The 72089-nt window shown below is 43.0% G+C and overlaps 2 protein-coding genes and 2 pseudogenes across 3 annotated transcripts; 2 read left to right on the top strand and 2 right to left on the bottom strand.

The window, feature by feature from the left end:
- Positions 1-24525: 24525 nt before the first annotated feature.
- Positions 24526-36144, bottom strand: LOC133918739 (zinc finger CCCH domain-containing protein 15). Its single transcript, XM_062362774.1, has 2 exons — positions 35173-36144; positions 24526-24737 (listed from the first exon to the last, which is right to left on the bottom strand). Exons 1-2 carry the CDS (start codon positions 36037-36039, stop codon positions 24630-24632), a joined length of 975 nt encoding a protein of 324 aa, XP_062218758.1. The 5' UTR covers positions 36040-36144; the 3' UTR covers positions 24526-24629.
- A 1569-nt stretch (positions 36145-37713) lies between these two features.
- Positions 37714-43288, bottom strand: LOC133918740 (probable protein phosphatase 2C member 13, mitochondrial; annotated as a pseudogene).
- Positions 43289-53858: 10570 nt separating this feature from the next.
- LOC133918738 (cyclic nucleotide-gated ion channel 1-like) lies at positions 53859-63041 on the top strand. Of its 2 annotated transcripts, none has more exons than XM_062362772.1 (8): positions 53859-54045; positions 54628-54747; positions 55026-55557; positions 57354-57566; positions 59278-59558; positions 59648-59759; positions 61023-61259; positions 62023-63041. In XM_062362772.1, exons 2-8 carry the CDS (start codon positions 54719-54721, stop codon positions 62719-62721), a joined length of 2103 nt encoding a protein of 700 aa, XP_062218756.1. In that variant the 5' UTR covers positions 53859-54045; positions 54628-54718; the 3' UTR covers positions 62722-63041. The 2 variants fall into 2 exon arrangements, with proteins under 2 accessions (XP_062218756.1, XP_062218757.1); XM_062362773.1 differs by lacking the exon at positions 53859-54045 and adding an exon at positions 54119-54315.
- A 3942-nt stretch (positions 63042-66983) lies between these two features.
- On the top strand, positions 66984-68883 carry LOC133917811 (cyclic nucleotide-gated ion channel 1-like; annotated as a pseudogene).
- Positions 68884-72089: the final 3206 nt, after the last annotated feature.

Raw genomic sequence — 72089 nt, 5'->3', positions numbered from 1 at the left:
GGATTTACTTGCTTGATTGCTCTAGGTTTGAATGTAGGGGGTTGTTCCCTGGTAATGAATTTTGGAAGGAGCAAGAGCTCTAATTGAGATCTAATTTAGAAGAAGTCACAATTTTGTCATTCTAGATGTATAGAGATGATTTAAAGAGTATATTAAAATCACATGTAAATAGATGTGGGTGCGTACACTAAAATCTAGCTCTAATTTTCTAATATATTGATTGCGTATACTTTTAAAGTCTTGAATTTAAAAATTAATCCAATGTATTTTCTCTATTCATTAAACATCATAGTGAATTTAACACAATTGATAGAGTATTGTGTTATAGGGATGGCACGTCCACTCACAGGCCGCAATTAGATATGGCAGCCTTTGGAGGTGGGTCTCATGACCCGGCCCAAGTGCCGGAAGGAGATGTTCCCTCAAATAGGAACCAATCAAGATATGATGTATTTCAATGAATTCGCTCAAGATTTTGAAATGTTTAATGATTATAAGTTGTATGGATTTAATTATAATGATTTACAGATGGAGCGGTCATGGATGAACAAGAATCAAGGGTCAGAGTTCTTTAATGGCATTGAGGCTTTTTTAAGGGTTGTCGCGGTGTACAAGAAGACAAAAAGGAAGCGTGTCGATCACTATATATGTTGTTCGTTTGTCGATTACAAGAACTAGAAGCAGTTTTCAAACATAGAGAAGATCCATGCATACTTGATTCATAGGGGTTTCAAGGTTAGCTATACCCGTTGGACTGAGCATGATGAACTTGAATAGGTTGTGATTGAATGGCAATCAACAGTCAATGAAAACAGAGGAAACGATAAGACGGCTAACAAAAAGTTCGATATGTCGACATTCGAAGATACTTTTTTCAAGAACGATGAAGACAATACTTTTGTTGGCAACAATGAAGACGACATAGAAAAAATGTTGCAAGATAGGGAGGGGGAATTTACTAATGAAAGACAACATCAAAAGTTTCAGCGCATGGTAGAGGACTCTAAAACACCAGTTTACCCGAACTGTAAAGATGAACATAATAAGTTGCATGTGGTGCTGACACTGATGAAATGAATGCTAGCAATGGTTGGGCCGATAAGTGCTTCAATGAATTGTTAGAATTCTTGAGGGAATTGCACCCAAAGGGAAGCGTGTTTCTTGAAAACATGTACCGTGCCAAGCAGGATGTCTGCCCGTTGGGATTGAAAGTAGAGAAAATACATGCATGTGAAAAATGACTGCATGTTGTTTCGCAACGAGGATGTAAATTTGAAAGTGTCGCGTTTGTAATGCACCATGGTACAAGCACAACATTGATGATATCAAGAGCGATGGTGTGGGGGTGAAGAGAAAGAAGAAAGACACCCTCCTGTTAAGGTGGTTTGGTATTTCCCTATAATCCCTTGTTTGAAGAGATTGTTTGATAACAAAGCGAATACCGAGTTGATGTGATGGCACACCGAACAGCGTAAGAAAGATGGAATGCTTAGACACCCTGCTAATGGCATGCAATTGAGGATATTCGATAAAAAATACAAGAAATTTAGAGATGAAGTGAGGAATATAATATTCAGGTTGAGTACAGATAGGATGAATTCTTTTGGCAACATGAGAAGTACTCATAACACTTGGCTCGTGACTCTCTGTATCTACGATCTTCCACCTTGGATGTGTATGAAGCGGAAGTACCTTATGATACCTTTGTTGATTAGTGGGCCGAATAAATTAGGCAACGATATCGATGTGTACTTCAAACCATTGCCTAAAGATCTTCTTGTACTGTGGAAAGATGGCATATGGATATGGGATGAGTACAAACGTGAGAACTTAACCCTACGTGCAATGATATTCGTAATGATCTCAAATTGGCATGCTCTTGGTAACCTATCAAGACAGACTGTAAAAGGGTATAATGGATGTGTTCAGTGCTTGGAGGAAATAGGGGGTGGCTAACGAATAGTCGAAAAATGATCTTCATGGATCACCGTAGGTTCCTTCGACCGGATCACTCATAATGCAAAAATAAAAGAGCTTTGGATGGGAAAGTGGAGCCTCATCAAGCTTTAAACATTTGCACCAGAGAACAGGTATTTAAGGTGGTAAAGAAACTTAGAGTTGTACTTGGAAAGGGGCTAGGCAATACAAAATTCCTGGTTAGGCAACATGCTCCTATGTGGAAAAAGATATCAATATTTTGGTTGCTACCTTGTTGAAAGTATCTTATAGTCTGCCACGTAGTAAACATCATGCACGTGGAAAAGAATATGTTTGGTGGCTTGATTGGTACCCTACTAGACATATCTGACAGAACAAAAGATATACTAAATGCACAGCTAGACCTAAAAATTGAATCTCAGGAAGGACCTATAGTACATACAATTAGACAACGACAAAAATAAACTTCCCACATCTTGCTACACTATGAGCAAGGAAGAGAAGATCAACCTATGTGATTGTTTACATGATGTCAAAGTTCCGACTAGTTACTCCTCCAACATCGGGAGCTTAGTAAACATGAAAGATAAGAAGTTAGTTAGCATGAAGTCTCAACATTGTCACATGATGATAACACAAATACTTCTAGTTGTAATTAGAGGTATTCTGCCGGATAAGGTCTGAGATCTAATCATAAAGCTATGTTCGTTCTTCAACGCAATTTCACAAAAGGTCCTGGATGAAAGACATGATACATACTATATGTCTATTTGAGACTATTTTCCTTCCAATATTTTTTGATATAATACCCCATCTAATTATTTATATTGTGAGTAAGATAAAGAGCCTTGGTCCTGTGTTTCTGCATCAAATTATCCTTATGAAAGGTTTATTGGGATTCTGAAGAAATATGTTCATAACCGAGGTCGGCCGGAAGGTTGCATTGCCTAAGAGTGAACTACGGAGGAGGTCATTGAGTTGTACATTGACTACATGAAACTGAACATGAATGATATGTCTATATCTCACTATGAGGGGAAGCTAAAGGGGAAAGGGATGATAGGTCATACTTCAATCCATATCAAAGATCATGTTTCATTCACTCAAGCACATTTCGCAGTGTTGCAACAATCAGTTGTAATGGGCACGTATGTTACTGTGCACGTGAGCATGCTATGCTCCACAAATCCAATAAAGTTAGAGGATTGGATCAAAAGTTGCACAGAGATAATTTCGGTAATTGGTTACGTAAACACATGATGTGTAAGGATACCGATGATGCTTAGTTGGAACTGCTAGCTAATGGCTCGTTAACTACAATTCGCACATTGCAAGCATACGAGATCAACGGCTATGCATTTTATACAAGTGCACAAGACAACAAGAGCACTAACCAAAATAGTGGTGTCTGTATTGATACCTATGAAAGCGCTAGAAATAGGGAGACCTACTATGAATTCATAGAGGAGATTTAGGAACTTGAAATAGGCGAGTTGAGGGTCCCTCTGTTTCGGTGCCAATGGGTCACTTGGGAGTTAAGGTCGATAAGTACGGTATGACTACTATAGAACTCAAACTCGTCAGATGCAGAGAATAACCATTCATTCTTGCCAAGGATATTGCACAAGTCTTCTATTTAAAGGACCTAGACCCAGCTAAAAAGGAGGAGGGTCACGTGATTCTTTAAGTAAAATAGAAAGATTGTCAGTGTGTTGAGAATGTTGTCGATGAAGAAAACTACAATAACTGTCTCTCATTGATGACATTGGGGAAGCTACCTCCATACGCCACAACCATAATGAAGTATTAATCGTTTAATGAAAGCAGCTTTCATGTATTTGCTGAAATTTATATAAATTTAGGATAAAATTTAATTTGTATCGAGGACATGTATGGATGATGTAAGAATATGTTTTAATTTATATCGAGGGTATGTATGGAGTAATATTATGTTTTAATTAATATTTAGGGCATGTATTAACTAAGAAGCTTATTTTTTTTATTAACTATATGCATTGCCTTATGTAACAAAAATATGTAATACAAGAATAGGACATATTATACGAGATTGTATTAAAGAAATGTATTAGATATATGCATATAGAATATGTGATAGAAAAATATTTCCTAAAAAAATTAAAAAATGATCTAAGTAATAATCGGTACTAATACATGTATCAGTGTCAGTTTGTACTTAGAACCGGCACTAATATATGTGTATCAGTGCCGATTAGTACTTAGAACTGGCACTGATGCCTTATTTATATACCCAACATTTAGCCGTAGGCCTCGTTTGCTCCATTTGGCCCGACACCACCACCTCCTCTGCGCTCTGTCGTGCACCACGCCAACATGTCACTCCTCCTCCTAATGCCACCACCTCCTCTACGCTCCGCCGCTCACCACGTCGACGAGCCACCTCCTCCTCCCAACACGACCAAGATGTCGTGACCTCCTCCCCGGCAACCTTCTCCGCATGAACCTAATGCCAGACGGTGGTCGGAGGTGACACACAGTCGTCTTCTTCCTCATGGCTGGCCGCCCGAGCCCCCCCCCCCCCCCTCTCCATCGACCACCTACTCTACCATCCCCGGTCGAAACTAACCTTGCCACAAGCTTGCCCAAACTGAGGTGAAGCTCCCACGCCCCTCCCCTTTCTCTCTTTCTCGCCTTGGTGCACCACTGCTATCGGCCCACCTCCGTTACCCGCCATGGTCACCGCCATGCCACCTGTCATAGTTGCATGGCATTGCCGACAGCTCAAACTGTATTCCCATCATGACACTTAAGGTTGTGGACCCCTTCTCTAGCCAAGCCGCTACCCAGCTCACAGCCAGTGAGCTCTCCAGAGCCGACCACCGCCATTCCCCTTTTCCATTTCAATTTTGATCGTGTTCAACATTTGGACCAGGTTAACGTGGGCCCTTGCCCCACTTTCATGTGTATGGTTGGATGCATGGTTTTAGAAAGAGACATAAGGTTTATTTGATTTTGAGAAATTCCAGAGAAATGCAAAAAGGGGTTTATTTGCACACTAGTAATTCAGTTTAAATTTGTATAATTCATAATAAATTATGTACAACTTAGAAAAATACAAAACCAAGTTTGTTAGTTTTGTTTTGTCATTCTCTACATGTGAATTTTACATGTATTTCAGTTAAGATGTTATAATATGAATATATATTTGGCATGTAAATCATAACATGTATTTTAGTATTTTTTATGTATATACAATTTCATGTAATTCAGGACTTCATGTAATTAGAATTTCATCTTTTTAGAATTTTTATTTAGGAACGGCACGTCCAAAATCCAACCACCACGCACGGACCCACCCTGCCACCCCCCTCCGATACAAGGCCCCTCCTCAAACCCGAGTCTAGCCTCGGTACAAGATGAGCCTGCAAACATGGAGGTGGACCGGATGGGAGGTGGTAGACAGAGTGCATACCTCAACTTGGATCAACTTGAGGTTGAGACATCCGCTAATGTTGCGCAAGGCACAACCGATGATGATGCTCTGAATGGTGAGATTGATACTGATGCTATGCTTCAGAGGGTGAGATGTTCGTAGAAGAGAGTGGACGAGATCCTAATAGGATGCCTGAGGGACGTTTTGTCATCACATAAGTCAATTCAATCGAGGAGCCCACAAGATCTAAAGATGTTCTGGGACCATTCAAGATAGGAATCGGGTGTCTCATGAGGGATCATGTTGCAGTCACCTATAAGTTGGAGAGACAGACAAGATAACAAGCAGGTGGTTCCCAATAACAATATGGAATTTATGTGGGGCAAGTTTATTGCAAAGTTTGAAAACCCTAAAGGATGCAATATGACCAGAGCAAAGAGTCATGCTATATCAACAATGGGCATCGTGTTCAAGACTTTCAAGGGTAAGCTGTGGAGAGATTATTACTTGAAGGGCTGGACACCAAAATGGGAGGATTTTATTCGATGGTGGAACCATTTTGGAAGAATTTCATAGAGTACAAGCTATCAGAGAAAGCACAACAACTAAATGAAGCAAATAAAGCCAACTCCCACAAGAACTTATACCTCTACAGAATTGGCTCGTGTGGGTACATGAGGAAATACGACGAGTGGAAAGAGATGAAAGAACAAGTACCCGCAGTGGTGCCACACCTGCAATGGAAGACTGGATTAAACGAGTGAAGCACTATCTGTACGTGAGAGAGGTGACTTTGTCGGCAGAGGGCAATCTAACCTTCAAAAGCGATAGAAACAGAAAGTGACTCAAAGAATTGCATATGCCCACGCCTAGTCTTCTCAAGGCTCTTTTAGGCCAAAAAAGGAGAAAGACCAGCTAACCTTGGTACAGCGAACCTAGGAGCACCCAAGCCGCACCAAAGGCAAGGGTGTGGTGCCTTGGAAAGAGGGATTCCCAGAAGACATTGAAAATTATAGGAGTCAGAAGAGAAGTTGAGAACAATTGTTAAAGGTGTTGGCTTTAGTACGACAAGAACTTATATAAGAGAGACAGATGACAGATGCCAAAATCAAAGAAGAACTCAGCATTAAAATAGGTAGCAGCAAGCCAAAGATAATGTTTTAAGCATTGGTGGTTGTCAGAGCAACTGTGCGTCCACGGGGTTTCTAGAAGAATATTTGATATGTTATCCCATAGATGACATCGCAGAAAGTAAAGTGTGCAAGCTTGTCATGCCTACCTTGAACATTACAACCACGGTGGCTATATGGCAGGTTCACCAATGTGTGGAAGGGGCTCACTTCAATGATCTCCCGATCTCGCGGGGATACGCCAAGGTCCATGCTGACTCTGTACGAAGGTCATACCGTAAGATTGATATGGATTACCCCAGAGATGGGTTCTAAGAGGATCATATCAAACGTAGGTGGTTTTGTTCTATGGCACAAGCGCTACATATTATTTGAAGAAGAGACAGACGAGTTGTCTGATGTGGAGTTGGACTCACTAAGAGCCTTCCCACCACCAAGAAGATATCTAACTCCTCCACGGTTTCCGCCACTGCCACCATCACTAAGAAGATTTCTAACTTCTCCCCCACCACTCAGAAGATCTCCAACTCCTCCACGGTCTTCTCCATTGCCACTGTCACCAAGAAGATCTCCAACTCCTCTCCACAGAAGTCACCATCACTACCACAAAGAGAGCCAACTCCTCCTCCTCTGAAGTCGACAACACGTGCACAATCTAAGAATTTAAGTTCATCATAGAAATCAACTTCATCCCAGAAGTAAAGTCCACCTAAGTAGGTGGCAGCACCTGAGAAGTTGTCTTATGAACAAACTAAAGAGTAAACTAGAACGATAGTGGATGCCAGTGTTAAGAAATTCTTACAAAAGCCAGTACCTGAGAATAAAATAACAATCCATGCAGAAACGCAGAAGTTTTTCTTGAAGATGGCCACACCTTCAGACTACGAGCACATCAATAGCAATAAATACTTGAAGTAATTTATGATCAAACAGATACTATAAGAACAAGATTTAGAAAGATTTTTTGAAAAAATCATAATGACAAGAGACCAACTTCTAGATGAGTTCTTGGCACCAAAAGCAACTGTGAGATAGAAATTTAAACTGGGTAAACTATTGGTCAAACCAGACGTGTAAAACAATCTAATATTCTAACTTCGGAAATTTCATGCATTGTATATGAAGGAGTCAAGAGAGGGTAGACAAATATTCGAGGTCAGATACAAGCATCAAGATTTCCTCCACGGGGCATCACTCTTTTCATATTATTCGAGAAAACGTATCAAGTGTAACAGCAAGATACCCTCGACATGTCTATCATAAGTTGTTGGACTCTATAAGTATCATATATGTATAATTTATTGTATACATTTTTATACCATTAGATTGAATGTTTTAACTTATTTCTTATGTAGAATGGAGGTACATAAATGCATGACGTATGATATCCATCATGTGGGATTCATCGATCCTTTTAAAGTAAACCCGACAATGATCTGAACCAAACCAAAAGAATACGAGAACTATACATTGGAGTATATTTTGGAGCTATAATTGAAGAAATACAACTTCTATCCTACTACATTGAGTATGGATTTCTCTCCATGAATGTTCTACTCTTTCTGAGCAACATAACATTAGGAATTAGGACCAACTAATCTATGGTGACATATGTGCAGTTATCACTAGATCCTTCTTATTATCCAGCCAGACATTAGCAAGATTGAGGCTTTTATACCAATCGGAAGTTATTTGGAATTTTTAGTAACAGTTTCATAACTACCATTGATAATCACTGGCTATTAATACAAAGTAATTAGTAACGATTTAATACCCATCATTTATGATAATTTTGAATCACCATTAATAATATATTCTGTAGTAGTGTTGTAAATAACATCGCAATCTTTTGCTACCTTCAACCAAAACTTTTCTATGAGACACGCAGCTCCGCACCTCCGGCCGTCGCGTGTTTCGCGTGAGACCTCCGCCGGCCGCGACGGACGCCATGCGTGTGGAGATATGCGCGACGCACATGCACGCTCTCTGCTCCGTACGTACGTGCCTGCATGCCGTGGATTATTTTGACCGGCCGGAGCAGCCCTGCCTCCGGCTTCGAGGCAGCTGGCCGGCCGAAATCAGTAGAGTATATATTCTACGGCTGCGTGTATGTGTGGACACGCTAGCTTTTCCTGCGATATATGGTGTGGATCTAAAGTTGTCGCCGTCGAATTTGGGGGGGGAACAGTTTGCTAATTTGTTACCCAAGTGATGGGCGGTGAATCGTAGATGGACTCCCTTATTTCGTGTAAAAAATTAAATTGTGTAACGGTTGACCAAACCGCGGTTTATGCTTATCCACGGAGCAATCAAATTGCTTTAGTCAGCAGGTTGAAGCCCCCGCCTCTTTTAAGAACGACAAGAGTATTATCAATTTTTTTTTAAAAAAAAAGAAAAGAATTGACTATGTTTATAAGAGAAATCGGGTTAAAAAATCTCATAGCACCGAGACGACAATACGATCACGGCGCAGAGGACTTTCACACCAAAAGTACAAACTCGATAACAGACAGGATCAACTCAACTCGCGTACTAACTAACCAAACAACTAGCACCCTCCCAACTTGGTCGGCGAAACCCTACTCCCATGCCGCACCTCTTGGACACACAAGTTAGCAGCATATCGCTTTAGAGGAGCGCGCATTGGACCAAACTCTGTTGTGAAGCGCCAAACTAAAAAAAGAGCTGTCGTGAATCGAGAATGTAGGGGTGAAACCTACAGAAGCAGCCGACGAACAACGAACCCGAACAAATACAACGACGCTAACAACACACGGCATAACCAACAAACAATTGCGCCCAACATAACTCAACTCACGCACCAAACCAACATCCTGAGCAACAACCGGTGGAACCCTAGTAACACGCCAGCAACAGCTCGGTTGGCGGAGCCCAACTCTCACGCCGAACCAAACCCCAGTCAGTCAACAGGCACGTCGCTTCGAAGGAGTGTGCATCAGGCAACAACTAAAATTGGGAACGCCAAATGAACTGGAAACATCGTCGCGCCGAGCGGAGACAAAGAGGCCAACCTGAAAAGAAGCCGGAGCCACCAACGACGCAGTACACCCTGAACAGTAGAACCCTGTGTCACCAGTGAGTGCAGGAGGGCAATCGGAGACGACGCCTTCAGAAAAGTAGCAACATCAATGCCGTCGTCGCCCAACCAAAAACCGAGGCAAGGTTTTCACAGAGAAGCCCCCAGGGTGGGAGAGACACCACATTATCACCTACAGGGAGGAAATGGCACTCGTGAGCGTCCTCGACACTGGAACCAGTAGAAAGCCGGCTTGAGCTTTTGCTCGTGACTCCCCACCCTCAAGCACATGCACTGGAGCCACGCCGCATCCATCAAGGCTGCTGCCATCGTGAGACAGCGCTGCCCTGATAAGCCCCAAGCTGCAGCACCAAAGCCGAGCCTCGAGCCACCACCAAGCCATCGCGCTCCCCACGGGCCAAATCTGGGGGGGGGGGGGGAAGGAGAAAGACCCGGTGAAGGGGAAGAGCGGAGGTAGCGAGAAGAGGCAGGGAGGCGAGCACAGGGACCAACTGCAGCACTAGAGAGATGAAGCACAAACACGTCGGGCAACAGCAGCAGCCACAACCCAGAACGAGCAGAGGCAAGCACGTCAGCCAGCAGCACCCACAGCCCAGATGAAGTACAGCGGCAGCAGAGCAACATGGGAGCACAACACCACAGTGCCAGCAGAGCCTGCCGGCCATGTCTCCTCCACATATCTAAGCCGCCATGGCACCACGCGGAGCCGACGAGGCCAGATGAACTAAATCCTACCAAAATACCCGAACCGGCCACCCCCGCACCGTCGGAGCAGCACCACATGCACGGAGCCACGGGACTGCTCCCATGAGGGCAGCACCGCCACAGGAGCAGCACCACATGCTTGGAGGCACAGGACTGCTCCCACAGGAGCACAACAACACATCGGAGCAGCACCACGGGAGCAGCACCACACGCACGTAGCCACGAGAATGCTCCCATGGGAGAAGCACTGCCACAGTTGCTACCACAGGAGCAACACTGCCACTGCCATAGAAGGCAGCATGAAGAAATGCGCCGCAGCACCGAAGGGTGTGGAACCTTAATGAGTAGGCCACCGAAGCGCAGATCCGGATGATGGGAGACCCGATTCGGCTAGGCTAGAGTGGATCTGACGAGGACAGGCCGAACCCGACAGCACCACATGTCAGAGAAAACCGGTCCGCAGGGGAGGAGAGAGGAGGGGAGAGGAGAAAAGTAGGGGAAGAGACAGGGGGAGGGGGCCACCGCTTTGAGAGCAGGACGCAAGTGGCAGCGGCGACAGAGTGAAATGCGCCTGTCGGTGGATGAACACCGCAAGCGGGGATCCTGAGAGACCCCCTTTGATTCGGCCAGGGGGCTGATTCTGGATCTACCTCGTACGTGGATTAAATGCGAATGTATGAGATCAAGGCGGGACGGACGATCGTCGGCTAGTAAGAGTAAATGCTCAAGGGATTTTAGACAGGTTCAGACCGCACAGAGCGTAATAACCTACTCATGTGTGTCTGATGTGCTATTAATGCTCTTGGAATACCTTTCTCTGGATCTCTATGTTACAAAGTTTTTTGTCTAAGTCTTGAGCTTCAGTCTTCAAGTGCCGATCTCTCTGAGCTTCTACTTGGCTTGGACTCCTCAAAAACTAGAACCTGTCTTCAGCCTCATTTTCTACGAAGTGCTCCCCCCTTTATCCTACCAGGGAAGGCTTGGTGTGCCCAGAACGGGGGCACGGGTCCCCGTAAGCTATAAATGGAAAGCAACAATTATGGGGCTACAGTTTGATGTTACAGGGGTTGAAAACGCCCCCTTCGGCCGGTCTTGTCACCCATTATTCCCAACTTTAGCAGGTGCAGGGGGGCCCACCGGGCAGCCACCGAATAGCCCTACATGCCCGCTCGGTCAGAGCAGATCTGACACAAGCAGGGGGGGCAGGCGATACGCCTCGAGCCCAGTGACAATATCTCCAAGCCGTTTCCTTCATGGGCCCCGCAGGATGACGTGCGATGGGATCCGTCGCATTAAATGTCTCCACATCTTTCTGCCAGGTGGTGACAGGGACTGACGTACTCAGTACAACAGACGTGGGGGGGAGTGGTTGGATGTGACCGGCTACGCTCCCTCCTAAATGCAGCATCGAGCCTCCCACCGATTGACACCTCACCATGAAGCCCTTGTAGGGTCCACCGGCAAGGGGCTTCTCAGGTCCTCGGGGAACTCTGGGTACTCGGGGACCAACTGTTCATGGCCCTGAGCACCCTCTGCCGGATTTGTCTCTTCTCGGGTCCTCGGGGGACTCCGGGTACTCGGGGGCCAACTGTTCATGGCCCCGAGCACCCTTCCTGGTACTGGCTCTTCTCGGGTCCTCGGGAAACTCCGAGTACTCGGAGGCCAACTGTTCTTGGCCCCGAGCACCCCTCCCGGAACTGGCTCTTCTCGGGTCCTCAGGGAACTCCGGGTACTCGGGAGCCAACTGTTTATGGACTCGAGCACCCCTCCCGGAACTGTCTTTCCTGGGCCCTCGGGGGGATGGTTCCTGAGGGATGACGTCACATGACATTGTGATGTCCTGATCTCGAGACTCGAGAACCCTGGTTCCTAGATCACCAACAACAGCAGAGGAGGAGAGCTAGGTGACGGGTGAAATCGCCCCGAGTCGGTGGAGGGGGACCAAAATCAATGACCCCCGGCTCTCTCTCTCCAACAAGTTGACCTGATTTAATGATCTCTCTTTTTAAACTATGCTAGGAGTTCTGGTGTTAAGAAGAAGGTAGGCACCCTATTTCAATATACCGGTGAGGCGTGGTACTCGACGGCACCCTCTACCAGCTGAGAAATGATTCCGCCTCGGCTTACCATTCCATTTTGAACTTCCCTTAGTCCTCACATCTATCTCTCCCTCGTGAACTATGCCTCAATTGCATGCACAGCTAGAACCCAGATGGTCTGACAGCCTCCCGCCGTTACCTTGTACTGTCGCTTGTCAAGAGTTGTTTCGCGTAACCGAATGAAAAATTAAGTAGCTAAACTTGAAGGCCCATTTTCGGAAGCTAATGCTAAATACCAGCCTATTGCAAAGTCAATATACAAATACCATGTGGCTTCAATCAAACAAAATTGCACCGGCCTACCAATGTAGCATCTATATATGCTTTAATTTGGCACTGCTCATAGTCCATATATCCCCCAAAGCTAGCTAGTTGGAGCCTTTTTGTATTGTTTTTTGGAGAATAGCTAGCCAGCGGTAGATCGAAAGGCGCATTTATATTCACTGATTATTCACGCACACAAGACTACGTCAAATCACATTCAGAGGATGTGGACACCGAACAAACAAATATTGCGTCCAGCGAAGCGACAACCAGGACGACGCAACATTGCACCCGGAGTTATATATTTTATCTGGATCATCAGTGGCAGAGCCACGATTTGATGGTTGGATGTGCAGAGTGAAAATTTCAAATCTAATATATAAATATATAAATTGCTAAAAGCACAATTATAAATATATAAATTGCTAAAAGCACAATTATAAATATATAAATTGCTAAAAGCACAATACAATATTCAATATTCTCATCGTAGTAAATTCAACAAATTAATTTGAAATTTGTGAAAAGTATAATATAAATACTTCTATGAAATAAAGTTTTACATAGATATAAAAGTATAATATTTACTTTAAAACTCTACTTTATTCTTTCCCATTATCATAAAAGTCTCGATTATACCATCCCCATTCACCTTGCAGAAAACATCACGCTCAATAAATATAACTAAATAATCGTTCAATAACTTGTACTTTTTATCAATATATTCTTCACTATACTTAATGCTAAAAATATTATTTCAATACTTACCGTCACCACCGTAGGATTAATAACAATTATAATCATGATAGCTATATGCTTCATGCATTGAGACAACAACACTTGCTACAAACTGATTTTGGTCATGCATATAATAGTTGGAGTGCTAAAAGAAACTCAGTGCAACAAACTGGTACTCTAGTCTATTTTTTCTTATATTGTAGTCGGTATAGATCAAATGCTTCTAGCAAGATTCTTCACATCAGGTTGGCAACAGTACATCTCCCAGCAGAACATCATGAAAAGCATAGGCTTAATTACAAACTGATTTTTAGCAACGAATGCTCAGCATAGACTTAATTACAGCGGATGAGCTTGTTGTCCAGCGGCAAAACTCTTTGGTGGAGGGAGTCAACGGGAGTTCGACTCTCGTTTCGCATCCTAAAAAGTCTCCAAAGTAGATCACATAGCGAGGAGATGTCTATAAAAAAATGTTAAAAATTTACCCCTACTCTTGTCAGTAAGGCAACTCATATTCAGTTCGGTTGTCCAAAACTCAATTTACAGTACTACGCTAGCCATCACAGCGTCTGGTGCCAAGTAATCATACCAAACGCCCATCATCAAAGTGCATGCCGGTCGAAACTCAAAAGCACAATCGATCAGCAAGATTAGGAGCAGAAACCAGCAGGCATGCAGTCGGGTCTGCGGCAGGCGGGCGTAGCCGCGTGGGTCGGCACGGAGGGTTAACCATCGCCCAGCGCGGGTCGGTGACTCGGTGCGGCGGGTCGGCACTTCCTCGGCACAGGCGTGCGGCGGGTCGTCGTGCGCGGCCGCGCGGGTCGACGAGCGGCGACTCGATGACTCGGAATGCGGATGGGGATTTCAGTCTCAGATTTGGGGATGAGGATCGGGAACGATGGGCAATGGGACGACACCGCGCATGGAGATGCTGTCTCCTGTTGCGATCTGCCGAGCTTGAGATGGGCTTTTTGCTACCGATCAGGCTGGGCTGCTGAGAAATATGAAATAAAAAAACAAAATTATAGGATAGTCTTAAAACTTCTCAGACTACCCTATAGTTCCACCCACATGGCTCATGCATCGTGTAACTCGGACAGCCAATGAAGCACGCAGCGGACCATGTGTTCACCACTTGACTCAACCTAATGCACTAGTAATATTACTTGTTCAATTGTCGTGACAAGGAGCGGTGGGATCCACACAGCCTCAGGATGTTGTCATGGAGATCAGGTGTTGTCCACAAGATGTATAATGAGACAGTGTTTGCGTCTCTGAAAATAACCGCCAAGTTGCTAACAAGACATAGGATCGGTTTACGTAGGCTATGGTTTCATAGCTTTTGGTTAGCTAAGGAAATAGTTATAGTAGTTAAATTGTAGTTGTTAATTTTTATAATAAATTTTTAGCTTTTTAGTACACCTAAAAGCTAAAAAAGTCAATCAGAATCTGTTTCTCAGCTTTTAATTTATTTTAACCATAATTATTTTCTCAGTCAACCAAAAACCATCATAAAACAAAAATAAAAGACAGTTATTTAGATAGTTTCTGTCTTTAAAAAAAACCTATCCAAACAGGAGGATAGGCATTGCTGAGGAAGACAAAAGCATGACACACAGCGGTGGGACCCACACAGCCTCATGGATGTTGTCATGGAGATGTATGATGGGACAATGTTCGGTTGGAAATAAACACACTTTTAGATTTAATTTAGTTTCTAGATAAAACATAAATGTAAACTAATATACTATTATTATTATGCAATAAGAGTATAGCATAGATATGTATATAATAAAATTATACATTATCTAATATACTCCATAACATGAATAGCAGAGCATTGCTCAGCTTAGCCAACATAATTAAAAGAAAATTAATCATAACGAACATATTGATCGGCAACGACAGACATCGAAACCTCCGTGATGATGATGCAGAAGGCAACGACGAGCAGAAAGCAGATTGTGAGCAATCGATGGCGATGAGGAAGCAGATCATTTGCAGTCGCACGGAGTGCTTTCCAAAAAGCTTATTTGCCCTCTCCCGGTGTAGGATCGTAAGGACAATGAACTTCGGATACATGTTCTCTCAATCGCCTATGCACGTAGCCAGAGCAGGACAGAGCAGACTATATGTGGCGACACATCAAAGAGTAATAGGCAAAACTCTAATTATTTGTCCTTTGTGACGACGGTCAGTAGGTATATATATGGAAAATCGTGTGGTTGAGATGTGTCACGATTAGATTTAGTTATGTGCTATGGGAACCATCTAAATAGTGTTCTAATTAATTATTGATCGATCATTTACATAATTACAACCGCAATGATTAATCAGAAAATCATCCCAGTAGTTCAAGTATGTGTTTTGTGCCTAAGATCAGAACACACGTCTTTTCAGCATATATCATCACAACCAAGCTTAATAAAGAGCAAGCAATGAAATTATATTACAAGTCTTTAGAGTATTATCATTTACAATAATTTACAACGCACGAACACTAAGAGGATAAAAGAACAGTCTCACCTCCTAGCCACCTAGAGATACTACGCATTGAAAAATAGAATCTATGAACAACAAAAGATAGGTAGAACTATCTGCCCACCACCCCAAACCTTGTCACTCGAGTAGTTTGCACTACTCATACCCGTCGCCTGCATCGACGGACTGAACTAACCGAACACAGGCTCCTCCTCACATGTAGCACTTATAAAAGCAGCGTGAGTATAAAGGTACTCGCAAGACTTAATCTATAATGTGTACGTATAATAACCCAACTCCAAGGATTATGCATCTTGATGAATTAGGAAGGAATCAGCCCTAAGGTTAAGTAAATTCATATGTAAAGTAGTTTCGACACAAATGTTTGAGCATATACACTTAACCACATGTATTATGCTATCTTGATATCAACATCATGAACATATCTGTAAAAGAACCATCTTATCTCAACAATAGATATCACCAACCATTTTCCAATATACCATACCATCATCCCACACCAGAACTCTACGACCTATGCAAATGGACAGAAGCATGTCCATGGCCGAGAGCGTGGCAATTGAATTGTTCTTACACCCTGTATGGGGTACTCCTTTATCCACACATTATGAGGACCATTCGGCTTACATGACCACATAGGTCCACACAAGGAGTACTCGTGACAACCTTTCCTAAGTAAGCCCCAACCGTTTCAACATACGTCTCAAGGTGCAGGGGTCATCTAGAACTACTCCTCAAGCAAACTAGATACCCCTACAAGTCTATTATGCCCACAACACCCGAAACGTGCAAGTCAAAGGGTCACAGCTACACGAGGTATTCGGCTCATCCTTTCTATAATCAGAAATGTGGTTAGTACGGAAAGTGTTAGAGTCAATTGCAATAATGGTCGGTGCTTAAACGATGCAAGTGGTTTATGGCATCCAAGTTCCTCTCCCGAACTACCCCTAGCACCACTCACATCTTGTATCATCCTCACAACTCATGCTCCCCAACATCATCATTATTTTGTAAACAATAGATAAATCATAAGCTCGTAAATAATGGTTAAACCACCGCTCGACTTCTACCAAGTACCTATGCATTGCTAAGTATCTCAGATACTCTTTTAAGTCAAACAGTAACAATGTAAGACCTAGGTTGCAAGGATGGAACATCAGTAAGTCAAGGTAGGAGTAATGTAGCAATATAGATTCTACCCACGACTCCCGACACAGATTCACTAATATGCAGAACATACATATAGCATAATTTATCGTTTAGACTCAACATGATCCAAAATACATGGTGGAATATACTTAGATGCTTGCCTTGCTGCTCTGGCGCATGCCTGACGCTTTCTACGCAGCACTCACAAAACTCTAGTGGTTCGGTGTCGCCTTCGATCACTTGGATAGTCGGTGCGTCACTCTCTAAATACACCAAGAACACATCGCATAAACAAAAAATGACAGAAAAGTGTTCTTGCATGCTTTAATAATAATTAAATGTCGTGTTTCAAAAACATTTGCAAAAGATCAACAAACGACTCGGGTCAGAAGAGGTTTGTACCTCATATAAGACATCCTAAGTTCGTAAGGCTTTGAGAAACTAGTGGTCAGACTAGCAGTACGGCGGCGGTCAGACAGTTGGTGTGCAAAGAGTTTTGTGATCTGACGGTCAGACCAAACACTTGGGTGGTCTAACGCCTAACTACGGATTTTGATTGAAGTTTTGACCTACAATAGGCGGCCAGACCGTGAGTCCCTGCCAGTAGCACCTTGGCGAGGTCGCTGGTGAAGGCTTTGGAAATGCCTTCGACCACGAAGGGTACCAAAGCGCTCTAGGATACTAATGGAGTGCTTCTAGGGTGGTTTGGAAAACATTCACTGAGCCAAACTTGGAAAGCTCCATAGATGGGATCTAGGCTAGGGTGGAGCTCGAGTCTACACAGAATGGAGACCGATTAGGGCTCAAGAATGATGGGAAAATAGTAGAAGATATCTCACCTTAGCGTAAGAAAGCTTTCTATTGGAGGGATCACTCCGAGAAAGCTCCAATTTAGAGATCGGGCTTCAGGGTGGTGTATGGGCTTAGGGTGGATAAATCTGTGTAGAAACATCTCCAATGAAGAGGTGGAAGGGGATGAGCTCGGGGAAGTCCTCGAGGAGCTTAGGGAAGTCTCTTTCATTAATCTCTGATCGCCGAGGTCGTCCTCTCCCTTCTCTCCCTTGGTTCATTTGAAGGGTGTGAGAGTGAGAAGTGAGAGAGAGATCAAGAGAGTTGGCTGATTCCTTAAGTGGGCGCTTTGAGCCCTAGCGGTCGGACCGCGAGAGCTCCCGATTAGACAAAGGGAATGGTCTCTTTTTCCTTTTTCTATTCTTCTTCTTCTCCAAAGTACTAAGGGCTCTCCTAAAGTGCTCTAAACCATTTCCACACACAAATATGATTATAGTTGTGGGGAAAACGCGTAATGCTCAAAATGTACAATTTTTTAAACACATTTAAAACTTAAATTAATAGCCAATCACACAAAATATGATGCAAATATGATTATGCATGCCTAATTAGACAATTAAGATTCTTGGGATGTGACAATCCTCCCTCCCTTTAAGGAATCTCGTCCAGAGTTTTGACAAACTTAGGGAGAACGTGATGGTGATGAAGTGGAAAAGATCCTTCCATAAATAAATAAGAATTTTGTCGAATTCCATCGATGGGACGATAAGAAGTCCATCGGACCTTCTGGTGCTCTAGCGGTCAGACCGCAAGTAAGCTCGGTCATACCGCGACACGGTTGGACCACGAGTACAACGGTTAGACCGCAAATCCTACAGAGAGTTTTTGGCTCTGACGGTCAGACCGCAAGTCTTGGGTGGTCAGGGTGCCCGGGAATAGAGAGCAAAATTTGTTCTAAACGCTTCTGGCAGTCAGATCGGTAGAGGCGTGGTTGGACCACCAGGAGTATGTTTCTCCCGATTTGAAATGGTTTCTAAGTGCTATCCTTTGGAAACAAAATTTTTTACCAACATAATAATGAACCATAGACGTGTGAGATACTCAACTTATGCATAATTGAAATGATACTCACAAGTTTTCAAAAAGAACGGGAAACTCAGAGTGGATTCGATCCTCATGCTCCCGAGATGCTTCGTCTTCTATATGGTTGCTCAACTGCACTTTAACAAACTTGATAGAGTGACGTCGTGTATGGAACCGTCTAGATAGTATTCTAATTAATCACTAAGTCGATCGTTTGCATAATCATGACTAAAATAATTTACCAGAATATCACCCCGGTAGTCCCGGCACGTGTTTTGTGCCCAAGATCGAAACACATGCCTCTCCAATATATAGTATCACAACATAGTTTAAGAAAGAGCAAGTAATTAAACTTATATTACAAGTTCTTAAACATTTACTAAGTTATTACAATTTATAGCAAAAGAGAGCTAGGAGGAGATAAAACTGACTCAACTCCTAACCAACAAAAGAAACTACACAACGAAAGACTGAAGACTATAAAACAAAAGAAGGATAGAGTCATATGTCATTAGACTCCATCACAAAAGCATGACCTCTGAGTAGTTGCCTACTCATGCCCGCCACCACCGTCGACGAGCGTGAAGTATTCAAAGGCCAACTCCTCCTCGCCGGTAGCACCTAAAATAGCAGCGTGAGTACGAAGGTACTTGCAAGACTTAATCTATAATAGGTACTTATAAATAGCCCGACTCCAATGATTATGCATTGGGATGTTAGCAAGAATACGACCACATGGTTAAGTAAATTCATATACGAAAGCAAATTTTACATAAACATGTATGAGCATCTATACTTAACCAAAGTAACAAACTAGCCCATAAACATCAACTGAATATAATGTAAAAGGAATCGTAGGAATAATATATGTAAAGCGCCATCTCAACCACATCAATCCACATTCGTAACTCTATGACTGCTGTAAATGGACAGAATCATGCTCATAACCAAGAGCACAGCATTTCAAAATATTTTTACACATTGCAGGGAATGCAATTTTACCCATAAGTCTTAAGAACCATACGGCTTGCACAACCACACAGGTCCGTACAAGGGGGTACTCATGTCAACCTTTCCCAATAAGCCCCAACCATTTGAATCGTGCATTGCTCGGTACGGAGCCCACTTTGGTTAACTCCTAGAGAACCACAAATGTCTCTACAAGCCCGCTCGCTCACACTGTCGATGTTCAAGCCCAAATGATCACAGCTATAGAGGAATCCGGCTTGTCTTACCAATAGATTGACATGTGGTAAGTACGGTAAGCACTATAGCCAACTGCAACAACGATCGGTGCTTAAGTGACACAAGCGGTCTACGGTGTCTGAGTTCCTCTCCTGACATACCTAGGGGAACTCCGCATCCGAGCAAGAAAAACACCCCTAACACCGCCCACATCTCATTTCATCCTCACAACTCATCCAACCAATACCATCAACCCATCATTGTGATCATTTTACAAGTAATTAAAGTTTATGCTCACGAACGATAAAACATTTCACTGCTCAACTTCTATCAAGGACCTGAGCACTTGCTAAGCATCACGAATAACATTTTAAGTTGGACAACATCATATTAAACCTAGGCTACAAGGATATTAATTAGTGCATCAACATAGGTTCTACCAATCATAAATCCGACATCGACTCGAATACATGCATAACGTACATAAAACAAATTTATCACATTAGACACATATGATCCAAATTAATGGATAAGGGCAACCCAAGAAGCATTGAGATGTCCTGGAACGTCGGTGCCATCTCACCAATTGCAAGGTGAAACGTGTGTGTCTTCGGTCTCCACCAGTCGACCCACGCAATGATTAGTGATGCGTCGATCAAGAACCAAGGAGAACCATCCTGACCTGGTGACACTAGTCTCGCGAATGGTAGCAAACCAATGCGATCAACCTGCAGTTCAAACAATTTAGAAAGTAGTAATACTTCAAACTTTATTTGTACAGAACGTATGAAACTATTACCTCAAACACATGCTGACGGTTACCAACAACATGAACCCTGTGAGATTGGCCCTTCTTGCTCTTCTCTTCCATGTAAGATGTTATCTTTTTCGTGTACACCCTTTGCGAGTTGCCCATATGGAGTGCAGCCTTGCTGTAACGCTCTCGGAGATACCACTGCATTCCATGAGTGACCCTCTCCACAATTGCTACCAATGGCAGTGGTCTATTCCCATTCATTACCCAATTATAAACCTCGGTGAGGTTAGTTGTCATAATTCCATAACGTGAGCCATCAGTGTCCGCAATAAGTGCTCATTTCTCCAATGGTTCGTGTTTGATTCGGTTGAAGAAACACTTAACCCTCCTTCCACCCTTCCTTCTCCTGATCACACTCTGCTGCTTAAGTGGTAAAGGCTATAGACCCTCGGGCTCCTCCTCCCTTAGTACAACTGGTTTCTTCAAAACTTCATCCATATGCCTACCAGTTAGTTTATCAAGCTCTTCCCACAGAGTATCAAACTTCCTCCTTTGGTTCTATTTGAACAGCTTCTTAAAAAGATCCATCAACCCCTTGCTCCTAAATTATTTGTAGAAGTTTGCTCCAACATGCCGCATGCACCAAGGACTATGGAAATCTGGCCACGCAAATACCTCGTTTGTACCACTCTGCAATGTGTTGATAGCGTTCGATAAGACTGCATGACAATCGTGGAGCACACACATGTTAGGCCTATTACTAAAAATGCCTCTCTTAACCCACTGCAAGAACCACAACCAACTATTCGTAGACTCACGTTCGACAAATGCAAAAGCCAAAGGCACAACCTATTACCATTTACCCCGATAGTTGTGAGTATTTGCCCCTTGTATTTTCCTGTGAGGAATGTCCCGTCCACGCACATCAACAATCGACAATATCGGAATTCCTCAATCATAAAGCCAAACAACCAGAACGCTCATTGAAGAACTCAATCATGAGTAGCAATGCAGGTGTCCGGATTGTTACCCTGAATAACCTCTAGCAATGACGGTAGGTTGTAGTGTCCTTATATATATCAAACCTCTTCTATAACACCTTTTGTTTCGCTCTCCATACCATGTCATACAAAATCTCGTACTCAAATTTTGTATTAATAGCATGCATAACTCCAAACGAGGACATACTAGTCTTCTTCACAATCTTTGGGTACGTCATATTTGCAACATAATCAACGGTCATGTTCTTGTGTGCGCACATAGGTCGGCTCAAGTTGCACGTATGTGGCTCAACAATGGATGCTACCCATATAGTGTCACACCTCGGCAAGAATCTGTGAACTCGCCATGTGCAACCTTCAGCTAAACCTTTCATGTCGTATGTCTGAGGATTGGAAATTGCCACCTTGAACTCCATCTTCTCTAAAAATATCATCTCTTCACTGCATACTGCAGATGGACTTTATCATGAAATATCTAGTCTTTGGTCACCACGATCGAATCATATGCCCATGACAACTTGTGTCCATCGTCCACCATCAACTTCTCCAATACAAAATTAGATCATTCCTCCAGAATTCCTGCACCTAAGTCCACAAATTTATGGAACTCGTCGTCATCTGCCTCCATCTGGTCCACAAGTACCTCGTCCCGCTCCCCTAATTAGCACACATCGCGGTCTGATTATCTTACCTGTCGCTATATCCTTCTCTTGCCGTTTGTACCTCAGCCGCTGCACTAGACCGCGGGGGGAACCTCCAAGATCACACTCTCCTACACCTCCTCATTGACAATATTTTCACCAACAGCATGTGACGGGCCTACTTCATAATCTAAAGTTGTCGCTTATGTAAGCATGACATGGACAAAATCCCGTTGCAATCCTAACCTCACAAATTGCTTCCATTGAGGTGTATTTTCACATTCCCATAAAGTCCACTTCCACCTAGTCTCAAATAACTTAGGCAACATACCCTTGAATGACAAACTCTGCTCCGACGTGATAATTCCCAACACATCATGCAACATCCCTATCACTTGACTGCGCTACATTCCACCCGGATTATTCAAAGTAATAGTTAAACCCCAGAAATTACTTAAATCTACCCCATTGTTGCATTGTTCAATATACCCTTCACCATAATACACACTAAAAACCACTCATCCCGACATCCTCATGCAAAATCATATTATTGTCTGTTAATTCCTTGACATTCTAAACTTTATTGCTACTAATATTGTTAAAATTATTCCTAAATCAATATTTAATTATTACAAACATTTAATTACTCAAAAATCAATATTATTGTCTGTTAATTTCTTGACATCCTAACATTTAAATATTCATATACCACGCTTACATTCCAAGAACTATTACTAATACTTTTTAACAATTTATTTCTAAATCGTAGTACACTTCTACCAACATCACGCTGACATTCCAAGAAATATTGTTAATATTTCTTGGAAAAATATTCCTAAATCACGCTTCAATTCAAATATTTATTGATACTATATTTGCTAAAAATTATCACGCTCATTCGAAACTAACGCACAAATGTCTAAAATATTTCATAAATCATACTACATATTTAACTACAACTATACTAATTTCTAAAATTTCTAACTACTCTCAATTTTATAAACGGATCTAAACTAATTTATAAAATTTCTATTAAACTCTAAATTTCTTAGGCTATTTCTAACTAGTTTCTAAAATTTCTACAAATATAAATAACAAAAAAAATTACCTCCTCTTCTTTCTTCTTCCTTTCTCCTCCTCCTCCTCCTCCTCCTCCTCCTCCGTCTACTTCTTCCTTTCCCGATCAAGCGGCGGCGCAACGCCGATGCACAGCTGCATGGGCCCGGTGAGGCACACCCTGAGGGTCACAAGGGCGGCATGTGGGCACGTGGATGAGACGGTGTGACACCTCAGCGAGGGCGATGCAGTACGGCGCGCGGCCACATAGACCCTGCGCCGGAGGCCTTGAAAGCATCTTGTCATCATACCATATGGCAATAAATCTATCACCATACCATATGACAACAAGGAACATGTCACAACAACCGTCGTATTTATTGTCGTGATCCACAACATATCGCTGTTAGCGATTATTACCTATCACCATATGATTTAGCAACGGATCCTTAGTCGCCAACTAGCTAGCCAACGATACGCTATTCTTGCAATTTTACAAAATGACCTATTATTTTTACAATTTTCTAATAAAATACTATTATTAAAAAATTCAGGAACAAACGGCGCGCAGGACGAATGTCTCGGACGCGACACAACGGTCGATTCACGTCGTGTCGTATCTTTTCACCTGTCAGCTAAAGCACACAGGATAAGAGGAAAAAAGGCGTGACCAAAGTAGAAGGAACATGCATGCACGCTACGAAGTATGACTAGGAGCTGCAACAGGCATCAGCACAACACGAATGGTACTGAACGAACATATAGGGGAGGCGCATGAGACGCACCAAACAGCTTCTGAAGCCTGCTCACCTGTGACTTTTCATTTGCGTGCTGTGGCACACAGGGGTAGTCTAGGACAGAACCTTTGGAGCATCACCTTGGGCTTTGGGGCCTTTGGACCTTTACATCCATTCAGCCTATTCAGGAACCAACCACCTGATAGGAGACGTGACATGAGATCACATGCACATACAACGGCGAGCTGGATACAAGTGTGGTGATGATACAAATTCAAAACTGGGTCCTGAATTTCCTTTTTTCTCATTTTTCAGATGACAAAATATCAAAACAAAGTTATTGCATTGTACAACAACAAAATAAGCAACACGGTGGTGGGAGCTCCTAGTCCTCCTTGTCCTGAGCCATCTTCTTGCGGATCTCCTGCGCCGCGTTGAAGATGCCGAGTGTTGGTTTGTTGCAGACAAAGCACTTCTTGTTCTTGGAATGGTGCTGAAAATAAAAGGCATACAATGAAACAAAATACTTTGCCCGACTCAAGACATTGTACTTGTGCAAAAAGGATATCAAGTAACAAACTGAGGTTTCCCATCACATTCCAACTTGAGAGGCAAAATTCATTCAAAAGTCAAAAGTAGTCTAGACCAAACAAGGTGAATTTCACTAAACTAGTGTCCGCTGCACCCTCCAAAGTCACTGGCAACAATGCCAGATCACCGAACTTCAACGTCATGCTACTAAAACTACAAAGCAGTACTGGATCACAGAAAACCTGAAGGACATATTCCATTGTTCTTTCACAAGTTGTTTTACAAACTGCATCTAGATTTACCTCAATACAAAGTCTTAGTAAGAAAACAATTCTTATCTCTAAAATGGAAAGCTTAACAAGCCTCCAAATTCTCCACATCACCAACAAAACACCAACCACCCGATCATTACATCTTTAAAAATATGTATTATGTCTTCCAATCATGTTCCTTCACTATGTATTATCCTTCCCATGGGACTGCCTCGCATATGTATAGCTCCCAACCAAATACTAAACTACAGCTTGACCAGAGTTCTTTCTCTATCAAATCCATGGTTGTCAGTCTGGCTAGAAAAGTGTTGGGGGAAATATCCCAGACTGCAGATAATACTACGGGGACGCCGTCACGAGCTTCTCTGGAGCCCTCGGACTCCGAACTCCCTACAGAAGCTAAGGCTTCCAAAGACTGTGAACCCTCGTACCACCGTCTCTCGAGAAAGGGGAAGAAACTGACCTCTGGAGAGAATATCAGCAAAAGAAGAACACCAAAGGTATTGGTCTGACACGAAGTGATCGGCAATTAATGCTAGCGCAAGTGGTGGCCACTCTGACACCCGAGACAGTACGGCGCCACAATTAACAACCGGCTAGATACCGTGTCCGTAGGGCTACTTGCACTACTGTATTTATCATAGTAGATAATGTCTTATGAGCAGGGTAAAAGTATTCTACCTAGACCCGAGCGGTGCGATTCGACCGGCCATAGATCCCTGAGGTATAGTGATAGCTTATATCACTATCTGTGTAGGGTATATCTATATTTACACCTTAAATGGCACTATAAATAAAAACCCTTGCCATCAGACTAACGGACCCAATCTTTTTTTACTATCAACATGTTTTTGGTTCTCCCTACTCTCCACTTCTTCTCTAAGCTTGAATTTTCTCTCTAGAGGAGACTCGCCGCACTTTGTTCGTGGAAGACATCTTCTTTTCCACTAACAGCGCGCCATCCGTGGAGACCTGAACATAGAGTAAAGGGGAGATAGAACACCACCAAAGACCACCAAGGTGTTAGCCTAAGCAGTCGTTTCCATCACCGCACCCATGCAAATGTATGTATGGCAGCCGCGACCGAGCACACCATGTGCACCCACCAGCTTCGCAACTGGGTGAAATGGCGATCATCTCGCCACCATCGATCCAACAGCTTGGGTTGCCACAAAGGCCTAAGCCGGCACAAAGGCGCTCCAACAGTGGCACAAGGACCCTGTCGCACCCCAGGGGGTTACGGCCGAGGCTGTAGCCTGACAGGGTGCCCTCCAATGGTTCTAGGCGCTCAAGCCCAAGTGCACTCATGCGTGGGCCAGCCCCTAGACGCCTCCTGTGATGACGCTCAGGGCACCTTCGTCGAGCCAGTGTCCTCTGAGAGCATGGTCGCCTGGCGACCCCGACGGCCTCCTCACGTGGAAGCATGCTTCGGGGAGACCATCGACCCTAGGGGCGCAGATTCCGCCAGCATCCTTGGCACAGACCACAAGCGTCAAAACCACTAGAAAGTTACTCTGCATCCTGCACGGACACGGACGTGGCCACAATACAAACAGCTGTCGAACCCTCATAGCTTTCCGGGAAGATTACCTCAAGAGACGGACGGGGCGCCCAGAAGGAAAAAAAAGCCAGCGATAGATGACCCATGGGTTGCAAGTCTACAGTAGGATGCCAGGTGGGTGGCCGAGCCTTACCGAGCCACCCTCGGCCCGCTATGCCGCCCCCGACTCCGCCGCCAACGGTGCAATACCCCAGTGATGAGGACTGAGTCGCGAAAAGGCCCTAGCTATAAACAGAGTCCGACAAGCCTCCAACGTAGGGGGCCCCACCTGAGTCTCCGAAGTGGTTAGAGCCACCGACGTGCCTCCCCCGTCGGGTTCGACACTAGTGGGATTGGCCGCGGCGAAGAGGTGCAGGGCTCTGGCAAAAGGGCTCCAAGTGCTCTGGATGCCCACGCAACCCAAACCCTTCGGCAAGCAGCCCAGGCTGGAGAAGTCTACCCTTCTGCCGCCTTCAGGCTGCGGAGTTCTTCTTAGCCTTCGACCTTACTGTGGAGGCCTCATTTTGGCAAAGGTATGCCCACTTATGGCCACCTAGCAATACTCTGAAAGTATCTAGTTAGTATTTATACAACAAAGTCAGCGTACTCTGAAAGTAGCTAGCTTATCTGATTGAAAGTCTCTACGACAGATAGCTACTAGGTAGCAACAGGATACCATAAGACTTAAGTTATATCTTTGTTCAACAATAAACAGTAAAACAAAAGTTATATCTAAGTCAAAACTTAAGTTATACCTTCGCTGAAATAATGCATAGAGATTAAAAACCTCCTCATCGATGGCTTAGCCTCGATAGCAGAGACAACTTAAAAACCTCCCCACTGAAGCCATCGGTGATGGAGACAACTTAAAAACTTCCCCACCGACGGCTTAGCCTCAGTGGTGGAGACATCTTCAAAACCTCCCTACCGATGGCCTAGCTTCGGTAGCGAAGACATCTTAAAAACCTCCCCACCAATGACTTAGCCTCGGTGACGGAGACATCTTAAAAAACCTCCCCACCGATAGCTTAGCCTCGGTGGCAGGGACATCTTAAAAACCTCCTCCACCAATGGCATCACCCTCTGACAGGTCGTAAAACCTTGAAAACCCTCCGACAGGTCGTAAGCATAAGCCCCGATATTGTAAAAGTAAAAAAAAAAACCCTCCGACGGGTTGTAGGTGAAAACCCCGATGTTGTAAAGGTACTAAAACCCTCCGACAAGTCGTAGGCGAAAACCCCAATGTCGTAGAGGTACAAAGAAACCCTCCGACAGGTCGTAGATGTAAGCTCAGATGTCGTAGAGGTACTAGAAACCCTCCGACGGGTCATAGGCGTAATCCCTGATGTCATAGATGTACTGACAACCCTCCGACTGGTCGTAGGTGTAAGCCCCGATGTCGTAGAAGTACTGAAAACTCTCTAACAGGTCATAGGCAAAAGCCTCAATTTCGTAGAGGTACTAAAAACCCTCCGACAGGTCATAGACGAAAGGTCTGATGCTGTAGAGGTACTGAAAACAATCCGACAGATCGTAGGCGTAAGTCCGATATCATAGAGGTACTGGAAACCCTCCAACAGGTCATAGGCGTAAGCCCCAATGTCGTAGAGGTACAAAGAAATCCTCCGGCAGGTAAAAGGTGTAAGCCCTGATATCGTAGAGGTATGAAAAACCCTCCGGCTAGTTGAAGGCATAACATCGATGTCGTAAAGGTACGGAACCCTCTAGCAACTTGAAGGCGCTAGCTGAGTACCAAAGAGGTACAAAACTTCCATCGAGCTCAAGATAGACCTGCCTCCAGAGCCTCACCACGGCTAAGAGCCGAGGGGGTCACGAATTGCCTCCCTTTGGCCTAGCCATTAGCTTCACCTCCAGCAACTGTCGTATGTCTCCGAATGGCCCTGCCTCCGGAGCCTCACCGTGGGTAAGGGTCGAGGGGGTCACGGATTGCCTCCCTCGGCCTAGCCATCAACTTCACCTCCAGCTACCACCGCAAGGTTCCAGATGGCCCTCTGGAGCCTCGTCGCGACTAAGGGTCGAGGGGGTCGCAAACTGCCTCCCTCGGCCTAGCCATCGGTTTCACATCCAGCAACCACCGCAGAGCTCTGGATGGCCTTGCCTCCGGAGCCTCGCTACGGCTAAGGGCCGAGGGGGTCGCAGACTGCCCCCTCGATCTAGCCATCTGCTTCACCTCCTCCGACTGCCGCCGGGTTCCGAATAGATTGCTTTGAGTCGAAAATCTGAAACAAATTTGGAGAGAAGTCTGTACCAGCATCAGATAGAAGAATATTCGTATCATACTAGAACCTAGTGGCGGCCAGGGCTAAGGGAGTCGCAAACTACCTCCCTCGACCTTAATCGTCAGCTTCGCCTCCATCCATCGCCACTAGGCTCTGAAACTACCTCTCCTCTGTCAAAGAACTCATCTCATAACCCCACTATTAGCTACACCTTCGCCAGGAACAACGAGGTCATTGTCCCCCGCCAGAGGTGCAGGATCCAAACCCTCCGCACCGTCGATGACACCTACCTCGGTTGCGTTGAGGTCTAAACCTGTGTAAATCTTCGTCGCTCCAGTCGCCTCTAAAACACTAAAAAGAAATGCCTACCATCGCACTCTCTGGCCGCAAACAACCGCTGCGTGCGAGGGAGCCAAGGAAGATGAGGCACTGGAGCTTAGGTGCACACACAAAAAAACATATCTGGTTGCATGCCCGAAAGATCGTCATACACTTTGATCAAAGAAAAAAACAACACTAAGCGGACCCAAGGACTTAGTTATATTAATAAATTTCACATCAAAAAATGATTACATGCCTTCCCGAGTTCCAGTATCTAGACTATTCAGGACCAAAAGCACTAACAAAAGATTGGTAAGAAAACTACAGCCCTAACAGCAGCGCATGAAGCAGCGTATGCGTTTCATCTGCGACCTACCGCTGCAGAAGCTAATGCAGTAGCCAGCCCCCGCGCTATAAGAGGATAAGGACGATGATGACTCCTCCTTGGCCTTATCTCCCTCCTCCTTGGCCTTCTTCTTCTCCGCATGGGCTGCCTCCTCCGCTTCCATCTTCTCTTCCTTGTCGATCTCCTTCTCCAAAAGATCTCAGTCGACCTCCTCTTCATCGTCGGAGACATTGATAATCTCGACTGGAGCGACCAATCGGACTGAAAATCGAGACGCAATGGCAGGGGTGGCTCTCTCTGCAAGGATGAAAGCACGATGGTTGCCAGCTCCAACCTTGCAAGCATGCCCGCGGGACCGCTCGCCCCCGGAGGCACCATAGTAGGCGGAACTAGCGCTGGCACCAGAGGTGACCCCGCCCTGGTCAAGCCAGTCGAAATCATCGACATCTCCGACGATGAGGAGGACACCATGATCAAACCAAAGAATCGCTCCCTTACACAGCAATAAAGGATCAACTGGGTAGACCCAAACTTTTATAACCAAGCCAATCGTTTGCGTACGCCTAGGGAAGGAAACAGAACCGCCACGGGTGTCGTCCCGTGGCCTTCCCAATTATTATTCTGAGGGGTCGTAGCCACATCCCGATCAAACCAGTGCACACACGGCAACTCCCTGCAGCAATGCCCTAGTTATTTTGCATACACATCCTGTCGCATTTACTATATGAATCCCTTTCGACGCATGCAAGGGTAACCGACATAAGACCCCAGGAGAACCGACGTATTACCCCGTCAGATGCACTGATGTTACCACACGTCATTAAATACTTAAGCCAAAAAACAGGGAGAATATCTTGCCTCTACATACGATCTCCATTATGACGGTTCAAATGGCGAAAAGTATCGCCATCAGAGAAGCTGAAGAACATGCTCTGACAGCCGTAGGACTTAAAATGGCCTTCAGCTTCAACACCTCTACTCCTCCGACCTTAGCATGGGCTCAGGAGCGCCTTGCCTCCATTCGAACCTCGACGGCCTTCAACTCTGACGTCTCTAGGCCCCCGGTCTTATCATGAGCCCCAGAGTATGTTGCCTCCGTTCGAAGCCCGACAACATTCGACTCCAACGCCGCTACGCCTCCGATCTCAGCATGGGCTCCAGAGCGCATTGCCTCCGTTCGAACCTCGGCAACCTTCAGCTCCAATGCCTCTACGCCTCCGGCCTGAGCATGGGCTTCAGAGCGCATTGCTCCGTTAAAACCCCGATGGCCTTTGGCTCCAACACCTCTACGTCTCCAGCCTCAGCATAGGCTCTGGAGCGCCTTGCCTCCATTCGAACCTCGACGGCTTTCGACTCCAACGCCTCTACGCCTCCTGCCTCAGCATGGGCCCCAAAGTATGTTGCCTTCATTCGAACCCTAATGGCCTTCGACTCCAACGTCGCTACGCCTCCAGCCTCAGCATGGGCTATGGAGCGCATTGCCTCCGTTCAAACCTCGACGGCTTTCGGCTCCAACGCATCTACACCTCCGGGCTCAGCATGGGCTCCGGAGCACATTACCTCCATTCGAACCCCAATGGCCTTCGGCTCCAACGTCTACTAGCATCCGACCTCAGCATAGGCTCCAGTGCACATAGATCCCAGCAAACCACCACGGCCCTTGGCTTCGTGATCGGATCAACCTCAAGCAACCCCCGTCGGGCTCCGAACTGCATCATCCCCGGCAAGCTTCAGATAAACCAAGTCGATATCTCCGACTCTCGTCCTTGGGCTCCAGACCACACAATTTCCTCCGGGTTACGCAATCTCCATCTGGCTTCGTCACCATCGCTTACGATCATCACCGAGAAACTCTTCAACGGCTAGAAGTTATATTAGGATATCCTAACTATGAGGCTAGACTGAAGGTAGTTCCTTCTACATCTGCTCACCCCTTCACACCTTAAGGCCAATAGATGAGGAGGTAATGTTGGAGGAAATATCCTAGCCCGCAGATAATACTAAGGTGACGTCGTCACAAGCTTCCCCGGAGCTCTCGGGCTCTGGACTCCCTGCAGAAGCTAAGGCTTCTGGAGGCTGTGAACCCCTCAGGCCACAGCCTCTCAAGACAGAAGAAGCAGCTAGCCTCCGAAGAGAATATCATCAAAGCAAAACACCAAAAGCAATTGGCCTGACACGAAGTGACCGGTAGTTAATGCCGACGCAAGTGGTGGCCACTCTGACACCGGGACAATGCGGCGCCGTAATTAACGATCTGCTAGGTACCGCATCCCTAAGGCCACTTGCACTACTGTATTTGCCATAGTAGATAATGTCTTCTGAGTAGGGTAAAAATATTCTACCTAAGCCCGAGCTATGTGATTCGGCTGGCCCTAGGCCTCTGCGGTATAGTGATAGCTTGTATCACTATCTCTATAGGATATACCTATATATTTACACCCTACATAGCACTATAAATACACACTCTTGCCATCAGACCAGGGGATCCAATATTTTTTACTATCAACATGTTTTTTGTTCTCTCTCCTCTACACTTCTTCTCTAAGCTTAAATCTCCTCTCTAGAATAGACTCTTGCTGCACTTTGCTCGTGGAAGACATCTTCTCTTCCGCCAACACAAAGCTCATAGATTTACAGATGTTCATACATTAGTCTTTCTTTTCCTCCTGGGGACTTATGCCTAGCAAATTATTTGCAATTTACAACTTAATTGTTGGATACCGCACTGCTTCTAGTTTCGCACCCCTTTTTACATTAACGTGTAACTACTTAAATGGCATTAAAACGGGCAGTGAAACATAGAAGAACTATTTGATATGCTTCCCTGTTCTTTTATAAAGGATTTTCTACAAGAGATGCCATAGACGAAAGAAGGTTGAGTCATTAGAGAGCACGGTTTTTCCAAAAGATGAAGTCAAAATGGCTAATACTAGGTATACTTCTCTATTGAAGTTGCTGCCGACGTATATCTCGTGCAATGATCATGTGCCTTATTCTGCCTACTTTGGTTTAAAATTACTCAGAGCAGGATGTAATTATATCTGTCTTGATTGATTCGATCTACGCTTCAGAGACTACAGGAGATGGCACTATGATAATTTCTCTGTCGATGAAATACCTCATGGTCAAATGTGCATCTGAATCAGCAAACTGTTTGGTTATTTTAAATTAATGGAATGACACTGGAACTGTGTTTATAATTATGCAAGATACTTATATGATATTTTTAATTCCTTTGGAGGAAGAAAGAAAATCGAAGTCCATGAAAGAAGTGAAGCACAAGTAGAGGACCCTTAGATGGAAGTCATGACGAGCTGATGGCTATCATAAATCCAATGGTGGATTTTTAACTTGCCAAGTGAGGTTATGACCAGTAGACAGATGGCTTCCTGCAGGCTAATGGACCACCTTATTTCCGATACGAAAATGTTTCCCTTGTTCCAGAACATGTCTGGACAATCATCTCAAGGTTGTATGACATCTAGCCTGAGTTTGTGGACTCGAAGTTCTTTTTGTGCTGCTGCGAGCAAAATAGGTTACACACATAACTGCCAATTAAAAACAGGTCAGCCCTCCTTCCCTTACCCCTAAAAACAATATATGACGCCTTTCCCCATACTAAGAAGTGGTGGCCCTCGTGGGACCCAAGAAGGCAGTCTAACAAGGTTGCTCCTCTAAAACCCAAAATGATGGAATTCCTACTTGGTTTAATAAGGACCACACTGATGAAATCAGCAGGACAGAGAGATACAGATCTCTAGGCAATTCATTTCAAGTAGATACAATTGCACAGCATCTCTCAATACTGAGGAGAATGTTTCCAAATTGCATGAATGTGCAAGTCCTTTTTCTCTGGTATTGAAGGAGCAGAGGAAGCTCTATATGGTGGTCTCAGCTGGGAAATATGAAGTGAACAGGACTATCTTGAATAGTTGGCGGGAGCGAACCCAAACAAGCACCTCGATTGAGATTGATGATGTTCAGATATTAACTTTTGCGAGGGTCCATGGATCATGATGTCCCTTAACCCCTGCAATAAATCCTAGACTAGTGTCTGTTAAACACCTTTCCTTGGCCTTGGTTAGTCGTGTCTGCTAACAATACCCGCTCCCCAAATATCAACAGTTGATCAAATCAGGCAAACTGTCTGCAACACCCTTCAAGCACTTACAATCTCCTATGCTCCTACCAAACACATCATCACTTCCAGCCCTCTATGACTATGCCCATACATTTGTTCACTTGTACATAGGTCAATTATCATAATTGATGTATATATAACTAAGCAACCCTAGTGTGCATGCACTCTCCTGGTCGGATATATGTATTTAGTTATATGTATATAGAAGTGGGCATTAAATAGTCCCACATAGTCATGAAATGCCCTGCAAAATTTTGATAGAGAAGATCGATATTATAAATGAGCACAGGACTAATACTATTTCATGTGTGCATGCATGACACTTTTAACATTCTCATTTTAACAACATGCCTGATGTGCAGCCATACAAAAACAGGAATAAGAATTTAGACTAAATCATATATAAAAGGTCACCATGGGTTTTGAAGCCACCCTAAATACAGTTGATAATTGAGGTTTCTAAGAGAATTGTTGCTGCAGATTCTGTGGCTGCTGTCTGCTGTTTGCACCAAGTCACCACAAAACATATTGCCAGTCTGATATGCAGAACTGTGTTTCTGACCACATTTTCCTTTTGTAATATCCAATTCATGTGGTGCTTTTGTCAGAATAGGGTAAATTCATGGATTTTTGTTGCTAACATAAGATTTTCACAAAGCAGACAGTACATGCTAGTGCTCATGTCTCAACAGTTCAATTTGGCAGAACTAAGAAACTTTGCTGCATTGTTGTGCAAGTTTGAAGAAACAAGGGCATTATTTGGTAGAGCTTCCAGTACGCCAACTATTGATCATCAATCTATATGGATATAGCATTTAAGATGACAACACGCATTTCTCCTTCTTACATAGTTATCTTTGTCATCTCCTTCAAAATATCTTAAATTTACAAAAGATAATCAGATCTTCAAACAATTTCCATCCACCAGACCCATCAGTCTCTGACTCTTATCTCGTGAAAACGTTTTTTATTGTTTCAAGTGGATTTAGTTCCAGGTATAAACTGATTGGCCAGTCCAATCAACAGAAATCAACTATTCATGAACTAAATTAGGAAAAACACAACACTGTAACAGAATCCCATAGCTACACACCTAAACAACAAAACTGCTAACCTATCACTTCATTATAATTGCATGCAATCTGAGCATCAAGATGACAAAATATTTTCAAGTTTGAAAAAAGGTATCAAAATACTCCCCCATAACTAACCTAGTAAGCTTAAATTTTTAACACAATAATTCATTACTAGCAAAACATAATAAGCCTAGGGAAAGGAACAACACTTACAACATATATAAAATGGGCAAAGCATATTATAAATCCAAGCCAACAATAATGGTTCTAGATAAGTTGTCACACAGTTCAAGTCAAATTAATCCTTACTAAGCTCTTCTTCAATAAATATTCAACGTGACAAACTATTAGCCCAGACAAGCAAGCAAGCGGACACTTAGGTCTTCTCCATGACAAACTCATCAATTGCACAGATGCCAAGCATACAACATATTATGAAAGCAGAAGAAACTGAGTCATACCTTCAATGCGCAATGTTCACAAAAGTAGTGCTTGCATTTTGTGACCACCGGATCAACGAACGGCTGCCTGCAAATGAAGCAGGCAAAGGGCAGCGCCTCATCATCGTCGTCGTCGTCGTCCTCCTCCCCCGCCTCGTCGTCACTCCCATCCCCGCCGCCCATCGCAATGCGCCGCTTGCGGGCCTTCTCGGCCTCGTCCCACTCCTTCTCCAGCTGCCACCCGGACTTGTAGTCCCCTCTGTCGTGCATGAACTTGCAGGAATCACCGTACCCGCAGTACCCCGTCTCCTTGTAGTCCTTGCAGATGTCGGGCTGGTAGTCGAACCGTGTGGAGAGCCGGATGTGAGCGGACGCCCGGAGCGGGCCGTGCGAGCCGCCGGCCTTCTCGCTGGACACCGTGTGCTCCCGCCGGAACCCGGCCTTGTGGTCTGTATACCCGTGGATCCCCTTGTACAGCTCCCCGGAGCCGGAGCCGGAGCCAGCGGAGGAGGGATTCTTCCTGAGGGACTCCTCAGCCTGCTTGAGCTGGCGCTCGCGGATGGCGCGTGCGTCGCGGTCGAACTCCGTCTCCGTCTCGAGCGTGGCCGTGACGCGGCTGTCGGTGTTGGCCTGAATCGTCCGGGACGACTCGTACTGGAACCGGCGCGGCTCGGAGGAGCCATCGGTGGAGGAGAAGACGAGCTTTCCGGTGGAGGACGGCCCCTTTTTGGAGCGCAAGGCCGCGATGGCGCCGCCGCCGTCGTCCTCGTCGTCGGAGCCAGCGGGCGCGGCTGGGCGCTTACGGATGTTTTTGGGTGGCTTCCTCACGAAACTACACACCGGTGCCGAGCCACCGACGGCCCCCGGCTCGCCGCCGCCATCGGCCATGGGGGTGGTAGGGTTCGGGGCTTGCTCCCGGTCGGTCTGGATCGAAGAGGCAGGACGAGAGATTGGATCCTGTCCGTCTCTGACTGGGTTTCCGTAGAACGGGGAAAGTAGAAAAACAACGCCGAGTCGGTTTCTGGAAGAGAAACGATTCTACAGTAAAAGTGTTTTATGGTTAAAAATATTTCTCTAAGGTAAATTAGATTGAAGGAGTGATTATGCGAGAAAATAAATCTAGTTTGTTTAAGAAATTATTTTAAAACTAAAAACTATAAATTATTATTTGGTAGAACTCTCACTAATTCTACTCTACTGGCTGATTTAGAAGATATACTAAACAGATCCTAAGTCTAGATGAAATTTCATTCCATTTTTCTCGCCTTTATATTGCCATGGAGATTCACGCTATGGCTGATGTCGTGACCTTCCTCCTTGCCACGTCCTGACTAGGTTAGTGTTTTAGGCAAGACCATAAGATTAGGGTTTGGAGTTCAGTAGATCCCAAATCTTAGACTATCCCTAACTATATTTCTTTCATTTCGTTCCTTTACCGATTCCCTTTACTGTTCTCATTCCATATCTCTCATTTCCAACAGCTTTTTTTTGAGGGGAATCGTGAAGGGAAAGAAGAGATAATCTCGTCCTGAAGGGAATGACCCTGAGAATCCCGTCGTGAAGAGGAACCGTTGGAGCGCTAAAGGGAACGAGAATCCCTTCATGATGGGAATCTCACCCGCGAAGAGAAGTTGTTGGACGTGACCTTAGAGGGAGGGTGGGGGCATAGGAACCACAGGGCAGCTATGATGTCACCGGCGCAAGCTGGTATGATAGCGGTGGGCCAGAAGATAATCAATTTGATGAGGATGCCAGCGATGGTGTATCACTTCAAGTACTGTAGCTGAAGCCTACCGCATCATCATGCCTGAAGCGTCCGTCTGTGATTCTAAAAAGTTCAGGATCAGGTTTGATGTTTCACTTGCTTTTTGTCAAAAGGATTTTAGTAAGCTCAGATAGTTTTTTATTCAAATCCCTAGGATTTAGTACAAATTTTAGCTAAATCATAAAAATCCCTAAAGCAATCCTCTTCTTCCAAACGTGCCTAAAAAAAAGGAGAATGGGAACTAAAGCCGTAGACGTCAGCTGGCGGTCCCTGTCAGGCTACTCTACTCATCCCCTATAATTTCCTCATTCCAATTCCCAGGATCTCTAATTGCTAGAATTACTGCAACTTTTTCCTATCAGGGAAAAAAGGAAAAACAGTTTTCACGCATCAACTCGTCAAGGAGCAGGGCTTAGTTTTTCAAGTTTTCTTGATCAAAAATAAATTGGGAAAACAATAGAACATTGTGAAAAGGGAAAGGGATGCCTAGTTGGTTACTGGTAAGCACATGGTAAATTTATTAGAATTCATCAGATTAAAAATGTCTCTTACACCTGTTCCAACAAAAGTATCTCCCTACACAAGAGACGAATCAATGGAACAGTTCTTGGCGGTTGCCACATGAGCAATAAATCGGGGTGCAACCCCACCCGGCTTGCAGTATAATAATAGCCTGAAGCAAGAGAAACTTTTGATCAAACAACATCTTTTAGATGAAGGAATAAGATTATTCCAACCTCTGCACAAAGTTATACACGTAGCCATTCATTAATACAAAGTTTGACCTAACATCTGCCTTATCCAGTTTTATCATGGTGAAATTGCACCACGATGCATGGAATGTTGTCGGCGCTGCCTTGAGAGTAGGCAATCTCCGTCAACTTCCGAGCAGCGGACTCGCATGTCTTCCGATTTCCCGAGGGAAACAGCTTCCTATTTAAAAAAAAAAAAGCATAAAGACACGGTAGTGAGATAGCTATAGAGTTAAGCGAAAACACCAACAAGGCAGCAGTACAGCAAAGCAGACCATTTCGAGCAATAAGAATGTAACCCCATAGCAAACAGGGAAGGCAATATGGTCATGCTTTGATTCAATATTACAAAACCAACAATTGTTCACTTCAAAGAATTTGCTGTTTTCAGGGTAAGCATGCAGAACATGGTAATGGTAATCAGGTAATAGGGTTATTACCTCATTTTCCACAACATCCCAAAGGCCATCACTAGCTAGAACCAGGCATTCCAATTCCCCATTGACCTGTTCTTCCTGCAATTTGTTAGAGAATTTCATTAATTACCAAAGGTCCAAAGCTACATATTAAGTTTTACAGATGCACCGATAAATTTGCAAAGTTGCATTCAGGTTACGAAAATTTTAATGTTGGTAGCAAGGCCATAGTGATCTCCTGAGGCATCAGCAATAGTTAATATTGTTTCCGTTGGATGAATGGTCTAACTTGGTGTACTTCCAATGCCAAATCAGATAGAAAAACTGGAAATGAAATTCGAAATTCAGAATTAAAGTTGTACAGGGAGCAGTTTTTCCCCACTTATTCAGCATTTCTACTGAGAGAAAAATACAGTTATAAAATTGGCTTTCATCTAGAATAAGTTAAATGATAAAAAGATTAGGACTTGAAATCTTAGAATAATTCAATTACAATTAGATACCTGAATTTCAGGCTCTACCACCACAAATGGCTTTAGTAGACGATTGCCAAATGTGCGGGACATTGCTAATACACCATCTACCCTCCAAGTACCTGGGCAATTGCCACATCAAGAAGGTGGTATAGTTATCATTCAAAAATCAAACAAAATGGAAACGAAATGATGGTGGGACAGCGGTGCGTAGCAGTTAAAGCTATTCCAGGATGATACCAATTAACACTAGGATGAGTGTATAGCAATCTATCACATAATGCACATTCAAACTTTCATGAAGTCAAAAGACTAAAAATGAATACCAACCATAAGCCTATAGCTACCTACCTTATTAACTTGAGCTGCTAAAGAATGAAGAGCAAATGCTTACCAGCCCAAATGACAATGCCTCCAGCATTTTCAATTCTCTTTCGCTCATCAGTCATGTTAGGTTTGTGATATTCTTATAGTGCCATGGCTAGAAAAAACAAACGGATGGATTTTAAGGCAGTTATCACAGGATGTGTAACACCCCAAATTTCAATTTTTATAATAGTTTAAAATTTTGTTAGAAATTAAATAGGTATTACAATTTTGTCAATAGAAAAATTAATTTCTAAATTTAAATTGGCCTAGGTTATAAATGTGTTTGTTGCATTCATGCCGTCTTAGTTGCAATAGGTTTTTGTGCTTAAAAAATATTTGCAAAAGTCCGCTAGAAGGCGCTCGTTCAAACCCCTTTTCAAAATGGCTCAAAATGTTAAAAAGAAAAGCATTTCTAAATTGAAAAGAGCTCCCGGGCCGTTTCTCCCTTCTCTCAGCCCAACTCCCTTCCCTCCCCCTCTCTTTCTCACCTTCCCGCGTGGGCCTCCCTTTCCCACGCACCGGCCCATTTGCCCAGTCGAGCCGGCCATCTTGCGCAGCCGAGCCGCCCTCCCCGCTCCCTCTCTGCCATGCGGGCCCCGCACTGAGCCACTAGCCGCCGCTCCCGAGCCGAGCCGAGCCGCCCACCCTACCCGAGCCGGCTCTGCCTCTTCAACCTCCCGCCGGCCCAATACCATTCGCTCGGTCACCGCCAATCTCGCGCTCTCCCCGCACCATTCTCCTCTCCGTAACGGCCGGAATCAATGCCCTATGCCCCATCAAGGCACCTCCCACCGTTTCCCCCTCCATTTAACTCCCTATTTTGCTCAATCAATGCGAGAAACTGATGCATTTGAAGGTCATGGCCGCCGGCCGCTTCTCTTCAAATTCCGGCCGTCCCTCTCCCTCTCGCGCCAATATAAGCCGTCATTCACCTCTGCTTTGAGGTTCCGCACTCCACACACCCGCTCTTGCTCTTTTTATCGCTCGAATTTGCCGTCGGCACCGCATTCTTCATCATCTCCGGTGAGGTTGCGCCGCCGCCTCCTTTCCCTGTGTATGCGCCGTCTCCAGCCGATCAAACCCACTCTCTCGCTCTACAGGACCTTCCCAAGCCTATTTCGCGGGTCATCATTGTCGATTCGGCTGCCGGAGCCCTTCCCCAACGCTTCACCACTGCCCCCACCGTCTACCCCGTAGCTAAACATCTTTCAAGCCGTGCCGTCGTCGGTATGTGCCCAAAATGAACTCCCCGTGCCCCCTTCTACCTCCGCCACAGCTCGCCGTTGACTGCCGTGCCCGGCAGCAAGGTTTGCCGCTTCTTCGGCAAGAGCGTCGCCGCCATCGAGCTTCCACCGCCGCCTCTCTCCTCTGAAGCCAGCCGGATCCCCTCCCTCAATTCTCCACCGTCTGATCCAATTTGGAAGGCTGAGATTAGAAGCAAAAATAACCCTTCACCCAACCAATCACGTGTTGCCACGTGGAATCTTTAACCCAGTCAGCATCATGCGCCACCTCACCTTGCCACATAAGCCGGCCACATCAACACCCACACCGGCGTGGCAATGCCACATCAGCAACCAATTACCCAGTCATATTCCGAATTATTTTTAATTCGGGAGAAATGGCACTTTACACCTTAGCCCCTAAACTTCTATATTTTTACCCTAGAGCCTCTGTCTTTTTTTCACTTAAGTCCCTAAACTTGTTTATCGCATAACTTTTTGCTCGTAGCTCCGATTTAGACGATTTTCACGTCCAAACGTTCGTAGCGACGCGTAGAATCTTTTTATAGGGTTTTTGCATAGATTTAGCACTGTTTGATGTACTGTTTTTAGGTTTTCCTTTATGTGTGATTTTTCCAGTTTGTCGATTAGGAGGTGAGCAGTTCGGGAATCTGCAAGATCAAGTGTTTGAAGACTTTGAGCAACCCTTCGCCGAAGGCAAGTGTTCTTGAGCATTTTGTCCCTGTTTTAGGATTTGCAGGTGTAGTTTTTATCCTTCAACATGCATGCTTGTCTAAATATGAAATCCCATGTTAGGGTTTATTAGTTCTGATTGAATATTCCTTGTCACCATTGTTTAGCCATGAGATAAAATGGGTAGTGTATGCTAGTGCAGTCATGGTTGGGAAGCCATGAGATAAAATGGGTAGTGTATGCTAGTGCAGTCATGGTTGGGAAGAATGTTAATCTTGACTAATGAATTATGGAACAAGAATCGGGAAAGGGTAATTTTGTAGCAACATGGTATAGGGATCCCAACAGAATGGTTGTCGAGGTTGGTGCGGGAATGCACGTGTGCTGGTAGTGCACAGTTGGTTGTGGTTGTTCCTGTGTGTGGTCCTAAGGACCAGTTCTTGAACATGTAACCAAATTAGATTCACACAACCACGAGGCCTAAATGGGTACGGCCTGGCTAATTAATTAGCCACCCCTCTGGTTCTATGGGCACCGTTGGACGGTTATGTGGCACAAGAGGGGGCCTCTGCAGCGATGGAATTGTCTGTTAACGGTGAAACCTCAGTGGGTGCCTGCAGGTTAGTGGGAGCTTTGTAAAGGCATTGTAGTGAAACCCCGACTCCACACCCCGGAAGTGTGAAGCAACACAGGAATCACGACTTGCGGGGAAAGCTGTGCAAACTCTGTAGAGTATAAACTGATTGATCAGCTGTGCTCACGATCAAGAGCAAACTTAGACTTCTTCAAAATTAGTTGGAATCAGGGTTTGGTCTGGTTGGTTGGGTAGCCGGGTAATGGGATTACCTAGTGAGTCTTGGTAGTCGGATGAAATATGATGAGTCGATCCTTTTGTCATAGTTATGTCTTCACTTAGTAAATAGGATGTTTGTTGTTAGAATCATAGGTTCAGGTTGCTTAGTGCGGTTAACCTGTGTCTAAACCTTTCCTTGACTTAAACGCCATATCATGTTTCCCTCCACTTGTGGAGTACAATCTTTGTACTCAAACTTGTTGTCCCCTCCCTTGCATTCTACCACTGTTCAGAAGCCGGCAATGAAGCTGCTACCTTCGACGAAGATGTTTTCGACTCGGAGTTGCTGTTCTAGGCTGGCGTGCCCCCGGTTGACGCATGTGGAAGATGGAAGTACCACTGGCGCTGAAGATCTCTTTAGTTCCGCTGTGTTTTCTTTTCGACCCTCGGGTCCTTTTGTAATAGTTATTATCATTATTGTAATTTTGACACTATAATGATACATTGATGATGTAGACGCATGTATGAAATTTGATTCTGACATATATGTGTTGTGCCTGGTTTTGTTCCTTTAAAACCGGCTGTTACAGGATGGTAATGAATCAAGGAACAAAAAGACTGAATGAGAAACAATATCAGATCAAACTCTCATATACAGTTATGTAGAGTGATCAGGGACTTAACCAAGCAAGCTAGAATATGGACCTATCTGGATATCATGTTGATATAACGCGAGGATGCTATAAAAATTTTGCTGGTGAACTTTAGATTACAGACCAGATGTCAGGTCAAGAATGTGGTAGCCTGGCAGGAAGCAATTATGGCCAATTTATATTAAATAATTTCATAAATAATTAATCTTAACAAACAATGTTTTTAGTCAACCACTGAGATGGTATATTTCGAAACTTTCCGTGGATAGCTGCAGCATTCTCCAAAGAGGGTTGTTATTTACAATATAATTGGAGCACTAGATTTTTGTAAACAAGAAAAGCGCCGGACATTATTGGCGGTTCGCTACTAGTGAATATTTGTTCTTCGAGAAGCAAATGGTAATTTGAAATCAGGAAGTTACATAGAAAACCTACGTCCAGTATGCAATACCTTTGCCAGCTTTTAAAATAACAGCGCGGGAATCACCAACATTTGCAACATATAGATGGTCACCCACCAAAACTGCAGTTGAAGCTGTCGAACCATCATCCCTAAAGGCATTGAATTCATATCTATTTTCTGATATGTTTCACCTATTTTTGCCAAAAAAAAAAATTGAAGTTTAGAAGGTAAACATTTGTCGCACTGGCAAGAATGTCGACATGAAAAATGTACGTTAAAGCCCAAGAGAAAAAGTACTTATAGCAAGCTTTGTATCTGTCAAGAACTTGGGGTGCTTTATAAGGTTTTCAAACAAGTGTTTCCTCAAATATTCAGTGGCACGTGCTCCTCCATGACCTAATGCACCGGATCTTCAAAAGAAAAACATGATGGGCTAGGAATCGCAAAAGTAAATAGAGCAAGATCGGAGACCATACCATCAAAAACACCAAACAGGCTAACAGCCTGCCCATCAATTTCACTTAGTTTTACATCATAGAAATCCTCCATAGTAGCTCTCTTCCCTCTAAAACTTGAATATCCACATTTCAGTCTACCATCTTCTCTGTCACAATATTTTATACATTATGTTAACCCAGGAATCATGTCAAACAACTAGTAGTCTAGGAAAGAGGGTATCTACAGCAAGATATTTTTTACAAAGCTATATATAGCGAAAATGGCCATATTAAGTTATGATTGTGATTTTGGTGATTAATGATAATATAGTTAATAGGATTAATATATTTGTCAAGAATATATGCTAGTAGGTCTTATAGATGCAATACATGAAGAAGTCACCATAATCGGGATAAAGTTTGGTCAAATTGAAGAAGTCACAGAAAGATTTGTCTTACCGGATGGTCAAGTGCTCTGGGTGTTGAACTCACCGGAACATATTTGACAAAGGGGAGAGACACTGGAGCATTTCTATCAGAGAAGGTTGCAGTCATTGAAGTTGAAGATCAAAACACCGGATGGTTCGATGATCAATATGTTGCACACATCGGATAATGAACAGTGCAAAGGGACAGAAGGAGTTCAACACACCTGAAGGTCCGATGTATTTGTTGTACACACCGGAGGCTTAACACCAGACTAATTTACACAGAGAGGGTGCTAAGTGTTGAAGAACAAAGCTTAAGGCACTGGATAATCCGGCGATAAAGTGATGTGCATCGGATGCTTTCACCGGAGCAATTTACAGGTAGAAAAAGGAAAAGCTCAGATGGCTTAGGATAACTCACCGGATAGTCCGATGATGGAGATGAGGTATACATCGGAGTGTCTGGTGTTCACAGTGGATTGAGTGGGGTTCCAACGGCTAGTTTGTGAGAGTATACTCACCGGATGATCCGGTGTTAGTATTATTATTCTCACTAGATCATCCGGTGTTAACAACTTTTCTGAGTCATTGGGTTAACAGCTAGTGCGCGGGTTTGAGGCTATAAATATCCCCTCCACTCAGTCATTTAAAGGCGTGGTATGCAGCTAGTGTCCTGAGAAGTTCATGCACACATGAGAAGACATACAAGCCACTAAAGTACTTAAAGTGATCATCCAAGGCGATTAAGCACACCATTAAAGAGTGATTAGTGCTTATATGCCTATAATGTGTGTTGTTAGGTGATTGTTGTTTAAAAAGTGGATCAAGGAGTGATCCAAGCTAGTACCTTTTGGTACACCATTACCTTGGAGTCTTGGTGACTCGCCGGCAAACTTGTTGACCATTCGACTTGGTACACTAGCAAACTTGTTGACCATCCAACTTGGTACACCAGCACCTTGGAGCCTTGGTGACTTGCCAGCAAACTTGTTGACCATCTGACAAGAAGCGTGTACGGGGACGTGGAGACCCTTGCCTTGATGGCTCAAGCTCTGAAGTGATCACGACAGTAAACAACCGGAAGAGAGGCTAGTGGTGAGACCTTACCTTGGTGGCTTGGTGACTCATCCAGGTTGAGAACTTGTCTTTGTGACTTTGTGGCTCAATAATCGTGACCGGGTGCCGACTGGGAGCATATCCTTAATGGAGCTCCAACGTGGACTAGCGGTGGCATTTATGTCATCGATACCATAGAATAAAAAGCCCTTGTGTCGAGTTTATTCTCTCTACCTTATTTACGTATCCGTATGTTACATTCTTTCAATTTACCATCTTAGATATGTTGCAAGCGCTTTGACCGGTAGAGTAGACACACTAGATAAACTTATAGCACATTTAGATAAAAATTGATATAGGTTTATCTTGTATAGTTTTTGAAGCCGAATAGATTCTAAGTGTCCTAATTCATGCCTCCACTCTTAGGATGTCACCGATCCCTTCAATTGATATTAGAGCTATGGCTCACATCTAGCTCTTCAATTTATGTTAGAACTTCACACCTTTCACAAGATTTCACCAATTCAAGTAGCATTTGAGCCTTAGTCTCATTGTGATAGGTTAGGCTTTACCGTCTGTTGTGACGTTTGGGGTTAGGATGGATTCCCATAGTGCTCCACTTTTCGATGGCACAAACTTTCTCCGGTGAAAAATTCTAATGACTTGTTATTTGCGAAGACGAGGGTTAGATGTTTAGAGAGTCACCGATGAAGGAATAAGACAACACATTACCAACAAGGAAGGCAATTAGATGTATTGGCAAAGAGTATCATTTTATCATCTGTATATGTTGATGCATTTAATCGTGTTTATTCTCTCACCAATGCATATGGTATTTGGACTAGTCTCATTAAAATATATGAAGACACAAAGGATGTACGCAATTGTCGGAGTATCAGGAACCGGGGGTCCCTGAGTCCCGAGACCAGGCCGGCCGTCCGCCACGTGTCACCATCCAGCGAGGTCCCTCCTGCAGGATGAGGAAAATCGAAGTTCCGGGAGAAGGTGCTCGGGGCCACAGCCTCTGGTACCCGAGCACCTCAGTTCCCCGATAACCCGCAGAGTCCAAGTACCGGGAAGAAAGTGCTCGGGGAGGTGCCCGCTCGCCCCCGAGTACCATAGTCATCCGATGGAACGAACAGCCAAGTGATCGGGAGAGAGTGCTCGGGGCTGCACGTGGCAGCCCCCGAGCACTCGGTTCCCCGAAGGTTCTACAGAAGTGCTCGGGAGAGAGTGCTCGGGGCTGCACGTGGCAGCCCCCGAGCACTCGGTTCCCCGAAGGTTCTACACAAGTGCTCGGGAGAGAGTGCTCGGGGCTGCACGTGGCAGCCCCCGAGCACTCGGTTCCCCGAAGGTTCGCGCGAGAACACCCGATGCCCCGACGACCCAGAAGGACCCATCGACGAGGTGTCAACCAGTCAAAGGTCCGAAGCCGCATTTAATGGGCATGCGCGGCCTGACATCCTGACATCCTGACATTCCCAACTGCCCACGCCGCAGTGTCAGTCCCTGCCATGCTTTGGCAGGGGGGCGTGGGTCCATTAATTGCACGGGTCCCGTCCCGTATCATCCGGGGTATCTCGGGATAACGTTGCCAGGATCAAAGCGTTCCGCCTGCCACCCTGCCCTGGCAGAAGAACAAGACAGGGTGGGCGCGCCAGGTGCCTCTGTGGCCGCCCGGTGGGCCCTCTCAACGGCGCCAGGACGTCCACAGTGACGGGTGGTCGGATGCACGCCGCGTTTTTCCACCGCCCCTGTCACTTCGCCCAGAGGGAATAATGACGCCTTTCTCAGTCGTGGCGTCTTGGAACTCGAGCCCCCTCTTTCCCATTTGGGGTAAGTCGTGGTCGGTGAGTGTATAAAAGGAAAGGATGGACAACACAGGAAGGTATCGATGCTTGAGAAAGACGAAAGCAAACAAGATCAGCAAGACAGAAGAGGCGCGAACAAGATCAGAGAGATACACGGGAAAGCATCCGAAGAACACCGCAAGCAAGCTCGAGTAGAGCTAGAGCAAGGGAGCCTCAAGCTCTCTGTTAGACAATATACCCTTGTAACCAAATATATCCTTGAGGGATTCCCTTCGAGGAAGGATATTGCATCCACACAGGAGTAGGGTATTACGCCCCCGTGCGGCCCGAACCTGTCTAAACTCCGGTGCATTTATTTCTCTTTGCACTAGGTCGATCATCCCCCCCCCCCCACCGGCCGTTGCATTTATTTTCACTTCCATTTATTTCTCCGACGAACTCGTTCAGGATCATCCCCCCGGCCGAATCTCTAAAAAAGGGTCTTTCGGGATCCCTGCGACAGGAGTTCATCCTCCGACAGCAATGAAAAATATCATGTACTTGTTACTAAGCTCAATGGCATCAAGCAACTACCCCATGAAAGTGCCAATGACATGTATTTATGTTTGAATATTCTTGTCAATGAGATCAATATGTTAGGTTTGACACCAATTGAAAATGATCAAGTGATGAAAAGAATACTTCAAGATCTTCTTCCAAAGTACAAGTTGATAGTCTCCATCATCTACGACAACAATGACATTAAAAAGATGACTCTAAGTCAAGTGCTCGGCAAGATCACTATCCATGAGATGACAATAAACATAGGGGTGGAAGCTTCTTCCTCATTCGACACCAAGAACCTTACTCTCATAAGTAAGAAAGTTCAATGCCAACACATGAAAACAAGGATGAGGAGACAAGAGTAAAAGTCAAGCTCAAGTGAAGATGACGGAGATGAAGATAAAGAGAGCTACGAAGAAGATGAGCAAATCACCTCAAGTAATAAAGAGATGGATTCCGGAGTCACCAACCTCATCTTACAAGTAGAGAAGAACATCAAGAATATCAATTCCAAGATTGATCACCCAATCTCCATGAAGGACTTGATCAAAACAATTGATCATATCAAGAAGGAGAAGAAGAAGACTAAGAACAAGAGGGAGATAAGGGGAAGAGCCAAGGCATTCGCAAGCATAGGAAGATGGGTGAGCGACGATGAAGAGTCAAACTCAAGTGATGAAAGCTTCACCATCCTCCCCTCCAAGAAAATCTTTTCCTCAAGATCGTCATTACACAAGTCATCATCGCGTAAGTCATCTCACAAGTGTCTTATAGACAAATATATGGATAGCGATATAAGTGATGATGAATCTGATGAGAATTCTCCTTTCTATGATGAATTCATTCATTTACTCAATGAGCAACAAAAAAACCCTTAAGAAACAATCAAAAGAGCTTAAAAATTCAATACATTTAATGATATTCATGCTACTTTTTTCTAATTATGAATAATTATTGAGAAAATTAAATTTACTAAACAATGAGCATGATGAGCTTAAGGCTAAATTTGAGTGCATTAATCTCAAACTAAGAGTCATTTGAGCAATCTATCTCTCTATTTAATTTTAATCCTAAGATAGATACTTCTACTTCTTGTGATGATTTAATTGCTTTATCTAACTCAACCTTTTACAATGATATTTATATTGAGAATGTTATTGTAGAATCATATAACAACCTCATTACATAAGAGAATGATGATCTTAAGCAAGAAGTGGAGAAGCTCAAGAAGGACTTGACGAGTTTAAAGAGCAAAGAACATATCCAACCTCCTCAAGATAACTGTACTTTCATGGTGAAGAAACTTGTGGAGGGGTCAACCGTGACATGCTTCAAATGCCATCAAGAAGGATATAAGTCTTTCCAATACAAACAAGTGAAGAAGGAGACCAATGAGAAGAAAAAGATGACGAATATCTCCAACAAGACCTCCAACCTCTACACCAAACCCAACTACAAGAATAAGATCAAAAGCAACCACTACAAGCTCAAGAAGAAGAACAATAGCATGGTGGTTGCACACAAGATTGGGAGAAAAGATTGAGGATGGAAAAGGCTTGAAGACCGAAGCAGCTATAGGGATTTAGAGACTTGGCTCACAAGATAAAGTGAAGGTTCAAGCAAAGAAGTCAAGTATACAAGTTTCGGTGCTTTGATGAAAATCATGATCATCGTATACCCAAATCCTCATCTAAAGGTAAAAGAGGCAAATATTAGCTAGATTTATGTTCATGCATTTTACAGATTGGGCGTCCTATCCAATGGGTTAATGAGGAGCCTTTTTTGCTTCTAGTTTATTTGCCTCGTCTAGAATTGCATATGCTTATTTTAATTTTTTGCAATACCTAGTATAGATTTTTATTTGGTATGTTACTTGTGTTTCTCTCTAACACATGAGCAACCTACATGATTTATTAGTTCTAGATTATTTACATGGCACTAGTTTTGCATCTAGTATCTTTCATGTGTCATAATCCAATCTATACGATAAATCTCCATTGTCATCAATAACAAGTGCATATATCTCGCAAGTATTTAACACTTGTATGCACATTTTTAGATGGAGTATATCCTATAGGTTGTAGTTTTGAGACAAACATGTGTTGCAAGTTATATCTTTTGTAGTCTAATGGAGAAAACTACATGTCCCCGAAGGTATGTAAGGCTTAAATGCTTCAATTGGTATCATTATCAAATCTTTTATTCATTTAAGCTATCTCCATGCATAATATAGCTTAAACTTCCTATCTTGATATATTATCTAATTGTGCATATGTTTCTTTTTTATCATATATATGCACACATATATGGAGAGTTTAGACTATATTATATGAGTTTCATAAATTATGATCCATGTGTTTTCATAGTCTACAATTGATATCATTCATTTGTAGTGATATCCATATAATTGGTATCATTTTAATTGAATCATAATTTGTGAAACTCTCTTTCATGCGCTCTAATATTTTTCCCTTTGAGTTCAACATATACATATAACCTTCTCAGGAGATTATTGACAAAAAAAAGAGAATTTTGATGACCAAAGTAAAATGCAAATTGCAAGATAATGTGGAGAAGATTGTAGCAACTAGCAAGATATCTAGGAATACTGAAGTTGACAAAGGGGGAGGAGAAGAAGAAGCTCTTGCATGGGTCAATTAAGGGAGATAGTGGCGATGAAGAAATGAAAAAGCCACAACAAAAGGTGACTAAGTGGTAAGAACATGCATCCAAGTAATGTGGTAAGATTTTGTGCTCATTTATTATTTTTACATTTAGTATTGTTTATTATTTACCACTTGCTTTAGTTGTGTTGTCCTCAATCATCAAAAAAAAGAGATTGTAGCGAAAATGACCCTATTAGACTATAATTTTGATTTTGGTGATTAATGACAACATAGTCAATGAGAATAACATGTTTGTCAAGAATATATATTAGTAGGTCTCATGGATGCAATGCATGAAGAAGCCATCGCAACCGGGACAAAGTTTGATCAAATTGAAGAAGTTTCAGGAAGATTTACCTCATCGGATGGTCCGTTGCTCTGTGTGTTGAACTCACCAGAGTATATTTGACAAAGTGGGAGAGAAGCCTGAAGAGCTCACCGGAAGGTCCGGGAATTAGCAAATGTACACACCGGAGCATTCCTACCAAAAAAGTTTACAACCATTGAAGTTAAAGATCAAAGCACCGGATGATTCGATGATCAATGTGTTGCACACACTGGACAATAAACAATGCAAAGGGACAAAAGGAGTTTAGCACACCAGAAGGTCCGGTATATGTGCTGTACACACCGAAGGCTTAACACCGGACTAATTTACATGGAAAAGGTGCCAAGTGTTGAAGAACGAAGTTCAAGGCACCGGATAGTCCGGTGATAAAGTGATGTGCACCGAATGCTTTCACCGGAGCAATTTACACGGAGAAGAAGGAAAGTCTCAGATGGCTCAGGATAACTCGCCGGATAGTCCGATGATGGAGCTAAAGTTTATACTGTAGTGTCTGATGTTCACAGAGACTTGAGTGGGATTCCAACGGCTAGTTTATAAGAGTGTACTCACCGGATGATCCAGTGTTAGTACTATTGTTCTCATCGGATCATACGGTGTTAACAACTTTTCTAGCTGTTAGGTTAATGACTAGTGCGTAGGTTTGAGGCTATAAATATCCCTCCACTCAGTCATTTGAAGGCGTGGCATGTAGCAGGAGTCCTGAGAAGTTCATGCATATATAAGAAGACATCCAAGCCACCAAAGTATTTAAAGTGATCATCCAAAGTGATTAAGCATACTATTAAAGAGTGATTAGTGCTTATAGACCTAGAATGTGTTGCTAGGTGATTACTGCCTAGAGAGTGGATCAAGGAGTGATCCAAGCTTATACCTCTTGGTACGTCGGCACCTTAGAGTCTTGGTGACTCGCTGGCAAATTTGTTGACCCTCTGACTTGGTGTGGAGCGGCAAAAAGAAGCGTGTACGGGGACGGGATGACCCTTGGCTTGATGCCTCAAGCTCTGAAGTGATCACGATGACAAGGAACCGGAATAGAGGCTAGTGGTGAGATCTTGCCTTGGTGTCTTGGTGCCTTGGTGGCTCATCAGAGTAGAGACCTTATCTTTGTGACTTGGTGGCTTAATAGCCGCGACTGGGTGCCAATCGGGAGCATATGCTTGATGAAGATCCAACGTGGACTAGGGTGATATTTATGCTATCGATACCACATGATAAAAATCTCTTGTACCGAGTTTGTTCTCTCTTCCTTATTTACGTTTCTGCATTTTACATTCTTGCAATTTACCTTCTTAGATAGGTTGCAAGCATTTTGATCAGTAGAGTAGACGTCACCGATTCCTTCAACACTAGAGTGTTTTCACTCAGAAAAGTAGAATGAAGACCTCATCGGATGGTCTGATGATAAGAGTACTACATACCGGATGCATACACTGGAGTATTTAACAGAAGCTGTGCAAATGAGGGAATGAAAGATTTCAACACATCAGATGGTCCGGTGATAAAGAAGCTAACACACCGGAGTATTTTCTAGGAAGATGTCAAAGTAGAAGAAGGTCAACACACCATAAGGTCCGATGATCAGAAGATCTACACACTAGACTAATTGCACAGAGAAGAAGTGGCTCGGCTTAGCGCACAACAACACACCGGATAGTCTGGTGATAGAAGTAAAGGATACACCGGACAATCCGGTGTTCAGAATGTATATGAGTGGAGTTCAACGGCCAGTATCCACTAATGTACACACCGGATAGTCTAGTACTTGTACTACTGTTGTCATCGGATCATCCGATATTCACAGTAAAGTTGAGCCTTTGGAGCAACAACTAGTTGTCGGGTTTGATGCTATATATACCCACTCACTCGGTCATTTGAAGGTGCTAGAATCCAAAGAACTTCATATATACTTGAGAAGAAATTCAAGCCATCAAAGTGCTTAAAATGTTTATCCAAAGCAATTAAGCACAATATTAGAGAGTGATTAGTGTTTATAGGCCTAGAGGGAAGTGTTAATAGGTGTTGCAACCTAGATAGTGGATCAAGGAGTGATTCAACCGTGTACCAAGAGGTTTATCGCGTCTTGGAGTCTTGATGACTTACCGGTAACTTGTTGATCCTCTGAATTGGTGTAGAGCGGCGGCAAGAAGATTGTACAGGGACGCGGAGGTCCTTGTGTTTGTGACTAAAGCTTCAAAGTGAAGACGACGCACAAGTAACCGTAAGAGAGGTTAGTGTGAGACCTCGTCTTAGTAGCTTGGTGGCTCATCGTGCTTGAGGTCTTGTCTTGGTGACTTGTTATCTCAAGAGACTTGGCGATCAAACGCATATCCTTTGTGAAGCTCCAACGTGGATTATGATTAGCTTGTGTGCCACCGATACCATATGATAAAAATCCCTTATGCCAAGTTTGTCTCTCTAATTTATTTATATTTTTGTATCTACATATTTACAATTTATATTACTAGAGTAAGTTGCAATCCTCTTGAGTGGTAGAGTGGACACACTAGATAAATCTAGAGCATATTTAGAGAAATTGATATAAGTTTATCTTGTGAAGTTTTTAGAGCCATTAGTTTATAAGTGTTCTAATTCACCCCATCTTAGGACGTTACCGTACCTCACACGGAGACAGTTCCCCATCCCCTATCCTCGTTTCCCCATGTGCTTTACATGTATTGACTCAACCTGCCTACCTTCAATTTAGAGCCTAGCCCATAGGACCCTCAGCTCAAGTGCCCAGCCCAAGCATCCCTATTCCTTAACCCTAAGTGCTGATCTTGACTCGAGTTACTGCCTCCCTGGTCGCACACACCCCTAAGCCCAGCCGTTAGCCTGTTGCCCGCCACACCTCCCTGATCGTCGTCATCACCACACCGACTACCCCAGCCGCCACACCTCCCTGGTTGCAACCGCAGCCACAGGAAGCTTCACCTCCCCGACCTCCCCCTCGTTGGCCAAGCCATCGCCTTGGCTCTACTCGTCATCGTCGGACCGCGAATGGGGTCATCTCGGCTGGAAGCATGGTGAGGTTATGGATTGTTGTTCTGATTCGACGGGTAGGATGGTGAATTGGAGACGAAGGACTCCTTCCGATGTTCCTTGATGTTGATTCTCTCCGCCCCTGCTCCATCCCTCATGCGCAGCGACACATGATGACACGTTGACTGGCCGGCGTGCGGTGATGCGTAGTGGCGACGTGCCGTGACTCGCAGGGCTGACATGCGCAGCAAAGACGACGCACGCGGTGAACGGCAGCAGCATGGACTTGTCCTTCGAGCTTGCGCCCATAGTACGTCCTCCGACGTGCGTCTGTTCAACTATTAGCCGGGACAGGGACATGGAATTTTCTTTCGTTCGAGGATGGGATTGGGGAATCATTCTCCGATAGAAAATTCCCTGTTGACATCTTTACTTTGACTTATTTAGCTTATGCCAAGTTATAAAAGGTTCAATCTTGTTGTTTGTTGATTAAAAAGATGCCTAGACAACAAGATCAATCCCTAGTGAGTGGTTGATGTCAACAAGCAAGAAATGTGAACAAGAGCAAAAGGGACTCGATTCCTTGAGCACCCTTGGGTCGTGGTACAATTCAGAAAAAAACGTGTATGTTGAATATTATGAAAATTTTGTCATATTGTATAATTGTATTTATCATGCAACGTATGGTTGCACTCGAGGAGTGATTTCTCTTAAAATCCCACCAAATCCTAAGCCTCGTTTGGCAATTGAGGAAAGAGGAACAAAATAGGAAAATAAAAATAAATAGAGAGTGAAAATAGAAAAGTAAAAATAAATAAATGGCTAGAATTAAATTTGAAGGACTTATTTCTCTTTCCCACCTCTCGTATCTCGTCTCGTACTCGTATTTTCGTCCCAAACCTACTTTATCGAATTTGAGTCAACGACCGTGTCCCCACCATGCACGATCGAGCCGTCCCTCCGACTCCCTCCCGGGGAAACCGGTAACCTCCGTCCTCAGCACGCGGCCGCTGCCGTCGACAAACTCCTCCCACGAACTCCACCTCCTCGCCTCCCTCCTCGACCACCTCGAACCCCCCGCTCAGGTGAGCTCGTCCCTGCTGCTCTCAAGCTCCGCTCCGCCCTGCCCTGCTCCGATCCGCCCCGATCTACCTGTCTCCTCGCGGCTCAGTTCAGTTCAGTTCGGATCCATTTTGGCTTCCGGCTGCCGCTGCTGCCTCGCTGGCGTCGCGATCCCGCGCGCACCGCTGAACTTCTGGGCGGCGCCGTTGCCAATTGGGGGTCTCTCGTGGCGCGGCGACCGAGTCACCGATAGTTGCTATCTGCTTGGAATGTGGATTTGCTGTGCTGAGCGGGTGCGTTGGCTGGGCTAGGCTTGCCTCTGTTGAACGGATCGAGAGTTTCGAACCTTTTTTTTTCCAACGCGATTTAGCTGTGGAGCTGGTGGTCCACGAGGATAAACTTGCCTGCTCATTCGAGTTGATTTATCTTAGGTTAATCGTGGTCTTGCTGATCCGCTGAACATTTTGTTTCCTCCATGCTTATGCCTGAGGACTCTTGCCCAGTTTACCTACGTGGCAGTTGCTGAGAATGTACACAATTTGGTGATGGATTTGCTCTCTCTGACTTTTGAGGGCTCTTACACGTTTGTGGTCCGTGATTTTCAGGGATGTTGATACTTCAATGCTGCAGCTGAGGCTTTGACCAGTTGTTGCCACCTTGCTGACCCTGTTTTCCCTCTAGCGTTAGAAGGAAGCAATGGCTATCGGAGAGGAGAGATATGTGAGGTCAGCCTCTAGTTCGATCCTCTCATTGTACATGACATGGTAACATGAGATCGAGAATTAGAATATTGCATTACAGTGCCACAAGTTTAGCATGCATCAATCATATATCCGTGGCTTGGTATCTAATTGATAAAGAAAGTTTTCCCTTGTTTAAAAGGAAACCCTACTTCAGTGGAAATATGTGGTGTTGTCTTCATTCTATGGTTTACAGAAAGGTCGAATGTTCTAAGTACTTTTTTTTTTCTTCTCTTTTTCCTGTGTTTTTGGTTTATGTCCAGGTTTCAGGACTGGAGATCAGAGCAATCTGTTGGGTCTGATAGGGTAGTTTCAGAAAGAAGGCATAAATTCGTTGGCTTGCTAAAGGACAGAACTGCAGGAGCCTTTTCATTCCTAGGGAACCCTTCACATTCTGAAACCCTAAACAAATCAGCTTGGGAGGAAAGGAAGTCTAAAACAAAAGTACTTGATCCTCAGGGGCCATTTTTGCAGAGATGGAACAAGATATTTGTGATAACATGTCTTTTTGCAGTTTCTGTGGACCCATTATTCTTGTATATCCCAGTAATTGACGGTGAGAAGAACTGCCTGTATTTGGATCAGAAGTTGGAAACCGCAGCAAGTATCCTACGCTTTTTCACAGATATCTTCTATTTACTCCATATGATATTTCAGTTCAGGACGGGCTTTATTGCTCCTTCTTCTAGAGTGTTTGGTCAAGGTGTCTTGGTTGATGACACATTCGCGATAGCGAAGCGGTATCTATCAACATATTTTCTGGTTGATTTCTTTGCTGTTCTGCCCCTCCCTCAGGTACTTGATCTGCCATCTACTTAGTTAACCTGTCATGATGGAGCTATCTGCTATCTAACAGCATGCAATTGTACTTTTGATGGTTTGTTAGCATACATGACAAGTTGCTGCATAATATGCAATCGCTTCCGTCCTAGGTTATTCATGTAATGTTAATGAAAGGCAGTAGTAAACTGTAGTGTTAGCAATTTTAGGGTACTTTAGTAAACTTCAATGCACTAATGTCCCAGAAGACAAACGGATGTAGACCATTAATGCAACAAAGTGCAAAACTGGAAGTTGAGGCCTTACTGATTCGGAGATTCTGACCCAGGTTTTTAGTGTAGTGATGCACAAAAGGTTAATGGTTTACATCTTGTGTGTCGCCCACTCACTTCAAGATGACCCTGTTCAAAAGTTGGACTGAAGCTATTATAAGCTCAATTATGGTTGGAATCTAAAGTTTTCTATGACAATTTCTCATGCTTGAGTGTGCATTGGGTTAAAATTATACAAATCATAAAGTAAAAATGGTTGCTAGTTGGTAGGAAAAATTCTTTATTAATAGTTATGATAATTGGCATTTTCGTGGCATTTTCTTGGTACTGAAGCAAAACTCAATTTAAAATATTCCATCTTTTTAACTATTTGCATCTCCATTACCATCCTAATTTTATGATTTACATAGACTTTGGATCGATTTCATTATTTGTGTATTGCTCTTCTTGGGAGTTGTCTGGCATTCTTCTGTTTTCTACTGTACGGTTATCTTCTCTGTTTGCTGGACGTAAAACTCATCTCTTATGATGGCTTTTGCTACTGATTTCCTCTCTATCAAAAAATTGTGTCAGTTTCCCATGTTCAAGTGTGGATAAAAAGTGTTCATCTTGGCCAACCGCATATGTATTCATGTATACCAGATGTGCTCCATGCCATATTATTCCCTGCTTTATCTTATTTGTTGTCTGGCTTGTCTTCTGGTGCAAAGGTAGAAATATAGTATGGGTAACCAACATTATTTGTGTCCGAATGAATGCATCTCATGCTTGGGAGGTTACACACATTATGAATCATTAAGAATGGGAATCAGCAAGCTTTTTTTTTCTATAAGAGATTGAAGTGCAAGAGGAAGAAAAGTTATATCTAGAGTTTCTAGGCTGTGACGCTACTAAAAAGCTAAGAGAGCTGCACTGGATGTACATGACTTTGATGATAGATCTGGACCTGCCTGCATGAATTATCTTGGTCTCTTGGCGTGGTCTCCAGTGACCACAGCCATGGCATGCACCGTCTTGTGATTTGTGAAGTCTGCTGCCAAGAAAGTGGCATCAGCCAAGGGACTTTTCTCCTTTTGGAATTATAAACCATGATATTTATGTGGGGCACTCCACAATTATCATGCTTAGTTAGCTAATGCCTACACTATTCAATTGCACGGTATGATCAATGCTTCCGCTTACCTGCAAAACATGCACAAAAGGCAGATACTTCCCAATCTATAACATCGAAAACATGAGCATTCTGGCAATTTTGTATTATAAGCAGAAACTTTCCAAAGAGGGTATCAACTATCAAGCTTCGCAGCCCTTGTATTCTGACCTGATAGCTACTAGAATTGCTCTTTGTTTTCTTATTTCAATTTAGATATGTGCACTGTACTATTTAGCTTTAATTCTTCTACTTTATATAAGTCCCTCTTCTTAATTGAAGTTTGCGATTCTTAAATTTGATTGAATAGTGCGGAAGATGTTTGTTTTCATTTTTGAGCATATCTTTTATCATAAAGTTGTAATTACCTGCGGTATTTTCACTATCAGGTGTTTGTTTTGGTGGTGCTGCCCCGTCTACAAGGTTCTGAAGTTATGAAGGCAAAAAATATATTACTGGTTATAATTATATGTCAATATGTTCCTCGACTGCTTCGAATAATACCACTTTACCTCCAAATCACGAGATCGGCGGGTATAATTACAGAGACAGCATGGGCTGGTGCTGCTTTTAACCTTTTAATTTATATGCTTGCTAGTCATGTAAGTCCTCTCGACTCATTGTTAGTAAGATGAAAGCAATTTTTTAATATCACCATTTTGGTCACTAAAATTAGTTAAGCAACCACTTTCAATTCTAAATTCTTTCTGATTTGAGTTCATTAGGCTATTTTCCCTTTTTTTTCTTGGTCGTGAGTTGTTACCCAATGAGCTATGTTTGACAGTACGTCTACTTGTGATTTGTGAGAGATTCTTCTTGGCTGTACTGTAGTATGTGCTCTTGTGTCTTACATCAACGCTGGTAGAAAAAGATGAGGTATTTTTCAGCCTTTTTATTCCATTAGATTTGTGACTGTTAGAATTTGATAACTCGGCTCTATGTAGCAGTGTGCTCCAACAATGTCTAATGATGGAAACGCAGAGGAGCATATATCATGAAACACATTGTATATTTGTCGTTGTAATAGCAATATATTAGTGGCTGTTAAATCATATTGTCTGAGACAGCCATAAAGAAAAAAAGGATCACCTAGGAGAACTGGGTGATTTTGTATTAAGAAGAAAATAGGCACCCAAGTTCGAGCTGAAGACTTGAACTTGGCTGGTGGGGGTGTTACACCCACGTAGGGGTGAAAACGGGACGGATATTTCCCGCTCGTCCGCCTGAAGGCCTGTGAAGCAAATATGGGATGCAATAATGGCTATCTGACACTATCCGTGTCCGACTCTAGATCCGAGAAAAAAAAAAGATAGGATACAGGATGACTGGTATCCGTCTGAAGTATCTAAATGTTAGGTGTTACGAGAAAAGCTACTATGGTTTCACTTAAAAACATGATAATATATAGGTAGATTGTCACACATTCGTAGTCAGATAATATTGAATGTTTTTGTTTTCACATCTCAGCGATCACTCTCTATGCTCACTTTGATTGCACTATTATACTGTTTAATGTGTTGTGTGGGGATGCAAATGAAGTGAAAAATTTTCATCTATCCGACTAACCGAAAGCTTACGGCACTATCCGCTCCGATTCCGACTCCGAGAAAAAAACATAGGGTAGGATACAGGATGAAGAAATAATTATCTGATAATATTCATGTCTGACTTCGCCTCCGAGAAAAAAATATGAGATAGGATGCAGGTTAATAAGCTATATCCGTCCGTATCTGTATCTGATCCAATTACACCCCTACACTGACACCTCCCATGTCTCACCAACTGAGCCATGCTCCGTTCCTAACAATAAATCATTTGTAGGGAACTATAAATCGTATTTATAGGACAAACAGCAGATGATTTTGTCACAGTGAGACGCATCTTACAATTTTTGCATATTCTGATGGTATTCTGAAGCAGAATTTGCTTGTCAGGAAATTAGTTGTAGAAGATTTTGAAACCTACTGAAACATACTACAACTAAAGATGTCTAAAGTAAAATAATATAAATATTTTTATGTCTATTCGGAACAAAGTGGCATACATCAGTTGTCTTTTTATATTATGAAGGCAACATCTTTGATCGTAATTTGGGAATGCTTATTATATTGATGCTCAACATCTTATACCAGCAAGTACTGGTTCACTAAGCAATGCAACACTAGAGAACTTCATAATATATGGAGCAGCCTGTTTGTCATCATATATTGATTATTCGTGAGATGGATAACCTCCAGATGACATGCAATTAATCTCCACAATTTCATTGTGCATGGTTAAGATAATACAGACTGATGTGTTAACTGTTTGCAGGGCTTTGGAGCTCTTTGGTATATTCTTTCCATTCAACGAGAAGACTCCTGTTGGAGAAAAGCATGTAGTAGCCAGGATGGCTGCGATCCTACATCTTTATATTGTGGGAGTAATGTATTTGGGAATAATACTTTCTTACAAAATGCTTGTCCAACTAATGGCACTGATAATCCAGACCCGATCTTTGGAATATTTCTTCCAGCTCTAACAAATGTTTCACAATCAACGAGTTTCTTTGAAAAACTATTCTATTGCTTTTGGTGGGGACTGCAGAATCTAAGGTTTGTTTAAAAAATTAGCTTCCAATTATTTTCCAACCAAAGAATGATGGCTTAGAGCTTGAAATTGTGTATTGGTTTATCTGTTGCAGTTCTCTTGGTCAGAACATGAAAACAAGCACTGATACATCAGAGAATTTGTTTGCTGTTTTTGTCTCGACGTCGGGTTTGGTTTTATTTGCACTCCTCATTGGTAACGTGCAGGTACAATATTTTAGCTTTGATGACATTTTCCTGTTGTGTAAGTTATTGGATTAAGTGGTAAATATTAATAAGGGAAACATATGCAACATATGTTTTGGTAGTGCAAAATTGTGCACAAGAAGATGTATTGTTCTGTGCTAAAAGCTCACTGCATAATGTTGATACAAATGCACTTGATTTTAGTCGAAGTGGTTGGACAAATGTGAACTGAAACTGCATATGGAGTGTGACTTGGCTCATTTGTAAAATTCACACCATGGAAAATACAAAATATACCTGAAATATTTTGTTTTAATAATGCTATGGAAGTTAGATACTCAAGTGATTCTAGATGAAATACTTTACCTATAAAAAAGGAACAATATTGATGAAAAACCTGAAAATGAAAAGCATTATAAAACCATCTCTATTTTATTTTATTTTATTGAAAAGATAGACCTGTCTTTTAGTGATTTCAGTATTAGCATTAGCCTCAAACAGCTAAATCCATGTTCTGTGGCCTGTGGGCCTGTATTAGCTGTGATGCCGCATCTAGAAGCGTCAATGGTCAACCGTTGACATTCAAGTCTGAGATATAGGCCCAGTAGCAAGATTTTACCGGCCTTGTAGTGGACATCAAATCATGTGTGCTTCTAACCTGATCTGATACCGGTAGCAACTTGGGTATTTTGAAAATAACATGGGCTAATTTCAAGTGATCACAAGAATTTCAAAAAGGTTTCAAGTGATCAGAAGAATTTCAAAAAGGTTTCAAGTGATCTTTTCAATATAATCCACAATTAACAAGCTATAACCAATCCATTTCTCTGATTCACCCTTAAAATGGATCCATAGTGTTTGTACTGCAGTGTACCATGTCATATTTAAAGACAACAGCCCCATTCTTTAAGTTGTAAGCAGGACCGGATAGTTCAATAATTAGTTAATTTCCCCTCTGGTTAGAAATACATGTTATTCTAGATATACATGCAGTCAAACTTCAGAAACTGACTACTAGTATCGTTTGAAAGTTTAGATTGGAAATATGATCATCGTGTGTGTAGATTTCTCTTGAAAAGTACTTTCAAACATTATAATTTTATTGGATTTTGTAAATATACTACAATAAAAATTAATGGTCAAAGTGACTTTTGGAGACCGATTTGATGTCCAAAACGACATGCACTTGTGACTGGAGAGAGTATATACTTACTAACTAGGCAGCTAAGTTGTGTGTGTGGACCATATTTTTCCTAATTTTCTTTTTTGGTTGGAGAATTGCAGACCTATTTACAATCAGCCTCTGTGCGTATAGAAGAAATGAGAGTGAAAAGGCGTGACACGGAGCAATGGATGGCACATAGGTTACTTCCTGAGAACCTCAAGGAGCGAATAATACGTCATGAACAATATAGGTGGCAAGAAACAAGAGGAGTTGATGAAGAGGGCCTTCTTGCAAATCTTCCCAAGGATCTTAGGAGGGAGATAAAACGGCATCTTTGTCTGTCACTTCTCATGAAGGTACTTTCTTATACCTTTATATATCACCTCTTTTCTCCTTATCCCATCTGGTTTGGAAATTGATGTACTTTACACTCAAGTATTCCGGTCCTTGATATAACATTTATCTACTGCGACCATACAGACTGGACATTCAATTTTATCAACTAGCAACTTGTTGCATGTGCATTACAAATAGCGGGCTTTTTAGGTTAAGCAAATGAAAATCCAGGTTTCTTGCTTATTTTGCATGCTGAATCTGCATAGCATTGTCAGCTGTGGTTCTGTTCTGGACCAGTTCTCATCTGGGCTTTAGTTCAACTCTGGCAGTGCCTGAAGTATGATGTCTTCAGGTGGAAATATTTGTGTTAGTAATCCACAATGATAGATGCAATCATATTCCCCCATGTACTGATTGCTGAAGGGAAGAGAATGGAAAGGCCCAAATAGATACTATTATCGGGGACCGATATTTGACTGACAGAGCACTTAGCCTCCTCTGCTAGCTTACTTCCCCTCGTATGTTTTCTTTTTCTTGAATTTCTGCAAAGCTAGTCACACGGCCCTACGAAGTTGAGTGGAAGTTAATAATATTTGAAAGACCTTATCTAGCAGATAAATTTTCCATGGGGGTCTTTAAGTGACTTGTAGGGAGACCCAGACTTTTAATACTTAATTCATATCCACATCTTTCTTCTAGTTTTGTTGCTTTAATCAATACATGCGACCCCTTGATATGCTAGTTATTATCATTACCGTCTTTAATCTTTTCCCATGTTTGCAGGTACCAATGTTTGAAAACATGGACGAGCAACTCTTGGATGCCATGTGTGATCGTCTAAAGCCCATGTTGTACACAGAAGGAAGCTGCATCATTTGCGAAGGTGACCCAGTGAATGAAATGCTCTTCATCATGAGAGGAACACTCGAGAGTATGACAACAAATGGTGGACAAACGGGCTTCTTCAACTCCAATGATCTGAAAGGCGGCGACTTCTGTGGTGAAGAGCTCCTAACATGGGCTCTAGACCCCACTTCAGCTTCAAACCTTCCTGGCTCAACCAGGACAGTGAAGACGTTGTCTGAAGTTGAAACTTTTGCTTTGAGGGCTGATGATTTGAAGTTTGTTGCCACCCAATTCAGGAGGCTGCACAGCAAACAGCTCCAACATACCTTCAGGTTTTATTCACAGCAATGGAGAACCTGGGCTGCTTGCTTTATACAGGCAGCATGGCACAGATACTGCAGAAAGAAGCTGGAAGATACTTTATATGAGAAGGAGAAGAGGTTACAAGCGGCAATTGTAAGTGACGGCTCTAGTTTGCTCAGTCTTGGTGCAGCGCTCTATGCTTCACGTTTTGCTGGCAACATGATGCGAACCTTACGGAGAAACGCCACCCGAAAGGCCCGTTTGCAGGAAAGAGTGCCTGCAAAGTTGTTACAGAAGCCAGCAGAACCCAACTTTTTCGCTGAAGATGGGTGATTTTTTCCCCGTACCCTGTTATTACAAACAGACATTCATGATCCAACCGGTAAAATTTGTTCACACGCCTTGCTTGATCTACTTGTAATCTTTTAGTGTTCTCACAATTTATGATTGGATGCTGTACATAGATAAGTGGTCTGAAGCTGTATGCTTTTGATCAGTACATTCAATCTATCGTTGGATTCTTTATCAGTACATGTCATATTAGTTCTGGATACAGTATGCTTGTATTATACGCATTCCAAATTGTATTCCTACCACTTGTGAATTCCGAAGACAGAAGATGATGTAAATGTAACTGGCCAATTGTTTGTTAACTTGGGATGTACTCACATGTGACGTATTAGAGGATGAAGTCCGGTGCATTGTTTGATGTCTAAAAGCGTCCGTGACCTGAATTTGCAGCCTTTCTGTCACATTTGATCCTGGCTATGTCAAATGTAAATAGCTGATGGCATGCAATATTGTTTACTACCTCTTTTTCTTGATATTATTCAAAATATGATCAGTAAAGTCAAAATTGACAAGTATTGAAACAAAGGAATAATATTTTTTGGCCGAAGAAAAGCTGGCTGGTCGAAACCGCCTCTATATTCCGTCTCATATCATTGTTCCAAACCCGCCTTAATGCATCATAGCATACTTTAAAAAAGTACGAAAAGACCATAGATTCACTCTATCGTTTATGTCATTTTTTTCTAATCGGAATAGAAATTCCATTAAACCATGGACACAACGATATCGCGTTTCAAACAGACACAACAAGCTGGACCCTTGTCCAAGGGTGGGTGCGGCCGAAATTGTCTACTCGGTTTGGTAGTCTGGTGGAGCTAGAGTCCACATCACCATGCACACGAGGAAGCCGAACTCACTTTCACCTCCACCTCCTCGGACGCGATGCCTCCTCCTCGTCACGAATCGGGAGGGAGCTCTGAGCTCTTTTAGTGCGACATAGTAGTAGAGCTGGTGTTTTTGATCAGGGTGTCTTGGTCCTCAGGTACTTTATGTGCCACCTACTTAGTTAACCTGTCAGAATTTATGGGGCTATCTAACAAGATACAATTATTTTGATGGTTTTGTTAGGATATATAACACGAATATATATTGGGTCCATACCCTATGTATTCTGAGCGCTATTACGTGTTATGTCAAATCATATGTCAGACTAAATATTTGGACTTATTGCCATATGGTGATGTTTTCTATATTGTCAGACTAGATATTTGATCAATACATACGATCCCTTAATATTCTAGTTATTATCATTACCATCTTTAATCTTTTCCCATGTTTGCAGGTACCAATGTTTGAAAACATGGACGAGCAGCTCTTGGATGCCATGTGTGCAGGGGCGGACGCAGACCAAAATTATAGGAGGGGCTGAACATACTAGCTAATATAAGTTTAAATATGTCTCATGTATAAAATTAGCAAGTTTCATTCTTCAAGGCAATTTCATACGCAAAGATAAAAGATGAAGTACAAAATACATTAAAGAAGAAGGAATAAAAGATGAATCGGCAATATGTTCATACCAAATCAATGGATAGCACGTGTGTACATGACGATAGCCTATTAATCTTCATGAGAAGCAATCTGTAAAACAAAAGATAAATTAGTTACAAACAATGACTTTCAAATATGGTGTTCTTTCAAATTAGAAGAGAAATAGAGAATGAAGCATACCACTAAATTATCTTTTGGCACTAACATATGGCGTTCTTTCATGTCTTCGAACTCTTGTATGATTTTTTCATTGCTAATGCTTCTAAATATCTCCTTATCGGTGTAGCATATCATCAAGTCATTAAGCCATTCATCCCCTATTTTGTTGCGTCAATCTGTCTTTATAAGAGTCATAGCTGAAAAGACTCTCTCAATTGATGCCGTTGCCACTGGAAGTATCAATATTAGCTCAATGAGCCGATAAACCAATGGAAAACATTTGTTCTTTCCGGTCTCAATCATTTTTTCAGCAACCTTTGGAAGATCTCTACATCCAAAAAATTCTTTACTTCTCCTAATGTTGAGAATGAAGCTTTGAAGTTGATTCCTTAACAACAAACAATCAGCTACTGTAAAATCTTTAGCATAAATCTCAGCAAGTCTCACAAGCTTATCCACATCAAAACTAGAGAAGGAGTTCCTTGGATTAAGAGAAGCCATACATACTAATAACTCCGAACTAACTTCATTAAAACGATGATTCATCTCTGACAAAATGGCATCAATGGCAGCAATGAAAATCTCAATATGGTAAAAATGCATATTTGTTACTTTTTGCCTTCTACGTGAATACGTCCCTCTAGCATTTACTTCCTTGTCCATTTTTGGCACTTTAATCTCATTTTTGTCACAAAAGGACTTCACTCTTTTGAATAACAACTCCCATCCATTGTCCCTCATATCCTGCAAACGATCTTTCACATCCATAATTAAACTCATTGCTTCAACAATGTCTTAATCCTTCCTTTGCAAAGCACGTGACAAGTCATCTGTAATGCTTAACAAGTCTATCATCAAAAGCATGATGAATACAAAATCAAAGTTTTGCATTTTACCAATTAAAACAAATGCTCCACCATTACACGTCGGCTTAATAGAATCTTGCTTTACAATCTCAAGCACCTCCAAGATAGCTTCCCACATTTGGAAAATACGAAGCAATGTTTTAAGATGTGAACCCCATCTAGTATCTGCAGGTCTAGCTAGGCTACTTTCCTGATTCAGTCCTCTTCCAGTGCTAATCTCACCATTCTCCACCTTTTGTAGCAACACATCATGATGTTTTGCAAGTAAGACATCCTTTCTCATACACGATGCACCCACAGTGTTCACTATTAAAGGAACATAGTTAAAGAAATCTGCAATGACTGGACTAAAAGTTGCAACGGTAACAACCACTAATTGCAACTGATGGGCGAAACAATGCATATAGAAAGCATAAGGATTTTCATCCCAAATCAATTTTTGCACACTATTAAATTCACCTCTCATATTTGAAGCTCCGTCATAACCCTGCCCTCGAAGCCTAGAAACGGTTAACTTATGACAGGAAAGCATACTAACCAAAGCTTCTTTCAATGCAGCAGCTGTACATCTGTTGACATGTTGAAGTCCAAGAAACCTCTCCATAACCTTTCCTTGATCATTCACAAATCTACACAACCCAATTTATTCTATGTTAGTATACTTAGTAGTACATAAAATCTGAAATTATACAAAAGCAATAAAAATGCAAAGTAAAGTACGGACTACTAACCTCAAGATCACAGCCATTTGCTCCTTTATTGATACATCTCGAGACTCATCAATAAGCACCGAGAAGTTCCTATCTCCAATCTCATCCATAATCACTGCCGTGACTCGTCGTGCACAAGCTTTTGTATGGTCCTTCTGAATATGATGAGATATCATTTGACACCGTGTAGAACTTTTCTCATATGCATCCTTAACCTTCTTCTTCTTGTTTTTGTACCAGTCAATCATCTCTCTAAATTTACCCTTATTGATAGAAGTATTAGACTCATCATGTCCACGGAAAGTATCACCTTGCTCAATGAGATATCTTGCAACATCTAAAGAAGAAGTCAAGCGAATCTTGTAACGAATTTCATCTTCCTTGCTGGTATTAATAAATTTGTGAGTAACACTTGTTCTTTGGTTCATAAAGTCGTCACACTTCAGCCTTGCATTGTTATGAGTTTTGCAATTACCGTGTCTCTCAAAAGTATGCAAAGCCTTCTTCCAATTGACATAACCAGACTTTGCAAATACATCACTCCCAAATTTTTCAGGCTTTCCTGGCTCAAAGAAAAGATAACAATACAAGCAAAAGGCTGCATCCTTTGAGACACTATACTCTAGCCAATCATGCTTCTCAAACCAGATTTTTTGAAAGGATCTCCACTCACCACTTTGCCATCTATGAGGAAATGTATAATTAACCGGTTGAGTTGGACCACTCAAAGCATATGCCCTCTTTACTTGATCTCTAATTTCAAATGCATAGTGATCAATTGGTTTGCGATTCCCTGGATCACCTACTATATCCAAGAAATGAAACTCCACTTTAGACTTCTTTGGTTGACTTGTGCCCTCATCAGTATTACTAGTATTGGCATTGCTTGAACTTGAATAATATGTGAGCAATGTTCTTTTGGACATGTTGCAAATCTACAATTTTATCAAAAATATACCATAAATCACATGCTAAAATATGCATTATAGTTACAGAGTCTAAAGATTGTGAACTGTGCATGAATACATTTGTAATTCGGTTCTTTGCAGATTAATTCAGAAAAGATGAAATTTCTTAGCTACTCAATTCAAAGAAGCATACATTTCTCATTTTGCTTGTCTATCCAATTCACGTAAACATACATTTCTCATTTTTATACCTTCTCAGTTCTCAGTTTGAGCCCACGCCAGCCCTTTTCGGCTTCTCCAATTCTCCGTTGGCCTGGCCGTTGCTTGCCTGCTCGCCGCACGCCAACGCCTGCCGCCCGGTGGCCCCGCCCTGCTCTGCTGCAGCACTGCTCACCGCGCGCGTGCCGGCTGCCGCCCCGCCCTGCTCCGTTGCAGGCCTGCAACGCTGCTCACCGCGCGCCCACGCCTGCCGGCTGCCGCCCCGCCCTGCTCCGCTGCAGGTCTGCAGCGCTGCTCACCGCGCGTGGCGCGCCCATGCCTGCCACCCCACCCTACTCTGTTGGCTGCTGCAGCGCGGCTCACCGCGCCAGGCCGCTGGCCGCCTGCCCTGCGCTGCGCGCCTGCGCCCCTGCTCAGCTGCTCTGTCGCTCATCGGCTCACCGTGCGCCTGGCCCGCCTTGCTCCGCTACTCGCCGAGTCGCCGGCTCGTCGCGGTCGCGCGCGCCGCCGAGGTGCTGTTCTGCTCCACGATTTGGGGATTTAGGGATTTGCCGATTGCCCGATTGTGCTGTGCGCATGTGCGATTTGAAGTTGGGGAACGCCTGAACGTGGGTTGGGCTTTGCCGCTTTGGGTAGCATACTAGCACTTGGGCGGTTGGGCCAGCCCATCCGGCCATGGTAGGCAGTCGGCACTTCGGCAGCTCGGCTTCTCCAGGCAGACCAGCCGAGAGGCAGACCAGCTAAGGCTCAGGCGCTCAGCGGACAGCGGGGCCTGACCGCCTTAAAGCCTTCGAGGTGCTCAAGGGGGGGGGGGCGCTCAACTGCTGAAGTGCGCCAGGCCGCCAGCCATGTAGGGGGGGCTCGAGCCCCCCTTGCTGCCCCGTTAAATGCACCCCTGCATGTGTGTGATCGTCTAAAGCCTAGAAGGAAGCTACATCATTCGCGAAGGTGACCCAGTGATTGAAATGCTCTTCATCATGGGAGGAACACCCGAGAGTACGACACAACAAATGGTGGGAAGATCGGCTTCTTCAACTCCGATGTTCTCAAAGGCGGCGACTTCTGTGGTGAAGAGCTCCTCACATGGGCTCTTGATCCAACTCCAACTTCGAGCCTTCCCGGTTCAACCAGGACGGTGAAGACGATATCTGAAGCTGAAGGTTTCGCTCTGAGGGCTGATGGCCTCAAGTTTGTGGCCGCCCAATCCATGAGGCTACACAGCAAACAGCTCCAGCATACCTTCAAGTTTTACCCACAGCAATGGAGAACCTGGTCTGCTTGCTTTAGGGCCTGTTTGTTTCAGCTTCGGAAGCTGAAACAAACAGACAGTTTTTTGTTATAGTTTTTTAAAATCTGCTGGTTGAATTGTGGGAATTTGAAAAGCTGATTTTTCTCAGCTTTTGATAGATTGTGAAAGTCTATTTTACTAAACTGTCTATCAAAATTTTTTAAATCTACAATCTAAAAGCTTTTTACAATCCAGCTTCTATAAACTGCTTTTCAGAATCTCCAGCTGAAACAAACAGTCCCTTATACAAGCAGCTTGGCACAGATACTGCAGAAAGAAGATCGATGGAGGAGACTTTGTTTGACAAGGAGAAGAGGTTGCAAGCGGCAATTGCGACTGATGGCTCTAGTTCGCTCAGTCTTGGCGCGGCGATCTATGCTTCACATTTTGCTGGCAACATGATGCGGATCTTACGGAGAAATGCCACCCGAAAGGGCTGTTTGTAGGAAAGAGTGCCTGCAAGGTTGTCGCAGATGCCAGCAGAGCCAAACTTTTTTCGATGAAGAACGGTGATCTTTTCCCGTACCCTGTTTTATTACAAGCAGACGTTAATGATCCAACTGGTAAAATTTGTTCAAATGCTCGCGTGACCTACTTGTTAATGTTGTGTCTATCTGTGATTGGATTCTGTACATGTATCGAAGCTGTCTGGTTTAAACTGTGCAGTTTAGTGTATCGTGTCGTTATCTGTACATGTCATATATATGAATGTTGTATACGGAATGCATGTATTATACTCATTCCATGTTGCATTCCTACCTCTTGTATATCTCATCAATAACGAAAGATACTGTAAATATAACTGATCAAGTATGTGAAAACTCTCTGATACACAGATTTGATTGTGAGTTTTGTGAATTGTATCTGAGAGGATGAAATTATCTGCTTTATCATTCTTGGATGCGATGCGATAAAAGGGCTCGTAACCGGATACTGGAGCCTTTCCGCCACATTTGATCCTGTATATGTCAGTTGTGAATAGCTGACGGCATGCAATATTGTTTATTTCCTCTGTGGTACAAAACTCAAACTTTCCTTATGCTTCAAACCACATGTACCTTTGATGGATACCAAACCAAACTTTGTGCTTTATTCCTCCAATGGGCTTTTGAGAGAGGTTGTCTATTTTCCCTGCAATTCCCCTTCCATGGGTGCCTCTCCTTTCAGGGTACTGTACTTTGGGGAATATATCTTTTTGATATGCTATGCTGTCCATCACACTTTCATCACTTCCTTTTCCAAAGGCATTTAAAGCCAACTTGAGGTACATATATTTTAACAAAAACATAGCATTATCTTTATAAATCCTTCGGTTTCCCATCGAAACTAGGACTTCAACCTCTTTGACGAAGTGTAATAAAAGTCATTCTATTTGCCATCGTTCAGAAGATTTTGCAACCATGGAGTGGTTTAGCAACTAGTAACTCAAAGAGCTTAGTAAGCGTCCTGTTTTGAATGTATGAATTCTACAGAAAATTCATAGAACGCAGTACAATACTTCAATTCTGCACAAATGAGGAAAATCCCTGCCAACACACAGGTACTTTCAAAGATGCTATTAAAAAGTAGTAACTAATCTAGATAGAAAGAGATCCTCTGGAATAAAGAGGCTGTTGCAAATAAAAGTTATCTGCATATATGCTCCCTTGCGCCTTGACGAATTCTCTTATGAGAGTTGCTGGCTTGATTTGGTATTACCATTCATTCTGACTTTGATCAATGGATGATGGGCTGTTCAAGCCCAGCAGCTGTTGAAAAGAACTGGCTTTCTGAAAGGTTGACACTTGGAATTCCACGAAGAAAACTCAATGCGGAGAGTTTTGCGGTTGGTCAGATTTGATCATGTCAGCAATTTGTACTTGATCAATAGTCTAAACCAGCACAAGAAATTGAAAAACGAATCCTACGGGTCAGTTCAACCATCCAATCCCTGTACTCTTTGAGTTTCAACAAATAGTTGACTTTTGTTTGCCTCGAATACACAACAATGCCACAATGTATATTTAATAGAGTAGCATACATTAAGAAAAACACCGTATTGCATAACATCATATTTATTTCTCTGAGTAGAGCATATCACATTTTTATGGCTGAAAAGAGTTCAATGCTCGCGAGAATGAAGATAAGTCCCACATTAAAAAAATACTGTAATTTAAGATTACTACTTAGGTAGACGAACTATCCATATGGTACACATTTTGTACTTGCATTAGACTTATCTAGAATTTATTGACATCCAAAGCAAGTATGAACCCTTTTGGAATGTAATGATCTTAAAAAAACACAGAATGAAAGGATGAGAAAAGGCATAAATTTATATGATATATCCAGATGAGCCCTCCAAATATGCTCCATTGTTTACGACTTCTGGTGAGGAGTTGGACTTGTCCGAGCTCAAACTCGGGCGTGCACATGCTGGGACACGGCTCCTGTGCGACGCGTCTCAGACCACCACGGTGGCACCGATTGAACCTCTTTGTGACCCTGCTACTAAAAAAAAAAGAGCCCTTCGAAACCCTCATACAAATTATCTTAGTACAATCTAAAATACAATAACTATTTTCAAACTAGTAACCGCACAGGTGTTAAACATGTGTAATTAATTTACTATATATTAATTAAAAAGTATAGAAGATAAATAATAAGAGATTAAATGTATTTTTAATGTATGTAAGGCAAATAATGAGAGATTAAATGTATTTTTGAAAGGAGAAACTAGATACAACTTTGCACGATGGTTGTTTGATCAACTTGGATGAATGATAGAGATCGTCTATATCTGCCACAACTGGTAAATTATATAGATAAATTAAACTCTTTAAATGATTTATCCTCACTCACAGTCTTACTAAAAGAATCGTGCCACAAGTACAAGATGCCATTTGTCAAAGCTATCCAAGGCCATTATCGTTGCTAAGGAGGCAATTGAGCAGGTCTATCACCCCAGCTAATTGCCTAGCAGCTTTGCCGGGAATAGGTGTGCGGGATTTTTCCTTTGTTTTTAATCGAAGTGAAAGCTCACTCCTTGAATTGAAAAGTAGCATTCGAAGAGCAATTTTTAGCGTCTAATTTGAAACTTTTGTTTCTTCATGTATTTAGTTGACATGTCCAAAATAATGAGTTGAAAGTTTCATTCATCGAGTTGAAATTGTACGGTTTGATTTAAAAGCGGAACGAGAACGTAATGTCTAGATCGTTGTCACCGATGACACGGTAAGGATATTTGAAGAAAGGTTATATATTTTGAACTCGAAATCGAATGAGTTTGATTTGGAAACCAACCAAATAGAATGATATGTATATGGGATAGAAAGGAGTGTACGTTCGCAACAAAAATGTGATTTTGGAAAGAGAAATAAGTAAAAGGAGATTTCCCTATATCTCGAAACTATCTTTTAAAATTTCCACGAGAATAAACCTTTTGCTAATCAAACATATATTAAAATGCTAAGAACAGGTACGTTCCTAGGGTATGGTTACTGTAGCTGTAGATCCCATTTATATATATATATATACATATACGCATATGGATATGGATAATGTGTATGTATATGTATATGTATAAATATACGCACAAATATATTTATACATATAATATAGTTTTTATTTTCAAAAAATTCTAGAAAATGTCAAAATAAATATTAGTTATATTGATAAATTAGCTAAAATAATATAAAATTAAAAAAAAATCTAAAACTCAAAAAATGTG

The sequence above is a fragment of the Phragmites australis genome, chromosome 5 (assembly GCF_958298935.1).
Source record: "Phragmites australis chromosome 5, lpPhrAust1.1, whole genome shotgun sequence".
Lineage (NCBI taxonomy): Eukaryota > Viridiplantae > Streptophyta > Magnoliopsida > Poales > Poaceae > Phragmites > Phragmites australis.
The sequence above is the reverse complement of the archived record's forward strand: the minus strand, read 5'-3'. Positions and strand labels throughout refer to the sequence as shown.

Excerpts from the sequence above, each read along its gene's own strand:
- LOC133918739 (XM_062362774.1), bottom strand. The coding sequence starts at position 36,039 with ATGGCCGATGGCGGCGGCGAGCCGGGGGCCGTCGGTGGCTCGGCACCG. Across the intron at positions 24,738-35,172 it reads GTGAACATTGCGCATTGAAG|CACCATTCCAAGAACAAGAA; the intron begins GTATGACTCAGT and ends TTTTATTTTCAG.
- LOC133918738 (XM_062362772.1), top strand. The coding sequence starts at position 54,719 with ATGGCTATCGGAGAGGAGAGATATGTGAG. Across the intron at positions 57,567-59,277 it reads TTTATATGCTTGCTAGTCAT|GGCTTTGGAGCTCTTTGGTA; the intron begins GTAAGTCCTCTC and ends AACTGTTTGCAG. Across the intron at positions 59,760-61,022 it reads TCCTCATTGGTAACGTGCAG|ACCTATTTACAATCAGCCTC; the intron begins GTACAATATTTT and ends GGAGAATTGCAG.